This window comes from Triticum aestivum, chromosome 3B, assembly GCF_018294505.1.
Source record: "Triticum aestivum cultivar Chinese Spring chromosome 3B, IWGSC CS RefSeq v2.1, whole genome shotgun sequence".
Classification (NCBI taxonomy): Eukaryota; Viridiplantae; Streptophyta; class Magnoliopsida; order Poales; family Poaceae; genus Triticum; species Triticum aestivum.
The window spans coordinates 353,375,906-353,447,994 of NC_057801.1; the positions used below are offsets into that span (position 1 = coordinate 353,375,906).

The 72,089-nt window shown below is 44.3% G+C and overlaps 1 protein-coding gene across 1 annotated transcript; it reads left to right on the top strand.

The window, feature by feature from the left end:
* The first annotated feature begins 20,713 nt into the window (after window positions 1-20,713).
* Window positions 20,714-37,913, top strand: LOC123069881 (condensin complex subunit 2). The gene is made up of 13 exons (XM_044492839.1): window positions 20,714-21,140; window positions 21,235-21,336; window positions 21,453-21,570; window positions 25,547-25,617; window positions 25,697-25,757; window positions 25,852-26,046; window positions 26,134-26,411; window positions 27,069-27,228; window positions 27,302-27,558; window positions 27,637-27,667; window positions 28,393-28,532; window positions 35,583-35,693; window positions 37,483-37,913. Exons 1-13 carry the CDS (start codon window positions 20,796-20,798, stop codon window positions 37,693-37,695), a joined length of 2,082 nt encoding a protein of 693 aa, XP_044348774.1. The 5' UTR covers window positions 20,714-20,795; the 3' UTR covers window positions 37,696-37,913.
* The last annotated feature ends 34,176 nt before the right edge of the window (window positions 37,914-72,089 follow it).

Sequence of the window (72,089 nt, forward strand, 5' to 3'; positions counted from 1 at the left end):
TGACATCAGCCACTCCTAAATCCTTCATCTCAAACAGCGAGATAGGAAATCCTTGACCTCATTAATAACATTCAGATTTGTTCCAAAAATCAGTATGTCATCAAAATACAAGCAAAGCATAACTCCCCCGCCCCCACCATGGCGATAGTACACACATTTGTCAGCTTCGTTCACAACAAAGCCTGCAGCTATTAAAGTTCTTTCGAACTTCTCATGCCACTGCTTGGGTGCTTGCTTGAGTCCATACAAAGACTTCAGCAACTTGCACACTTTCCCTTCCTGACCATCTATTACAAACCCATCTGTTTGTTCCATATAAATTTCCTCATCCAACTCTCCATTTAGGAAAGCAGTCTAAACATCCATTTGATGAACGAGAAGACCATGTGAGGCAGCTAGTGAAAGTAAAACTTGAATAGTGGTTAGTCGAGCCACAGGTGAGTAAGTATCAAAGAAGTCTTCACCTTCCTTTTGGGTATAACCCTTAGCCACGAGCCGAGCCATGTACTTTTCGATAGTACCATCAGGCCTAAGCTTCTTCTTGAATACCAATTTGCATCCTATAGGTTTGCACCCATAAGGACGATCAGTTATCTCCCAAGTTTCATTCGCCAAGATGGAATCCATCTTGCTACGAACTGCTTCCTTCCAGTAGTCAGCATCTTCCGATGCATAGGCCTCCGAAATAGAACTGGAAGTATCATCTATGAGATACACAAGAAAATCATCACCAAAGGACTTTGTTGTCCTCTGTCTCTTGCTCCTAGTAGGAACTTCATTGTTGTCCTCCACAGGACTTTCAAAGTGTTCCATCGAAATTGCAGGTTCGGTAATTGTTGGGGATATTACCACTGGGCGTGAACCGGCCTACCTGGGCTGGGTTAGCTTCATTAGTAGTTTAAAGGTGATTAAGCAGATGAAGTCCCAAGGCCTGTAGTCGGTTTAGAACCTGTAGCCGTAAACCGGCTTGTATGTAAACTTGCATTGTAAGTTAGGAATAGAGAGAGACCAACCGGGATATGAGTATGAACCGGTGTAGGACTCTGTGGACTGACGGGCGTCACCCGTGTATATAAGGGGACGACCCGGCGGCAGTTCAAGGACAGACAACAACAACTCGAGCCTAGGCGAAGCTTGTTTGCTCCCTAGCCATCGAAACCACATCAATTCCATCACAACTATACGTAGGCTTTTACCTTCATCGAAAGGGCCGAACTAGTATAAACCCTTGTGTCTTTGTGTCCGCTTTAACCCCTTCAAGTTAACCCGTAGCGATGGCTCCACGACTAAGTCCTTTCACAAGGACATCTGCCGTGACAAATCCACGACAGTTGGCGCCCACCGTGGGGCTATCGCACGACGGTTTGATGATCTTGGAGGGCAAGCTCAAAGGACTCGAAGGCTATGCTGTGGGCCGGATGACCAAGAGTCGTCGCGGCAAGCTCTACATCGACGATGCAGGATGGGGTCCCGAAGCCGGCTCGATCGAGTACGGGTACCGGGTCCCCTTTGGTGGCATACACGTTTTTATCGGCAAGATTGGTGAGCCTGGGCCTGAGCCGGACATCCGCACCGACCTCGTCGAGACGGCTCAGCGTGCGAGATCTACCCAGGTTAAACCGGCCGTGAGGCGTGCCTTCGTGGGAGTCATCCACGGAGGAGAGCATGAGGACGAGTCAGAATACGGTAGCGAGACCGTCGTCTATTCCGGCGACGAGTCCTCAACCGGAGAGACCGAATCATTGTACCAGTTGCAAGACGACCAGATTAGGGGCTGTTCCGATGGCGACAGTGTTCCGGACCCCCCAGATCAGATCAACCGGGTTGGAATATTCATGGCCGGCACGCAGGCGGCGAATCACTCTTCGACCGCAGCAGCAATGCTCTCCGGATCAGCAGCGGCAGCGGCAGCAAGGGCAGGAGGCCTTGTGCCCCCACCGGTTCAAGTTCTGTCTGACCTGTTTGACGCACTAGCGGTACTTATGGCAGAGGCCAATCCGGCGGATCAGGAGGCCCATGATGCGGAGATTGCAAAGGTGAGAGAGCAGATCGTACAGGCCAAAGCCGACCTGGCAGCAGAGAAGGACAGGATGGCTGCAGAGCGGGCCGCTTTGGACGCCCAGGCCTATAAGCTCATGCTCGACCAGAACGCATCACAGGAGGTCTTGAAGCGGAAGCACAGATCACGCCTGCCGTTAGGGTTCGACCCTCGAAATCTCTTTCACACTCCGGGAGCTGGAACCAGTAATCCGCCGGGGCACCTGGAGGTAAACCGGGTCGAGGCACCAGGGCCAGGAGCGACGGTCCAACCCCGCCTGATGGAACCTCCTCGGCAGAACATTGTGATTCCTCCGCCGGTCCAGACACCTCCGGGTCATTATTCTAATCCTATGGACAATCTTGTCGCAGCTGCTGCGCGATTAGAAGCTATCCCGGTCGAAGGAGACTCTCCACAAGCAATAGAGACGCGCCGGGTTAAGGAACTTCTCCGGACCGCTTTGATTCAACAGGAGGCATATTCATACAGCCGCGATCGGATTCATTCCACACCTCGTCCAAGCCGGAGCTATAGTAGGTGCCTGGATGAACCGGCCATATCAAGCAATGCGCGGGGCCGTGAAGCGGCCCGTGGCAATAACCCGGCCGGTGGTGTTCACGATGCTCAGGATGTAGTGGACCGGGCCCGGGCACGAAGGGAGGCCGAGTTAGCAGCACAGAACGAGGCGGATCAGCTTACACCGGTTCGTCCTACCACCTCTGCCGGGCCAGGGGTCGCATCTAGCTTGGGAGTGCCCTGTTTAGTCCCCGCTTTACGCAATGTACGCCTGCCCAAGGACTTCAAGGGCCCGCGCAAGGTGCCAAATTACACCGCTGATTTATCTCCAGAAGCGTGGGTAGAGAGTTATGAGATGGCAATGGAGATGCTGGATGTGGATGAGACCGCGTGTGCAAAGTACTTCACCATGATGCTTGAAGGCACAGCCCGTACTTGGTTGAAGAGCCTGCCGCCTAATTCTATCAGTTCATGGGCCCAGTTGCGGACCCGGTTTATCCAGAATTTCAAAGATACGTGTAAGCAGCCTAAGTCCATAGTAGACTTGGCGGCTTGTGTTCAGGAGGACGGAGAGTCAACAACCCATTGGGTACGCCGCGTTTCTGAAGTCTTGCACTCGTCTGACAGGATCAATGCTGACTCTGCGATCTTAACCCTGGAGGGCAACTGCCGGTTTAAGCCTCTAAAGTTGAAGTTGGGGCGTATGAAGCGGTTCTGTAATGACATGGGAACTCTCATGGCCGCTTTAGTGAAGTATGCTGATTCTGATAGTACCAAGGATCCCGAGACTGACGATGACGAAGCAGGGAAGGGAAAAAAGAATAGCAACTCTAAGGGGCATCAATACAAACCGGCGGGCCATGGAAACGGAGGCAAGCGTAAAGCGGATGGCAGCATGGACTTTGTGGCTAACACTAATGCGCAGGACAAGGGTCAGCGGCGCAGAGGTAAAGCGGCGAATCGTAATGGGGCTCCAAATCCTAACCCGGATCGCTTAAACTATTTGCTGAATCAGCCTTGCCCAAAACACGGGACGAAGGAGGCGCCGGCTAACCACCTTTGGAAGGATTGTTACATTATGCAGGAATTTAAAAACTCTAATGCCTTCCGGTATGACCGTGGGTCAGGTGGTGGCTCAGGATCCGGTTTCCATGGGCCGGGTCACGATGGAGCTTCCGGTTCAGGTTTCAATCAGGGCGGTAATAATAACCAGGATAATCAGAGCGGTCAAGGGGGTTACAACCAACAGCAGCAGCAGCAGCGGTCGGGTTATCAGAGCCAGCCAAAACAGTTGAACAATGGGCAGTATCACGTTTTCACAACTAGCTTGGATAAGCGCGACCGGAAACTTCACAAGCGAGCAGTGAACTCTGTTGAACCGGCCGTACCGCGTTATTTACGCTGGTCGGAGCAGCCTATCGTGTGGAGCAGGGAGGATCACCCCCCCCCCCCCGGGTTGACAATCCGGGCCAGTTGGCATTAGTGGTAGACCCTCAGGTGGGAGGTTATAAATTCACCAAGGTACTCATGGATGGAGGGAGCAGTATTAACATCCTGTACTATGAGACATTCCGCCGCATGGGGCTAACAGACAAGGATCTCAGACCGTCTAATACGGTGTTCCATGGTGTGGTGCCTGGCAAATCAGCGTATCCTGTTGGTAAGATAGCCTTGGAGGTGGCTTTTGGGGACGAGCATGATTCCCGATCTGAAACACTAACCTTTGAGGTAGTGAAAATTCGGAGCCCGTATCACGCCTTGTTTGGGCGGCCGGCTTATGCCAAATTCATGGCACGGCCTTGTTATATCTATTTGCAGCTCAAGATGCCGGGTTACAAAGGGACAATAACGGTTCATGGGAGCCGCAAGATTGCTTTGGAATGTGAGGAAGGTGATGCGGCCTATGCAGAGTCGGTTTGTGCCACGGAGGAGTTGAAATATTATAGGGACAATGTTGATCCGGCGGACATGACCCCTTTGAAGAGGCCGACTACGGAGCATGATTCAGATCTGAAGTTCAAATCGGCGGCTGAGACCAAGCTTGTTGACTTCGTGCCCGGCGATTCGTCCAAGCAGTTCACTGTCAGTGCCAACTTGGACCCTAAATAGGAAAGCGCGCTCATCGAGTTCATCCGTGAGAATCGGGACATTTTTGCATGGAAGCCTTCTGACATGCCAGGTGTACCGAGGGAACTCGCTGAGCACACTCTTAATGTTGATCCCAAGTATAAACCGGTAAAACAGTTTCTCCGCCGGTTTAACGAAGAAAGGCGCAAAGCTATTGGAGAAGAAGTGGCCAGGCTCTTAGCAGCTGGTTTTATCATTGAAGTGTTCCATCCAGAATGGCTCGCTAATCCGGTGCTGGTACTTAAGAAAAATGGCACTTGGCGTATGTGTGTGGATTACACGGATCTTAACAAGGCTTGTCCAGCGGATCCTTTTGCCCTCCCTCGCATTGACCAGATTATTGACGCCACGGCGGGTTGTGAGCGTTTGAGTTTTTTGGATGCGTATTCTGGGTATCATCAGATCAAAATGGCGGTTAAGGACCAGGAGAAGACGGCGTTTATTACTCCCTTTGGAGCCTTCTGCTATGTATCTATGCCTTTTGGGCTCAAGAGCGCCCAAGCCACTTATCAACGGTGTGTACAGAATTGCCTGCATAAACAGATCGGCCGCAATGTGCACGCCTATGTGGATGATATTGTAGTCAAGTCAAGGCAGAAGGAGACGCTGGTTGATGATTTGAAGGAAACCTTTGACAACTTGCGGGTTTATAAGATGATGCTTAACCCTGCCAAATGTGTCTTTGGTGTTCCGGCAGGCAAGTTACTGGGCTTTCTTGTGTCCAACAGAGGAATTGAGGCTAATCCGGAGAAGATTACGGCTATCACCTCCCTGGCTAAACCGAAGTGTATCAACGATGTTCAGCGTTTGGCGGGTCGGATCGCCGCACTGAGCCGGTTTATCAGCCGCCTCGGAGAGAAGGCCATCCCTTTATACCAGATGTTGAGAAAGACAGATCAATTCATCTGGAGTCCAGCTGCTGATGAAGCGTTGGAGGACTTGAAGCGGCAATTAGCCAATCCGCCCGTTCTTGCAGCTCCGGTCGACAAGGAGCCGTTATTGTTATACGTAGCGGCCAATGCTCGTGCAGTTAGCGTGGCTATTGTGGTAGAACGCAAGGAGGCAGGCAAGGAGTATCCGGTTCAGCGGCCGGTTTACTATATCAGCGAGGTGCTTATTGAATCCAAGCAAAGGTATCCGCATTGGCAGAAGCTGGTATATGGAGTTTTCATGGCAAGCCGGAAGTTGAAGCAGTATTTCCAAGGGCACCCCATCACAGTGGTCAGTTCAGCTCCCTTGGGCGATATCATACAGAACCGGGAGGCGACTGGCCGGATTGCCAAGTGGGCCATAGAACTTGGGCCGCACGGATTGAAGTACGTGCCTCGGACGGCGGTGAAGTCTCAAGCACTTGTTGATTTCATCAATGATTGGACGGAGTTGCAAGCACCAGAGGAAAAGCCGGATCACACATATTGGACTATCCATTTTGATGGATCCAGGCAATTGGAAGGCTCGGGGGCTGGAGTCGTATTAACTTCCCCACGGGGTGATAAGTTTTGTTATGTTCTCCGCTTAATGTTCCCTTGTACTAATAATGCAGCTGAGTATGAAGCTTTGCTCCATGGTCTCCGGATGGCTAAAGAGATGAATCTAAGTCGGGTTAAGTGCTTCGGTGACTCGGACCTCGTGGCTCAACAGGTATCTGGCACTTGGGATTCTAAGGACCCGCTTATGGCTGCATATCGTCGTGAGGTGGATATTGTTGCGGGTCACTTCAAGGGTTATCAGGTGGAGCACGTGGATCGTCGAAAAAATGAAGCGGCGGACGCTTTAAGCCGGTTGGGCTCTCAGCGTAAACCGGTCCCGCCTAATGTCTTTCTCGATGTGTTGCACAACCCGTCAGTCAAGCTCCCGGGTGAAGCGGATTTGGCTATTCCTGATCCGGAGGCTCAATTGGTGGCAGCCCTGCATATTATACCGGATTGGACAGTTCCTTATCTTGCGTACATGAACCGGGGAGAGTTGCCAGAGGATGAGACTCTAGCCAGGCAGATAGTCCGGCGATCCAAATCTATGACAATTATCAATGGCGAATTGCATCATTGCAGTGTATCAGGGGCGTTTCAACGCTGCGTCTCTCCTGAGGAAGGTTGTGAAATTTTACGCGAAATCCATGAAGGGGATTGTGGTCACCACGCCGGTTCAAAGTCTCTGGTGGCTAAGGCGTTTCGTCACGGGTTTTACTGGTTGACAGCTCATGCTGATGCGGAGGACTTGGTTAAACGGTGTGATGGCTGTCAGAAATTTTCAAGGCGTGCTCATGTGCCGGCTCAAGAATTGAGGATGATTCCAATTACTTGGCCGTTTGCAACATGGGGGCTGGATATGGTCGGACCTTTTAAAAGATCCAAGGATAAGAAAACCCACCTTTTGGTGGCAGTTGACAAGTTTACCAAGTGGGTTGAAGCGGAGCCTGTCAGCAAGTGTGATGCAGCTACAGCGATGCAGTTCATTAAAAAGGTGATTTTCCGGTTTGGCTTTCCACACAGTATCATTACTGACAATGGTACCAATTTATCCAAGGGTGCTATGAAGGAATTCTGTGAACGTGAGCACATCAGACTTGACGTATCATCAGTGGCTCACCCCCAGTCCAATGGGCAGGCAGAACGAGCTAATCAAGAGATCTTGCGAGGCATCAAACCCCGGCTTATGGTTCCATTGCAAAGAACACCGGGATGTTGGGTTGAAGAGCTACCATCTGTGCTATGGAGTATCAACACTACGCCCAACCGATCTACAGGATACACACCGTTTTTTATGGTCTACGGAGCAGAGGCGGTTCTCCCTAGTGATATCCGGCACGATTCGCCTCGTGTGGCGGCTTATGTTGAAGCGGACAATGAGACAGCACGGCAAGATGCTTTGGACCTATTAGATGAGGAGCGTGACATAGCGGCTGCCCGCTCGGCGATTTATCAACAAGATCTTCGTCGCTATCACAGTCGCCGGGTCAGAACCAGAACTTTTCAAGAAGGAGATTTGGTGCTTCGGCTCATCCAAGATCAGACGGATATGCACAAGTTATCCCCACCTTGGGAGGGACCTTTCGTGGTCAGCAAGAATCTGCACAACGGGTCGTACTATCTGATTGATATTCGAGAGCATAAAGACTCACGCACATCAGAGGAGGAGACCAACAGGCCGTGGAATATAGCTCATCTTCGGCCTTACTACACTTGAGCCATCGGCTCTATCTATGTACATATTATGGCAGTGTATATATTATCATTGATATAATAAAACCGGAGCCTCAGCTAAAGCGGGGTCTCTGTCCTTTCATATCATGTGTGGTTACATGGAGTGGTTCTGTTTTAAAGCGGCCTCCGGTTTACCCCTTGAAATTTGCTTTTCAAAAAAGCTTTGTGATATCACTTGGGGCCTTGGTCGTGTCCGAACCAATGCGACACCTTTTGATAGGCGAAAGCCACCAGATCACTTGGGGACATGGTCAAGTCTGAACCAGTCACGCCTCTTGATCGGCCTAAGGCCACAGAATCACTTGGGGGCTTGGTCGAACCCGAACCATTGCCACGCCTTTTGATCGGCATAAATGCCACGGTTTCATTTGGGGACCTGGCTGACTTGAACCATTGTCACTCCTATTGGGGGCTTGGTCCTGTCCGACCGTGGTAACACCATCTGATCAGCTCAGTAAAGCATGTTTTTGCAAACGGTTTTTATCATTGCCTTTGCTTCCATATTTCTTTTATGACTATTCTTCAATTTTTGTTGTGTTTCCTTTAAACCAACAACACTTTTTTACCGGTTCAGCTGACGGAAATCGGTTCATTTGTAATCCGGAGAAATATGCCCGGTTTAACTTTCCTGTTAACATCATGAAGTAGCAGGGGGGCTCATAATGACCCAGCACGGTTTACATGGGAGTTGTTTTCTCCCCTTTGATGGTAACGGTTTATAAATACTCCGTTTCAAGCCTGGCTAAGCCAACTTCATGCCCAGCGATGGCAGGTATTTTGTATCACATATTTGATTATACGTCTTAAATACATTGATGATATATATATATAAAGGTCATAAACCGGTTGGCGGTATAACCGCCACCGAAGTTCAAGATTTTCTGATTGCAGGAAATATAAATTGAGGATTTCAAGCAAAAGCATCAGTACTTATGCACGAAGGCATATTCAAGGCAGAAGTATTGACTATCCTATTACAAGGCAACGCGGTGCCCAAATAAGATCATTGTTGTTCCGGCGGATCATAATAAAGCAGCTATTTAAACTGGCTTCCGGTTCAAGCCTGTTCATCGCCCCGGTCTGATGATTGTGGGTCGGCCCGCGCCGTTTCAGCTTCCTCATCTCTATCCATTGGCTGGAAATCAACAGTGGTCCAGTCGATTCCCATTAAAGTTTGAAAGACAGCCTCTTCGTGGATCAGAGAAGACGGTTCAATATCAGGAGCGTAAGTATGCTTACGGATTGGAGGAATCAGATTCTCCGCTTCAGGAGTTGGTGCAGGCACTCGTTTGTTCTGATCATTGTACTGAGCTTGATAATGCGACAAGTCTGCCTCTTCAGCCAATTGACAAGCCAGAGGGCGTACTGCACGGTTTATCGCCCTCAAATCATCTTCATTGAACTCTGAGCCGTCTTCCTTCAAGCTGGGATAGCCTTGAGCTGCCTCAACAGGATCGAAATCCGGCACCCATGCTTTTGCCCGGATCAAGGCATTAATGGCTCCGGTTCGAGCAGCAGATTTTTTCAGTTCTTCAATCCGAGCAGGAAGCATTGACAACCTATTAAGAGTGTCTTGGATTAAAGTGGGTGCCGGATTGTTATGAGATGCAGTGGTGATGATCCGCTGCGCTCCGGTATACAGCTGTTCAATTAAAGTGTAGGCAGCCTTCAACTTCTTCCGAACATCTGACCCTAAGTGACCAATGCGTGTACCTGCAACAATACAGGAAAGATCACAAACCGGATCTATTATAAGCAGGCCAGAGTTGTCCAGGAAACCAAAAGGAGCTTACCAAAGATAGCAGCGGTCATGGAATGTACTTGCCGCTTTACGGCGGTCAGCTCATCTACCACCGGTTTAAGGGCAGCTTCAGCGTTTTCAGCTCTTTTTATTAAAGCGGCCTTCTCAGTGGCCCAATCAGTCCGCTCCTTCTTGAAGCCCTCCTTCAGCTGTTCTGTGATGCTCAAAGCGCTGGTTATTTCTTCCCTTGCCTTGTCGGTTTCAGCTTGTTGGGTTTTCAAAGTTTCCTGCAGATCAGTAATCCGGTCCTCTTTGATCCTCACTTCAGCCTGCATAAAGACAGTGCTTGGCTTTAAACAAACGGTACAAGAATTTGAAGTACCAACCACATAACAAGTTATACGCTTGATACTTGGGGGCTAATGCACCTTCAATTTTCATCTATTACTAAATCGCAAAGTCCCAAGCTCAATACAGGTATTCAACTTGGCACTTGGGGGCTAATGGCTATTTGCTCAGTTATGTTCTGATGTTAGAATCTTTATTGGAGTCCCGGTTTAACTATACTAAGTTGAACCGGCCCTTGGGGGCTACATTGATGGATTTCAAAGTATTGAGGACTATATTCAAGTCCCGGCTTGAAGAAGGTTACAAACCGGCCCTTGGGGGCTAGGAGGATTAATACAGTGGCAGTAATTAAAGAAAGAAGAAGCACAAGGAAGTTACCTCAAATTTATCTCTCATCATCTTTACCAGGCCAGCTTCACAGTCACGACTAGTATATAGCCGGTTCAAGTAACCAGAATGAAGATCTTGGGCACTCAGAGCAGCATATGTTTCCAGATCAACATCCCATTTGCCTTTGTTCATGGCAGAAAAATCTTCTTTCACAGTATGCTTGGCCAAAGCGACAGGATTCCCTGGTTCAAAGCGACCTACGCCGGTAATTACAACGTCATCATCCTTGGACTCGCCGGTTTGCGTTGGCGCGGTCGGTTTATCGGCAGGCTTTGAAGGACTGCGGGATCTATCAATCCGGACGGAGCTGGCAGGCTGGTCAACAGGGACTGAGGTATTGATAGGCCTTTTCTCAGGAATAGCATCATCTTGCAAGGGAGGATCATTGGGAATATCCTCATAAACGAACGTTTCAAGATCTGGTGTTTTATCCTGTTCAGGGGCGACATCTTCCTCGGCCGCTTTATCCAGGCGGGCTTTCTTGCTCGGTTTAGGTTTAGCCCTGAAAGAGAAACAAAGAGTCAAGGAACAACATAAGTTATAACGTGGTATACCAGAAGCATATGTTCAGTCTAGCTTACCCAAGAACCGTTTTCAGTGGTGGCAGCTGAGTGGCCGACGATTCACCAGAGGAAGAATGGGAAGTAACCTGATAATCGGAGTCGGACGGATTAAGAGGTTGACGGATGAAACCCGCTTTAGGATATAAATTAATAAAAAGGTCGGAGACCTCGGAGCGGCGTTTTCGAACCGGACTGTTTGGTAAACCGGCGGAGGTAACTACCTGGCCGCTGTGCCGGGTTGTGCGGCGAGCTTCATGTTGCTGAGTCTTCATAAGAAATTTGGGATCCAAGTAAGCAAGAGGATGAGAAAATTTAACTTTCCGGTTTGCCTGGCGAAATTTTGGCAAAGGCAAAGGATCTGAATCGGAAGAGAGAATAGTTACCTCAGCGACATCAGCATTACTGGCTTCAGCGTCGTCCTGACAAGTATCATCATCAATAAGGCGTGTAAAAAGTAAGCCTAGTGAATCGAGTTCTACCTCAAGGTCCGAGTTACCCACATCATCATCAACAGCCGGATCAGATGAAGCAGTGGTTTTCCTCTTTTTAGCAGGCTTCTTGATGACCTTGGTCTTTAGCCGGGTTGACCGTTCTGCTTTCTCCGGTTTGTCTTGTGGAAGCTTCTTGCTCCAAAACGGATTATCACCCTGGTTAAGCAGCAATTGATGTCAGACAGAGATAGCAATAACAGGTTCAGTAAAAAGTACAATCAAAATCTTACAGCTGGCGGTTTGTTGGTAGCACAGAAAGGGAGCAGGCCGGTTTGAGCGCAGAGGTGCTCCGGTTCGTTCAGCATTTTCTTCACAGCCTCTGTGACTTCATCATCGGAGAGCTGGATGTTGGTGTGTCGGAGTGGGTCATCAACGCTACCAGTATACTTGCACATTAAACCGGAGCGCCGGCTGAGAGGCAGTATGCTCCATGATATCCAACAGCGTGCGAGATCTACTCCTGTTAAACCGTTGGCCATGAAGGCTCGGAGCTTGGATAATTGCGGAGCGTATTTACTCCTCTCCTTGGCACTTAACCTTTGTGGGAAGGGGTGTGTATTGCTGAGCCGCTCCGGACGAAAGCCAGGCAAAGGATTTTCATCATCAGGGGAAGTATCTTTGCAGTAAAACCATGTTGCATTCCACTCCTTGGGGTGACTGTGTAGTCTGGCATGGGGATAAGTGATTTCTTTCCTTTTCTGAATTGCCATACCGCCCAATTCGGTATTGGGACCATCAGTGAATTCTGTGCGGCGGTTTAAGTGGAAGCAGTCTCTGAACAATTCAACTGTGGGTTTCTCTTGAAGGTATACCTCACAGAGCACTTGGAAGTGACATAAGTTGGTAACAGAATTGGGGCCAGTATCTTGCGGGCGGAGTTGAAAATTGGCTAACACATCCCGGTAAAATTTAGAGCCGGGCGGTTTGAAGCCCCGGGCTAAGTGATCCGCAAAGATCACAACCTCTCCCTCTTGAGGTGTGGGAGGACATTCATCACCAGGAACCCTCCAGTGGATAGTCTCTTTGCTGTCTAAAGCGCCGATCGAGACTAAATTATCCAACTGAGTTTCTGTGACACGAGAAGGAACCCAGTTGCACTCATATACTTGTTTGGCCATGGTGAGATCTACAAGAAATAGGTGATTCCGGTTCAAGAACATGTTGGATAAAAGAAGGCGCTGGTATGAACAATGCTAAACCGGAGGCAGTATATTTAAACCGGATTTTTATGAAGTGGCATCATATGGCTAAAGAGTTCTGGCGGTTCAACAAGGGGACTAATGGTATATACCGGTTTATTAACTTTTTCTATATTAAGTTAAACCGCCTGATCTAAACATTGAAAGCAATTGAGGTTGCGGATGGCTAAGTATGCAGAAACAGGTTTCACAAGGTCTTATTGCAGCAATGGATCTGAAGCAAGTTCAGAAAAACAGAAAATATTCAAAAGGTTAAAGCAGAACAGAAGTAAATCAATGGGTAGGAATGTGGATGAGATCTATAGACTTGAGCGTAAAACTACAGGCGGATGCTAAAAAGCTACTGCTGGTCAGAGCAGGGTTTCACAGATATGTCCAGGAGTCTGGGTACGAGTATGAACAAGTGATGAACACGGCAAGAACACGAAACCCTAGAATAGATCTATGTTAAGAAGAACAGAAGGCTTACCAGAGTCGAGGAAGACGCGGAAGGCTACCGCGGTGCTCTGGTGCGTTCAGGTTGATGCAGCGGCCCAAGACGGTGCAGAGGTCAACAGCGGCAGCGGAGCTCCGAGGCTGGCGACGCGAGGAAGACGAAGAGAAAGGGACGAAGGGGAGAAAAGGAAATGACCCTTCGGTCCTATTTATAAGGCAGGGGACGTGTGTCAGGCGCGCGAATCCAGGAGCCACAAGATTCGGAAGTGGAGCTGCTGCCTTGGGTATCGCAAATTTATTAATAAAGGAAGGCGTCATAAATGTTAACTTCATGATGACGTCATGTCGGTTTACAACAACCAGAGATGATGACGACATGGCGGTTTACCAATTACCAGAAGATGTTGAAGACAAAGATTTTTGTGAAGGATTGACATGAACCAGTTCAAATCAATCTGGGGCCTAATGTTTGGGATATTACCACTGGGCGTGAACCGGCCTACCTGGGCCGGGTTAGCTTCATTAGTAGTTTAAAGGTGATTAAGCAGATGAAGGCCCAAGGCCTGTAGTCGGTTTAGAACCTGTAGCCGTAAACCGGCTTGATATGTAAACTTGCATTGTAAGTTGGGAATAGAGAGAGACCAACCGGGATACGAGTATGAACCGGTGTGGGACTCTGTGGACCGACGGGCGTCACCCGTGTATATAAGGGGCGCCCCGGCGGCGGTTCAAGGACAGACAACAACAACTCGAGCCTAGGCGAAGCTTGTTTGCTCCCTAGCCATCGAAACCACATCAATTCCATCACAACTAGACGTAGGCTTTTACCTTCATCGAAGGGGCCGCACTAGTATAAACCCTTGTGTCTTTGTGTCCGCTTTAACCCCTTCAAGTTAACCCGTAGCGATGGCTCCACGACTAAGTCCTTTCACAAGCACATCTGCCGTGACAAATCCACGACAGTAATTGTAACTGGTTCCTGATTCGATGAACTAGGCATATCCTGATTAGATGAGGTAGACATATCCTTCATGGGAAAGATATCTTCAAAGAAAGTCGCATCATTCGACTCCATGATCGTACCGACATGCATGTCAGGTACCTCAGATTTTACAACCAAGAATCTATAGCCAATGCTATGAAAAGCATATCCCAGGAAAACACAATCCACAGTCTTTGGTCCAAGCTTCCGCTTCTTTGGAATTGGAACATTGACTTTCGCCAAACAACCCCATGTTTGCAGATAAGTGAGTTTTAACCTTTTCTTCTCCCATTCCTCGAATGGAGTTATCTCTTTGTTCTTTGTGGGGACTCGATTTAGGACATGACATGTTGTCAATATCGCCTCCCCCACCATGCCTTGGAGAGACCCGATGTGTCTAACATGGCGTTAACCAAATCAGTTAGAGTACGGTTCTTTCTTTCGGCCACCCCATTTGACTGAGGTGAGTAGGGAGGCGTCCTCTCATGGATTATACCATGTTCCGCACAAAAAGCATCAAATTCATTGGAAAAATACTCTCCACCACGGTCAGACCTAAGCCTCTTGCTTTTTCGATCAAGTTGGTTTTCCACTTCAGCTTTATAGATCTTGAAAAAGTTCAAAGCCTCGTCCTTAGATTTCAGAAGATACACACGGTAGTATCTAGTGGAGTCGTCAATTAACGTCATGAAATATTTCTTTCCACCTTTTGTCAAAACACCATTCGTTTCACATAGATCTGAATGTATAAGTTCTAGTGGTGCAAGATTTCTCGTCTCCGCAGTCACGTGAGACTTACGAGGTTGCTTAGCTTGCACACACACTTGACACTTAGATCCCTTGACAGTGGTGAAACTAGGGATTAAGTTCAACTTCGCTAGTCGCGACATGCAACCAAAGTTAACATGACAAAGACGTGAATGCCACACATTTGATTCACTATTATTGCAAATATGATTAACAACTTTATTGCAAATGTCTAATAAGGATAAATGAAACATGCCTCCTGACTCATAGCCTTTACCAACAAAGGTTCCATACTTGGATATTACAAATTTATTCGACTCAAAGATAAGCTTATAGCCATCTCTACACAGAAGAGATCCGCTAACAAGTTTTTTATTGATAGAGGGGACATAATGCACGTTCTTCGGCCGCACGATCTTCCCCAAAGTAAACTTCAGATCGACCGTGCCAACACCACGAACAGAAGCACGGTTGAAGTCCATGCGGTCTGATAAGATGAAAACATGGAAATATCACCGCATACATGCACATTAGCACCCGTGTCAATCAACCAATCATGAGAATGACATACTGAAAGAATAGTGGGAAATATACCATACCCAACATCCTTCATGCCAGTGTCTCCAATGGCAACATTAGCGGTCTTGCCGCCTTTCCCAGGATGACGCTTGTCATAGCGATTAGGACAACTAGGAGCCCAATGATCAGGATCTCCACACACATGACAAGCACCTTTCTTCTTGTCACTCTTCTTCTTGAAGTTCATGTGTTGTACAGCCTTGTTCTTCCCATCAAACTTTGCTTTACCATCAAGCTTGCCCTTGTTCTTGAACTTGTGGGACTGGAAGTTTTTATTTTGTATCAGATTGGCACTAGATCCTCCCTCAATACCTCGAGCACGTGTGTCCTTTGCTCTCGCCTTTTCTTCCACATCAAGAGTACCAATGAGATCCGGAACAGAAAACTCCTGTCTCTTATGCTTCAGTAAGGTAGCAAAGTTCCTCCATGAAGGAGGAAGCTTAGTGATGATACACCCGGCAACAAACTTGTCCGGTAGCATGCAATTGAAGTGCTCAAGTTCTCTAGCAAATGACTGTATCTCATGAGCCTGCTCAACCACGGAGCGCTCTTCAATCATCCTGTAATCATAGAATTGCTCCATGATGTACAGCTCAGTGCCGGCATCCGAGACCGCAAACTTGGCCTCGAGTGCGTCCCACATATCTTTTCCATTGTCAATTGACGCATAAGCATCAACTATGTTCTCACCAAGAACACTCAAGAGAGCTGCCTTAAACAGAGTATCCATTTTCTAAAAAGCTTGTGCCTGTTGAGCATCAAGTTCTCCTTCAGGTCTGCCAAGAGTGGCGTCATAGCAACTCATGGTTTGAAACCATAAGACTGCTCTCACACGCCACCTCTTATAGTGGATAACCTCAAACATAGGAGGTCTCAGGGAAGTAGCAAAACCACTTGGGGTAAATTGCCTATAATAAGGTTTTTGGATTGTTGGAAAATGAGCAATTTACCGAGTAATTTTATTAACAGAAATACTAGATAAAGCATGACTTGTATAGAAGTGATAAAACAAGCCATGCGATTTGACAAAGAGAAGGTAAACAATATCTTCATATATGAACCGTAACTAAACATATCTTGAGCAGACAGTATAGCAAGTTGCATATATGAAATAGAGTCTAACATATCTAGGGCAAATAATAGAACAAGGAACTGTAGCAGAACCTGTAATAGAAAGGGGACGAACACTTACGGGGCAGCAGCAGCAGAAGTGCTGGACTTGGGGTCGGTGTACTCGCCAGACATGTCGTCGAGGAGGTCGTGGACGTCGGGGAAGAAGTCATCGTCGGGGAAGTAGTCGTCGGAGTCCGGGGCGTCCGTGACGAGGAAGTCAGTAGTCGCGTGAAGCGCTCCCCAAAAACCTTATCACCCTTCTCCCGTACATGACTCAAAAGGTGCAGTTTCGGAGGCCTACTGTCCCGACCTGCGGTGCACGCCGCAAGCCGGGATGGGGAAGAATGTAGCAGCAACGCAGTGCTCAGGAACTGTGTGGCGAGAGGAAGAGGACCTTCTGATGTGTCTCTCTGGAGAGGAGCGACCTCTCTTATATAGGCACAGGAGAGGGACGCGAACAGGCTGCGACGGGAGGTGAAGCAACGGAGGGAGACGAAGTGAACAGGCTGCACGCGAAGAGGTGCGTCGTTCGTATTCATTATCCACTATTGCAAAAACTTTTTAGCTCCCAAGTGACCTTTCGTATACCCGTAGTGCGTGGCAAAAATTAGACATCGGCTCGGCTCATTCCCGCAACCCGCGGCGCGGCGCGGCGCGGTGCGTCGTAACGAGGCGGGCGGCGGAGGAGGAGCGCGCGTGAATGTCCCCCTTGTTCTCATGCTCATACAAGTGGGGAAAGAACCTCCCTTATAAGGAGGTCCAACTCCCACTAAACTAGCAATATGGGACTAAACTTTAGTAGTATCCCTTGCCTTGCACAAATGGGCTAAGTGGGCCTCTAGGATTTATTTAGGAATTTCTGAAATAGTTACTGGGTTGTCCCAGAATATATATATATATATATATATATATATATATATATATATATATATATATATATATATATATATATATATATATATATATGAAGCATAAAAGATGGATAAGCAAGATGAAGATTTACTCAAAGTACTTACTGCAGGGGCCGGGTTAGAAATGCAGAAAGGCCTCAGCTCCGTCTTATTGCAGGCTTCTTGAGTCTCCCCAAGTAGTGACTTAACCATTTCATTAATCTCCCTATCAGTCAGAGGTTTTTGATTATAGCGTTGCGGGTCCTTCACATCACCAGTGTATTGGCACATTAAGCCGCTACGCCAACTCAGCGGCAAGATCCTCCATGAGACCCAACAGCGGGTCAAGTTGACTCTGGTTAAGCCATTGGCTATTAAAGCCCTTATCTTTGAAAATATGTGCGCATACTGAGCGTGTTATGTGGCGGTTAATCGACTAGGAAGCTCGCTGGTGGTACTGAGCCAGTAGGGGTGACAACCTGACAAGGGGTTTTCTTCAGCCGGAGAAGTGTTTCTACAATAGAACCAAGTGTAGTTCTAGCCCTTGGGATGGCTTGGCAGTACAACTGAGGAAAAGGTTACATCTCTCCGCCTCTGGATGGAAACACCTCCAAGCTCTAGACTGGGTCCGTCTATCATTTCAGTCTGGCGGTTGATATAAAAGAAATCTTTGAAGAGAAAACAGTGGACTCTTCTTGCAGATACACTTCACATAATACTTGAAATTGGCACAGATTGGAGACGGAGTTGGGGCCGATATCTTGAGGATGAAGCTTGTAAAAATGTAGAGTGTCCCGGATTTTTTTGACCCAGGTGGTGAAAAGCCACGGAGGAGGTGATCCGTAAAAAATACAACTTCACCCTCTTCGGGTCGAGGAATAGTCTCAGGACCGGGAACCCGCCAGTTGATAACTTCTTTAGCCGGCAAAACCCCCATGTCCACATAATCTTTGAGCATGAGTTCTGAGACTTGGGAGGCTACCCAGTCACAAGAAGTGGGAGCCTTAAACATGATTGGCCGGGTTAAAATCTGCGGATAAGGAATAAGAGTATGGCTGGTTAAAACTGCAATGATAAACCACCTAAGTGATTACATGACATCTCAGCAGTTATAGGCCAGTTATGACTATAAGATGACAACATGTTATGGTGAACCATTGAGAAATTATGAGCCGCCCTAACTATGAGAGTGAGGTGACTATCAGGCCGTTAAATACGGCGGGTTAAATTATGAAAGTATAAGCCGGTAGCATGCTGGCAGGTCATCCAAGCATCAACTTATTGAAGCTGCACGTGTTTGAGTGTGCGAGTCTGGTTGCTTCTAATTTTCTTCAAAGAGATTCTTCTTGCTATTGCTTCTTCCTGGCAACTTGTGCTTCCTGTATTCGTGCCCAACCTCAGGCACGTTTCAATGCATCATCAGGTGTTCTTATCAGCCAACTTGTTCAGCAACAACACCATAACTCTAGCATTGTTAGTGTATTCGATCTCTTGCTGCACATACTACATCAGACTTGTTGTCCCACATTCACTCTTGATGATGTTTGCAAGGAGAAAAATTCACAAAATATTATTATGTGGCCTTCTAATCTGTTGCTGAACCGATGCCTTAAATCCCACATGGTTCATAGAGAAACATGTTCAAAAATGTTGCAATCATCGCATATTCACTGTGTACAACCAAAATGTTACTTTGAGGTTGGCCTAGCTCAAGAAAATCTACAACTGAATGAAGTCAGTGCTGTTGTCGTTGACTGGGAGATACTTCTCTGTTGCAAGCATCCACCTGATCCAACTGCCCCGTTCCTGCATGAGCCGCAACTGCTTGGGTGTACCAGTTCAATTGCTACTGATTTTATTTGGCGAGTTCCTTATGCCTATTGCTCCTGTTATGTGCTTCAGTCTGGCTATATGTCCATCGCGGTGTGTGAAGCTATACCATATAAACTGGCGACATTTCTGCATCCTCTGTTGGACATCTCCTAGCTGCAACCTGAGGACCACAGCAAAAGGCGCCACCTGCTTCTGGCTCTGAAACGATGGCAGCTTAGTTGCTATGAACATCCATGGCACTGTGTAGTGTTTGGGCTGCTATATGAAGTAATCTGCTGTGGTGAGGCCAGTCCTTATGGTGGGAATTTGGAAATTCTAAGATTGCTTGCTGCTCGGACCGTACAATATGCAACAGAGCTAATGTATTCTCCTGATACTTCTGCTAGTGACAATCACTTTGAGCAATTGTGGGATTCTGGAGGCCTTGCGAGCTACATATGCAGTACATGTGCATTGACTCTCCTGATGCATTACCTGTTTAAAGTCTGGCTTGCATATGCGACTCCTATATGCATCCACTTGAGAATGGAGAAGCCAATGGCCAGCGGCGAACTAAATCAGTGGATGACCATCTATTTCTTGCCTGGAACATTGGAGCTTGATTGCAGACTTGACAAGCTCATAACACTATGGGGGTTATTGCTTCCATTTTATTATCAGTCATGCAAGTCCACGAGGAGCGGAAAAAATCTGTGTCGCACCTGATGATTTAGGGAGCTTCACGGACGTCCAGGAAGGCTATAGGACTTCAACTTCCAATCAAGAAACTTTTCAAGGAGGGAGGGGTTTCATCACCAGTGTCGCTGTCGTCGTTGTGCAGGGCTCCATCGACCACAAGTACTACCTCAGCTTCGATCAAGACTATGTTGGCAACGACCACTTCCGCGGTGCCTCTTGGGATGGAGTCACAAACGGCAACTACCACCTCGTCGTTCAATTCAACCTCGACTTCGACTACCATCCTGACTTCAAGCTAGTCAAGGAAGACCAAGTGCAATGGGATCCCGACGGTTCTCGGTGGTGTCGACTTGAGGTTAAGCCGCATTTCAAGGAGGGAGGGATGTTAGGAACCCTCCTACCATCATGTGCTTGGGCTGGCCCCTTGGGCCAGCTAAGGGGGCCTGGTCCGCTCGGAAACCACGAAAGCGATAAGAGCCTGGGAGGAGGCGACGTCAAGGGCATCCAGTGGATCAACGAACCGGCGGCGGCGGCTACCTCTCTTCCCTATCTCCTTCCTTTTCCTTTCCTCCAGTTCATGTGTTCTTCCTCCATTGGTGTAACCATTCCTCTGTAATCATCATCATGTGGTCAACCTTGTGTTGAAGTGAGATTAATCTAGAGGGAGATCACTACTTTTACATATCATGGTAAACGCATGGGCACGTGGTACCGAGGAAAAAAAAAGCAGCTCACTGGATCGGAGAGAAAAAAAAACTGCCCGTTGGATTCACGAGTCGCCGATTGCCGCTTCGAGCGGCTCCCGAAAATTTGAAAAACGACACCAGGCTCCTCCAAAACGGAGACCCCAAGCGGTGCGAGTAACCCCCGCAAATCCCCCGAACCCGATCCCCTTTCCCTCGCCGCCGTCCTTCCCCACGAGATGCCGCCCGCCGAGGACGCCTCCGCTGCCGCCCCCCCGCAGGCGCCGACTCCGCCTCCCGCCCGTGGGATGGCGGTCGGCTCGAGGCTGCTGCTGCAGTCGCCGCCGCCTGCGTTCCCGCTCGGCTCGAGGCTGCTGCTGCAGTCGCCGCCGCCTGCGTTCCCGCTCGGCTCCAACGACGACCAGCTCGAGCGCGCTCGCGCTCGCGCCATGGCCCGCGCGGCCTCCGTCCGTCGACGCTCCCTTGCCGCATCTCTCGCGCCCAAGACCTCGCATCCCAACCTCCTCAACCGGGACGAGGTCATGGACCTATTCCATAACTGCATCAAACTCGCCTCGGAGAACGTACGTGCCTCACTCACCGTCAAAACCCTACATCGCTCCTGGATCTTACTAAGCTTGTTTTTTTTTTTCTTTTCTATCTGTGGAAATTTGGCAGAAAATCAACCAGAAGAATACGTGGGAGCTGGGGCTCATCGACCACCTCAGCGAGATCATCCATGCCGGGGAGGAGGAGGACGACGAGACCAACTTCCAGAAAGTGCGCGTGATATGATCTTCCGTTTCCTTTCTTAGTTTCAATTTGGGAACAGCTTTGTGTTTCTTTTTCTTATAAAATCATAAGATCGAGGAAACAAATTATGGTTTTGCGACCAGGCTAGCTGCACGCTAGAGGCTGGCGTCAAGATCTATTCTCTGCGTGTGGATTCGGTGCACTCTGAGGCGTACAAGGTGCTCGGTGGGATCAACCGCGCAGGAAGGGGGGAAGAGGCTGGTATGTATCCACTTGCGTTGTTAGTATCTTTTAGTTGTGCAACAACAACAACAACAAAGCCTTTAGTCCCAAACAAGTTGGGGTAGGCTAGAGGTGAAACCCATAAGATCTCGCAACCAACTCATGGCTCTGGCACATGGATAGCAAGCTTCCACGTACCCCTGTCCATAGCTAGCCCTTTGTCGATACTCCAATCCTTCAGGTCTCTCTTAACGGACTCCTCCCATGTCAAATCGGTCGACCCCGCCCTCTCTTGACATTCTCCGCACGCTTTAGCCGTCCGCTATGCACTGGAGCTTCTGGAGGCCTGCGCTGAATATGCCCAAACCATCTCAAACGATGTTGGACAAGCTTCTCCTCAATTGGTGCTACCCCAACTCTATCTCGTATATCATCATTCCGGACTCGATCCTTCCTCGTGTGGCCACACATCCATCTCAACATACGCATCTCCGCCACACCTAACTGTTGAACATGTCGCCTTTTAGTCGGCCAACACTCCGCGCCATACAACATTGCGGGTCGAACCGCCGTCCTGTAGAACTTGCCTTTTAGCTTTTGTGGCACTCTCTTGTCACAGAGAATGCCAGAAGCTTGGCGCCACTTCATCCATCCGGCTTTGATTCGATGGTTCACATCTTCATCAATACCCCCATCCTCCTGCAACATTGACCCCAAATACCGAAAGGTGTCCTTCCGAGGTACCACCTGGCCATCAAGGCTAACCTCCTCCTCCTCACAGCTAGTAGTACTGAAACCGCACATCATGTACTCGGTTTTAGTTCTACTAAGCCTAAACCCTTTCGATTCCAAGGTTTGTCTCCATAACTCTAACTTCCTATTTACCCCCGTCCGACTATCGTCAACTAGCACCACATCATCCGCAAAGAGCATACACCATGGGATATCTCCTTGTATATCCCTTCTGACCTCATCCATCACCAATGCAAAAAGATAAGGGCTCAAAGCTGACCCCTGATGCAGTCCTATCTTAATCGGGAAGTCATCGGTGTCGACATCACTTGTTCGAACACTTGTCACAACATTATCGTACATGTCCTTGATGAGGGTAATGTACTTTGCTGGGACTTTGTGTTTCTCCAAGGCCCACCACATGACATTCCGCGGTATCTTATCATAGGCCTTCTCCAAGTCAATGAACACCATATGCAAGTCCTTCTTATGCTCCCTATATCTCTCCATAAGTTGTCGTACCAAGAAAATGGCTTCCATGGTCGACCTCCCAGGCATGAAACCAAACTGATTTTTGGTCACGCTTGTCATTCTTCTTAAGCGGTGCTCAATGACTCTCTCCCATAGCTTCATTGTATGGCTCATCAGCTTAATTCCACGGTAATTAGTACAACTCTGAACATCCCCCTTGTTCTTGAAGATTGGTACTAATATACTCCGTCTCCATTCTTCTGGCATCTTGTTTGCCCGAAAAATGAGGTTGAAAAGCTTGGTTAGCCATACTATCGCTATGTCCCCGAGACCTTTCCACACCTCAATGGGGATACAATCAGGGCCCATCGCCTTGCCTCCTTTCATCCTTTTTAAAGCCTCCTTCACCTCAGACTCCTGGATGCGCCGCACAAAACGCATGCTGGTCTCATCAAAGGAGTCATTCAGTTCAATGGTAGAACTCTCATTCTCCCCATTGAACAGCTTGTCGAAGTACTCCCGCCATCTATGCTTAATCTCTTCGTCCTTCACCAAGAGTTGGCCTGCTCCGTCCTTGATGCATTTGACTTGGCCAATATCCCTCGTCTTCCTCTCCCGGATCTTAGCCATCTTATAGATGTCCCTTTCACCTTCCTTCGTGCCTAACCGTTGGTAGAGGTCCTCATATGCCCGACCCCTTGCTTCACCAACAGCTCGCTTTGCGGCCTTCTTCGCCATCTTGTACTTCTCTATGTTGTCTGCACTCCTATCCAGGTATAGGCGTCTGAAGCAATCTTTCTTCTCTTTAAGCGCCTTCTGGACATCATCATTCCACCACCAGGTATCCTTATCTTCGCTTCTCCTTCCCCTGGACACTCCAAACTCCTCCGAGGCCACCTTACGATGCAAGTCGCCATCTTCATCCACACATTGTCCGCATCCCCTCCTTCCTCCCAAGGGCCCTCCTTAATTACCCTCTCCTTGAACACCTGAGCTACCTCCCCCTTGAGCTTCCACCACTTCGTTCTAGCGACCTTGGCACGCTTATCCCGCTGGACACGAATCCGAAAGCGGAAGTCAGCAACCACCAGCTTATGCTGGGGTACAACACTCTCTCCAGGTATCACCTTACAGTCTAGGCACGCACGCCTATCTTCTCTTCTCGAGAGGATGAAATCAATCTGGCTAGAGTGTTGGCCACTATTAAAAGTCACCAGATGTGATTCTCTCTTTCTAAAGAGGGTGTTAGCTACAATCATGTTGTAGGCTAGAGCAAAGCTTAAGACATCTTCTCCTTCTTGATTCCTGATGCCATAGCCAAAGCCCCCATGCGCCCCTTCAAAACCTGTGTTAGATGTACCCACGTGGCCATTGAGGTCTCCTCCTATGAAGAGCTTCTCACCAATTGGTACACTCCTAACCATGTCTTCCAAGCCTTCCCAGAACTCCCTCTTGGTGTTCTCATTGTGGCCTACTTGCGGGGCATACGCGTTGATAACATTGAGAATCAAGTCCTCAACTACCAGCTTGACCAGGATAGTCCGGTCCCCACGTCTCTTGACGTCTACCACTCCATACTTGAGGCTCTTGTTGATCAAGATGCCTACGCCATTTCTGTTTGCAGCCGTCCCCGTGTACCACAGCTTGAAGCCGGTATCCTCCACCTCCTTCGCCTTCTGTCCTCTCCATTTGGTTTCTTGGACGCAAAGGATATCAACACCTCTCCTCACCGCTGCATCAACTAGCTCCCGAAGCTTCCCTGTCAGAGACCCTACGTTCCAACTACCTAAGCGAATCCTCCTAGGCTCGGCTAGCTTCCTTACCCTTCGCACTTGTCGAGTCAAATGCGAAGACCCTTGCTCATTTTCCACTACATCCGGGCGCCGATGTAGCGCGCCACTAAGGATGCGACGACCCGATCCTCGCTCACTTGCCACCGTATCCGGATCAAGATACGGCGCGCCACTTGAGGGGTGACGGCCCGGCCCTTGCCCATTTTCCACCACACCCGGGTTCCGATGTGGCGCGTCGCTGAGAGGGTTACGCCCCAACGGAAATCTTTTGGGTTTCATCTCCATAAGAGTGGCTGAGTTTTTACGTTGGCTCGCCAAGCCTATCACAACCCTCCTCCTTTACCCGGGCTTGGGACCGGCTGTGTTGAGACAACATAGGCGGAGTTATCTTCTAGTTGTGCACCAATTTGAATTTATTTGTCTCGTTTAAGAGGCTGGTATGTATCACTTGCGTTGTTAGTATCTTCTAATTGTGCACCAATTTGAATTTATTTGTCTTGTTTAAGCGGCTTGGTATAAATTGCAAATACTCTTATAATGCTGGAAACCAACTTTGCAAGCTAAACTCTGAAGTAAGCTGTCATACATGACGTCCGTTTGTGGTTTACTGATAAGATCAGTTTCTAAACTGATGCAAAGGAAAATAAGAACATCTTTTAGGTTTTTAATTTAAAAATATCACCATATCAGGACGACCTTAGCACCTTTTTGTTAAGGTAATAATTACAGTGCAATATTACCATTTCTTTGGGAAACCACTCAGTGCTACATTACCATGTTACGCTGGTTTACACGAGTGTGCACTTTGCATGAGGCATCAACCTTCTGAGAATGACGTAGGTTTGGTTTGGTACATCTTTTTTGTTTTATATTGTTATATGACTATTGTTGTGAATTCCCTATCTGTTTACTATTGTCATAAACTTAGCTTTGTGTTCATAGTTGCAAGTTTAATAACCATATAAAAATATAAGCTACACAACTACATTACAGTGTTTTGATTTGGAAATTGTAACAAGATTTGGGAGAAGGTGGCGATGCAGAGCCTGCACAAGAAGAAGGCGTCAACAAAAAGGATGTTGATAGGAGGGTACACTTCTTTAATACGATTTTTCACTACCTGCACTTCACTTGTCCTTTATCTTGCCAATGCTGTTTCGGCTATGCAGATTTCACCTGCTTCGACGCTGGAGTCCTCGTTTGAGGCTCTTAATGTGAAGAAGTTTGATGGTATGTTTCAAACCTTTTCTCATTGTGCTTCTGTGGAATTTATTAATTCTATAATGGGGCTGAAACTACAAGGTCATTTTATTTGCAATTATAGCTGCCTTCACGGTGGATCCTCTATACCATCAGACCACTGCTCAGTTTGATGAAGGTGGAGCAAAGGGGCTCTTATTGTATAATCTTGGAGTATATGGCAGTTGTTGTGTGCTTTTTGATTCGTTTGAAGCGCCAGACAAATGCATCTTATCTGATCCTGAGAAGGCTGAGGTGATTGATCTTTCATTTGCTAAAGGTAATATCAGTTTGTCGCTCTGCTGTGTATGCTCTTTACATGTTGCTTCCAATGGGATTTTAGTGAGTTGCTACTACTCTTTGACAGAACAAATTGAGCAAATGATAGTTCACATGCCTCTATCCAATGACATCTCTCCTACCTTGAGGGATATCGTGGCTCAGTTTGATGAAGAAAATAAAAGGCCATCACATGATGCATCTTCCGGGCAAATGCTGGTGATGGAAGATCAGGTGGTTGACAGTAATGATGACAGCATGCCACCTGATTGTGGAACTTGGGATTTTGGTGGTTGTGATGATCAGGACAGTGCATATGATGAAAACTGCAACCCAATGAATTTCAACTCAACAAACTATGAAGAGGTACTTGTAAACTCAGAAAAATAGTTACTACCTGGTTAGGGAACTATCTGTTGTTTACTTGTGCATTATGTACTTATCCATGCACTCCCTCCATTCCACAATAGAAATCCTCTTAGCCTCTCGAACTTTCCTCAAAATACTGGTCTTTCTAAACTTACAACGCAACTTTAGTGACGGTGTTCCAGTTTATTGCTTCATCAATGCCATCAAGAAAAGAGTTAATTAATCCTTCTTGACTTCTTGTGATTCTGTGTCTTGCTTTTAGGAGGAAAAAGAGGCAATTTAATTCCTTGGTGATAAAAAAGATAAGGGCATGAAAATAACTGAAGGGTAACATGGACATCTCACTCACACTCTTAACTCTTGTGTCCAACTCCCTAACGATATCTTTAGAAATGAGGGAGTATTTGAAGGCATATGAGGAAAAGTTAATTAGTCATAGGGTAGAATTATTGTTTTACATTTTGTATCTTGTACCTCAAGCATTTCTTTTGTTGTTATAATCTGCTGCCTACAACTGAGTATTGCTATTCCTCTTCTATTAGAACAATACCCACATTCAAGGTAGTACAAAAGAACAGTTATAGTTTGTTACAGGTTCAAAGCTCCAAACCTGATTCTACAAATTTGTTGTCTTGACTGTGTATTGGTATACAGGGAACCGATGACTGTGAGTACACTTTCCAGGGTCCAGACGGTCCTGATGTAGATGAAAGGCTCGAGAAAATTGCAGATTTGTTGTCACTCGGCGCGGGATTCTCTTCCAAAACAAATGCTTGGGCTGGACCCGAGCATTGGAAATATCGAAAAGTTAGAGGTAAACCCTGGCTAGTCCTATTTTGATTCCATTTCAAACTAGTTTATTTAATACTGAGCTTACCATTGTCTATATCTGGAGCCTGCCCAAACTTCTTCTGGTGATTTGGAAGTAGCAAAAAAGGCAAAGAAGAAGAAAGGCAAAGAGGAGCCTGATATTGATTTCACCAAAGCATTGGAACATGAGAAGGCAAATGTTTTTGCACCTCCCAAGAACCCAAAATCATTGTTGCTGCCTGCAAATAAGGGTAGCTGCAACAATAAACTTCCAGAGGATTGCCATTACCAACTCGAAAGCCTTGTTAAATTATTTCTTCTTCCAGATATTTTGGTAATGCTTACTTCCATGAAAATTATTCTTGATACGGGCCTAGGATCGGCTGTAATAACTGTGCGCCTTTTTTTGCAGTGTCTGGCTCGGAGAAGAAGAAAACCACTTGGTAAGTTTTGTTACATTCTCGCATTCTGTATTTGAATTGAAGATTTTTCTTCCTGCTTAAGACTTTATTGTACTTCTTTCTGGACCTGCAAAAAATTGAAGTTTGAAAACAATAGGTTTACTTTTTTTCTTTCTATTTATACTATATGTGTCTTTACAAGTTAAAATTGTTGTTCCTCGTGTATCATATTGCATTATTGTACTTCTTTCTGGACTTGCTGGTTTTGATTAAAGACTTTATTGCTCTATTTACACAATCCGGGAAAGATTTAATCTGTTATGAACATTGATGTTAGTAGGTAGCATTCCGTTAGCAGTATGTCTCAGCTTACAGTTGATTTTGTAATCTAAAAAAATGGTAGCCCGGTGCACGTATCTCCCGCTTGCGCAGGGTCCGGGGAAGGGTCCGACCACTTTGTCTTTTGTACGCAGCCTTTCCCTGCATTTCTGGAAGAGGCTGTTTCCAGGAAATTATTTTATAATCTGCTGCAGAAAAATAGACTCAAAAGTAAAAAAAAAGTCAAGGAAATGATAATTTTGATAAAATCTGGCTAGATGATCCCATTTATCAGAATACACCGCAATGCGAAACAAAGCTTGCAGCTCATACTAGGTTATGCCTTCATGAGTACTGTTTGCCTATATTTCTGTTGATGTGATTTTGTTGTTTTTTCTGACATCATTTATCTGGTACAATGGTCCACGGTGCCTTTGACCTCCTTATAGATGATTCAAGGGACAACAGCGATGACTTTATGCCATCCAGACCTTGGGATGATGATGACCTGGGCAATGATCATGTTGATGAAGGGGATGCGGCTAGTGATGTGGAAGAGCCAGTAAATCTTATTGCCAAACCAAGACAGGTGCATCCTCTGCCCCTTCTGCTTTAATTACATTCATCTCTATGTACTTATATTTGGACGTTGTCCTGTATGTTTATCTTTCTGTGTCCATCTGAATGTCAATGGCCAGAAAAATCATCAAATGAACAATATTGTAGGCTTAAATGGCAGATAGTGGTTTAATCTCCACCGAGCAATTACTATCACCGGCTGTATTTAGTGCTTGTGATTGTCTTTGCCATATTATGTTACAAGTTTACAGTAATATACTGATCCAAGGTCAAGACATGTATAGCAAACAATATTGAAATAAGCAGTTGGAAATTTGCTACATGGCTCCAAGATACACATTTCCATATTTCACTTTAATTGTTTGAGGATCCAAGTCAGGCAGTGGGTTGTATGCACTAAGAGCATTACTAGTAGAACCCCTAAACCCTCAAACCCTTGTAGCAGTTTTAAGGGTTGAGAAGTGCCACTTTTTGACACTTTTAAGGGTTGAAAAACAAGGGCAAAGACTAGAACCCTCAAACCCAACCCTTAAACTGCTTTAAGGGTTGGATTTGAGGGTTCTAGTCTTTGCGTCAACCCCAACCTTTAAAACTGTCATTGAACCAGCTGTCTTCTTTGAACTATACTGCCAAAAGTGAGTTCTACTATTGAAACTTCTAAAAACTGAAACTAAGCTGGATTTTGCTAGTACTGCACATGTTCAGAAAGAAGCAATTAAGCACAACACACATGGATCCATCCATCGTAATTGCTAAATCCATCCAGCGCAACACGCAAGGAGATTAGCAAGTAAAATTTGCTGCCGCCGTAGATACTTTGCCGCATCTGTGATTGCTGCCAGTAGGCTTTCAGATTCAGAGGATAATCAAGAACATGCAGCCTTCTGATACGCACGTGCTGCACGGCCACTGGAGCCTGGAGGCACGCGCAGGCCGGCGTTGCTCCCGCACGGCGCAGCTGCAGCGCGGGTGAAGAAGAGGCGCGTGGTCATCTCCCACGTGTGAAGCACGGGCGAGGTCGAAGCGGGATCAGTCGCCGGCCACGCAGGACGATGGGGCTCACGCGGGGACGGCCATGGCGGCTTTGGATCGGGCCCCGGAGGCCCTCGAGGCCAAATCCGACCGGGAGCTTGTGCTCTGCCTCGTCCGGATCAGCGGAGCTGACGGATTTGATGGGAGGCGGGAGGGCGGCCGGGCCGCGGCGGCGCAGGGGAGGCAGGAGGGGACGTCGGGGCGGGGAGGAGGAGGCGCGGCCGGGGCGGGGAGGCGGCGGGACGGTGCGCGACGGGGCGGGGAGGCGGAGGGGCGGCCGAGGATGGAGCGCCGGGGCGCGGCGCGGCGGGAGGGCGGCCGGGCAGGGCGGCCGAAGGCCGGCGGCGGCCGGATCGGGGGAGGGGGAGCTGAAAACTCCCTCCCGCACGAAACTGGCGAGGGAACCGGGTCGGGGAGGGGTTGGGCTGCCAACCCCTGTTTCTACAGGCTGGGAAGGAGAATAGGGGTTGAGCCTCTAAAAAAATTTGAAGGTTTAAGGGTTAATGGGTTCTATTCTTTGCGATTTTTTCGTGTCAACCCGTAAAAAAGCGGTTATTTCTGAGGGTTTGAGGGTTTAGGGGTACTACTAGTAATGCTCTAAGGCGCTTATGTGGACTTGTGCACCAAGTTCTATAGTTTACAATATAATGGTATGCAAACCTCTGAAATGACTTGACAACATTCAGAAGACATGCATGTAAACATGCCATACAATTTCAGATCAAAATTTTACCCACACATCAAAGACCAAAAGGGACAAATTCAGCAGTGAATATTTCCAAATCTGAAATGAAACAATGTTCTGGTGCTATCTAGTAGACTAGTACTCCCCCCTTCCCAAAATCTTAGGCACATAAACTTCTCTAAAAAAGCCAAAAATGTAAGGCAGATTTGGAACTCTACCTTCTGGCTCCCAACACATGGTATTCTCTCCCGTACAGTAAAGCCAGATTTGGAACTCTTATGTTGCGGTTAGACAGAGCCCACCTTGCCTAGGTCTTCCCGCGCAATTTCTCCTCTAGAGCCACCCTGTTTGCTATTTTCATGGATCAGACAACCACGTATGTTACAGGATACTGTGCGGTTCAGCAACGACCATCTGTATGCTAATTTTCTGCCAAAAGCTTACGCGCCATAGATAATCATAAGGAGGGAGTACTATGCTTAGTCAATTTTTTCCTTTATTGTTTCGTAGTGACTAGGATTGAATCTGGATCTGATTTTTCATTTCATGGTAGATGCACGTAGGAAAAAAAAAGATGTTTTCCTTAACTTTTTGAATGTTGAACTAAAGGTGTGGTGCGCTGAGCCGCTGATTGCACCTAAAATCCTCAATGCTCTCAAGTCTCTCAAAGGATCTAAGCACAATCTTAGATGTTTTTACACGAAAGGCTTATATAAAGCCCCAAACAGCCAGCACCCAACCATACAAACACCGCACTGAGTTCATCAGTATATCAATTACAGCCCAAAACAAATCAAACAATAAAAGAAATATCAAATGTCTGATACGGCGACAACTTAGCACTCGGCACGAGCTAGGATTGACCGTTAGCCGCCCTAATTGTAGAGTGAAGAGCTCTGATTGCTGCCATCGGTGCTCCCCATGGTGCTCTGCCTTCTTCGCCAATGGCATCCTAGTGCCATGCAATAGAGATAAGTTGCTCCTCTAACATGATATCATGAGCCCTGGTTTAGTTTTTTTTCTCTGGACGTGCAACTCGTCCAAATCAATCTTGATCAAATTCTTCTTTTTCGTCTCGTCACATCTGGATTGTTTCCACCACTCCATTTTAGTTCATACCCTGTTGTCTTCTCTGTTTTCCTTGCTCAAATCGGATCACGACCTCGACCCGGTGGTGAGATCAGACCTCTGTTTTTAAGGCGTCCGTAAGGCGTCGCTTAGGCGACGCCTAGGCGTCAGGGCGCCCTCCAGGCTCAGGGCGTCGGCCTTGCCTTAGACAGTCGTGTAAGGCGTCCGCCTTAGGCTGTAAGGCGTCTGAAGCGTCCGCCTTAGCGCCGCCTTGCACGCCTCAGACCAAATCGGACGCCTTAGCTTGTCAGGCAGGGAAACAGAGATTGCAGGCGGGAAAACTGACCTGGGCGGGAACACAGGCGCGGGAAACATTGGTTCAGGTGCGACCAGTTATGAGAAGGGGAAAGAGAGAGTGAATCGACGCGAGAGGTCTCTCCTGTCTCCTCTCTGGACCATTGACGGAGGCTTCCTCCTCAGATCTGCGGCAGCCGCCAGCCTCCTCCCTCCGGCCACAGTTCCTCCCCCTCCTCTCTGGCTGCAGCTCCTCCCCATCCTCCTCTGACGCAACCCTCTTCCAGCAGATCAGCACCACATCAAGGTATGAATTCAGCCCTCTCTTCTCCCCCCTTTCCCCCTCTCCTCTTTCTTCCATCCAGCAGTGTAGCTTGCCATGCTTGCCTGCTCTGTTATGCACAGCTCCTCTACTAACTGTTAGGTGCTGCCTCTCTTATGCACAGCAGTGTAGCTAGATGTGCTTGCCCGCTCCTCATCTGCATCTGTTTCTTCCCAGATCTGCTTCTCCACCCACAAGGCAGCAGCCCCACCATTGCTTCTCTCCTTCCCCATGCTTGATCTGGCTGCTCTAGTGATTTGGCTCTTCTCTCTTTTTCTTTGACAGTAGCCAGGTGTACCTGCTCTGATGGATCTAGCCAATGATCCTAGGAGAAGAGCTACATCAGATGATCCAGCCTGGAAGTATGGGTTCTGGCCAGATTTAGAGAGGAAAGATTTACTCCAGTGTACATTGTGTGGCAAGATAGTCCATGGTGGAGTGAGAAGGCTAAAGCAGCACTTTTCTGGGGGTTCCAGTGATGCGGATAAGTGTCCCGAGGCATCCATGGAGATTAGGATAGAGATGCACAATTCCTTAAACACTAGAAAGTTTAAAGCTATGGAGCGATATATTGATGAGGAGGATGAAGCTGAACTTCAAAGGCGCCGTTCTGTCATATACACAAGATGATTTGAGGCCTATGCTTTGGTAACAGTTTATATGTCAATGTTAGTTGTTAAATCTCCTAATTGGTGGCCATCTATTATATATGTATGTACAATTTATTAAGTTAATGCTAGTTGTTAAATCTCCTAATTGGCTGCCATATATTATATATGCACGTCTCTAAGGCGTCGCCTCGCCTTACGCTTTAGCGCTTAGGCGGTGAGGCGCCCCCCCAGCGCCTCGCCTCGCCTTACCGCCTTAAAAACATAGGATCAGACTGAGTTTTTTTGTAACGTATCACTATTGGACGAATCAGGCCGTTGCTAGGCCGGGCCTCCAACTCGTACTCTGCCTTCTGGCCCTCGCCGCTGTGACTCATGCCATTTGGGAGCTTGGCTGGCTTGATTTTTTCTTCTGCTGCCACCATCGTCAGTCTCTCTGGCCCGTCGCCTAGTCTAGTATGCGCTTCATAGTTCTATATTTTCCGCTGTGTCCACGAAATTCGTTGCTCTTTCGGGTTTCTCATGCCATGCGAGGCCAGTAGGCCACCAAACCTTTATATATCTGCCTTCTTTTCTGGTCCTAGTCCATTTCTAATACAACTTTTGTGGTCTTTCTGGTCCTTGTTGTCTTCAATAGGATTTTTATGGCCTCCTTTTGCATCGTCGTCGATCTATGTCAACTTTATTGCCGCCGAGTTTCTTTGCTGCCAGTTTCTTGGGCTATGATTTCTTGCACAATGCTTCATTCTCTTGATGTGCTGTCTTCTTTCGATGACCCATCTTCTCTTGTATCTTCCCATGATGCATTATCTTCTTGTGATGTGCTGTCTTCTCGCCCCCCCCCCCTGCTTGATTTAACAGTTTTTTTTGTCTATTTTACTATATATTTGCCCCATGTGGTATGCAATAAAGGTAAGTTGCTCCTCTAATAGGAATCACCCACTTGATGGTCAACTTGTTTCTAATATTCGACAGAGCCCAACTCTGTGCTCATGTCTAATTGATCCTACGTCATTGACCTAAGGTGTCCCCACTTAAATTGAAGAAATCACCAAAACAAGAATGGTTCCAGTTGCACATCAGGAGTTCCCTCGCGCAGCTCCACATAAACTTCGTCATCGGGCACCAACACGCAATTCCCGGAATTTGGCCCATTCCCCTTCTAGATCTGATCACTAGAGGGAAAATTGCCTCGAAATAACTTCCGTGGGAAGATCTTAACCTTTAGAGGGATTGATCTTTGTTAGATGTAGCAATCATAAACTTTCAATAACAAAAGAATTGTAGTGTACACAGAAGAGTATTTACAGGAGTGCACCCTCGAACTGCACAACATATGTCCAGGCCACCACATGCACAAACAAAGTGAGCACATCTATGAAATTGTTCATGATACTGGACCACTGTATTAGATGACATGCCCACTCGGTCTCTTACTGCATTAAAGCAGGGGCAGGAAGTGATAACATTGCAACAGCTACACTCTTCTTGTCACACATTTTGAATACTGCTTAATGGATTTGCAGTGCGAAGCGGAGATGGTGAGTTAAAAGCCATTTTGAAGAACTGTCTCTATCTACTTTTTAGCTATTTTGACTTGCGCCAATCCATCAATTGTATTTGGAATTTAGCGATGTATCACCCCTATTGATTCAATCTTGTGCATGATCAATCACTTCATATTCAACCTGCACATAAACTTTGCTTTGTGCTGCTTAATAGTTCCCTAGATTAGGAAATCACATGTTAAATACCTGGGGTGTCTTCCCCACCAAACATTTGGCTAGACAATTTTGATCAAGGTTTTGTGTGCCCAAGAGCTGGCCAACCTTGGCTAAAAAAATTACTAGAGTGGGTAAGGAGCTATTGGCATGCCAAAAAGTTTGCAACCATCCAAACCAAGTCCAAAGTTTTGGCCATGGCCGAAAAATTGGTAAGGCACATGTTGGCTACACCAAACATACCCTTTACCTGTGCCACTGATGTCCAAATTTCACTCCTATTCATTGGGCACTGACCCAGGTTGTTTTCTTAGTGTGGGCATATTTCTGTATGCTTTGATTGTATTTTCACTTTTCTGGAATCAATGGCTAATGTGTTAAAAATCACATATGAATGTCTGATGCTTTCATGAGTTCATGGCTCTGCATAGAGTTGTCCAACAATTCGTCAGCCACTTGGGGTATTAGTTTGTCTGACTTCATCAATAGTGTGGTTTCAATATGCTCTGGATCTGGCCTGTACCTTTGCAATGTTATTGCTAGTATTTTGGTTTGGGTAGTATGTTATCATAAGAATTTGGGTTAAAATGGATTATCAGGATAAAGTTTGAGTCTTAAGTGGCTAGTTCAGTCTGTCCATGGGCGTGCTTTGTAATTTAGTAGTAGAATGCAAGGAAATATAATTGTCCTTTTGACCTTTTCCTCATAAAGAGTCTTCTCTATCACCACCACCACCACCACCACCAACAACAACAACAACAACAAAGCCTTTAGTCCCAAACAAGTTGGGGTAGGCTAGAGGTGAAACCGATACGTTCTCGCAACCAACTCATGGTTCTGGCACATGGATAGCACGCTTCCACGCACCCCTGTCCATGGCTAGTTCTCTGGTGATACTCCAGTCCTTCAGATCGCTCTTTACGGACTCCTCCCATGTCAAGTCTTCTCTATCACCACTGGTTTATTTTTTCCTACAATCATCTGATCTTGCTTTCAAGCCAGCCAATATCTATCGACCCTCTTCTGCACATTATACCCTGTTATGAACTACTGTTTCTGATACTGATGATGCCACATAATGTCTGTGCAACATCGGGTTAGTCTATACTCGACTACCTAGGGCTCCTCCAATCTACAGTTGTTGGCCTTTGGGCAGCGTGCTAAGACCAAACAGTTATATACAGAATTTTTTATTGTTCCAGGCTGATGACTCTTATAAGTCTGAAATTGACTTATGTTGCTCTTTGTGGTATAACCATTTTACCCTTTTACTTTTGGGCCGTTGGTCAGTTCTGAGCTGATGCCTGTTTTCTTTGTGATTGAATAATAGGTCAATAGGATCGATGTACAATATGACAAGGTATCGAAACAAGTCGATGTTCATGCCTTAAAGGAAGTGCTCTGGAATCACATTCATTCATCTGCTAAGACTGCTGATCTGGTAATATACGTGCTTTGGTTACTACTCCCTCCGTTCCTAAATATAAGTTTTTTTAGACATTTCAAATGGACTACAACATACGGATGCATGTAGACATATTTTAGAGTGTAGATTCACTCATTTTGCTCTGTATGTAGTCATTTGTTGAAATCTCTAGAAAGACTTATATTTGGGAACGGAGGGAGTACGTACTACCATCAAATATAGGTCTAATTGTCATTTTTTATGTAGATTAGCTGTGGCATCCCCTCTTAAAAGTACTTGTTTAGCACAATAATTTCTTCAATTTTTTTGATGTAGCGCTTGTCATGATTATGACTTTTTTTCCTATTCATTGCAATGCTACATATCTTGATGCATTTTTTTGATATATTACATACGGGGCCATTGTAATCTACTCCCTCCATTTCCTAAATGTTTGTCTTTTTAGAGATTTCAAATGGACTACCAATATGGATGTATATAGACATATTTTAGAGTGTAGATTCACTCATTTTGCTCCGTATGTAGTCACTTGTTGAAATCTCTAGAAAGACAAATACTCCTTCCGTCCCAAAATTCTTGTCTTAGATTTGTCTAAATACGGATGTATCAAGTCACATTTTAGTATTAGATACATCCGTATCTAGGAAAATCTAAGACAAGAATTTTGGGACGGAGGGAGTATTTAGGAACGGAGGGAGTAATACAGTATATACCAAGTAACAACCATGCTATTGCCATTCACTGTCTTTCTTGGTCCAAAACAGTTTTTGGTAATCAAGTTGCTTAGACTAAGGTGACATTTTGGGTCTGAGTTTTCGTATTTGATAGTATACATATTATATATTTGTAAGGATATTCTATTTGTCTTACTGTAATAAGCAATAGCCTTACTGCTCATCGCTGGAATGTTTCAAATTGCTGTGGGCGGGATGTGTCCAACCTTTGAGGGACTGAAAAGAAATACCTTTAGCCGTCGAAAACAAATTTGTTGTGGTTTGCCAATTTTTTGGGTGCCACATATTCTTAGTTTGATTTAAGAAAACATAAGAATTTTCGTTGTGACCAAACGTGCAATATTTGAAAAAAGGATCATTTGCAACACAGGCAACTGGAGTTATGTAGCACTCCCTCCGTCCGGAATTACTTGTCATCAAAATGGATGATATTGGATGTATCTAAAACTAAAATACATCTAGATACATCCATTTCAGTGACAAGTATTTTCGGACGGAGGGAGTACTTACATTCATATGCACCTACATACCTAATACGTTGCCCATGTTTTATTGGTACCTTTAAACAAAAAACAAGGGTTTTAATAATAGTATAGTACTTAAAATCAACCCTCCTACTTGACTTTATACTCCCTCTGTCCGAAAAAGCTTGTCCCAAGCTTGTCTCTTAAATGGATGTATCTAACACTAACTTGGTGCTAGATACATCCATTTGAGGGACACAAGACGAGGGAGTATTCATTAGCAACACGGGCAACTGGAGTTAATGAACCTATATTCGTATGCATCTACATATACTCCGGTAGTGGCATAGTGCACTCATGCATTTTAACGGCCTTAAAAGAACATTGTTACTTAACAGGTTTGAGTACATGTACATTTTTGTCAGGGGAATAGAATAAGTTTACATGTAAACAATTAACATCGCCATGTGCACACATTATATTACATTCTTCACAAGTATTATGATTTCCTTACTTTGTTGGTAAGAACCATTTTCCCTTCCCGTCTTCTGGTTTGGGTACGAAATTACTTACAGTATTTAAGCCTGATTGTACTTGGTCCTGCAGGAAAGAGATGGCATAGAATCGTCTCTGTGCCTGACGAAGGTACTGCATGATCTTCCATGCAGTAACAGAGATGTTTCAACGACTGAAATCTCGCAACACCTCTATTTCATTTGTCTCTTGCATCTGGCAAATGAACACAGCTTGACGCTGCGCGACTGCCCGACGTTGGATGAGATCGACATATACATTCTGACTTCACCGCTTGTGAAGTAATCTCTGCTCGTCTGATGTTTTATTATGGTGCCACTGCATTTTGTATCATGTATTTATTTGATGCCATTTCTAATTGATCGGGATTTCCCGGGATGTATATGCTAACCTGCAAGTGCTTGATGGCTATCTGTAATCACCTTTCGTGGCATGGCTTATGTGATGAACATCGACATATTTTGCCATTTTTTTAGCAAACATGTTTTGCAGTTCTTTTTCCACATGTTCTGCCCTTGTCTGGTATCTCAACAATAGCAAGAGAATTAATGGTTGATCTTTTCATGCGTTATTTTTTGAAGACGAGGCATGACTTTATATGTCACTAAGACATTGCTAATCATGACGAAGGGGATTTTACAATGTGGCTACAGAAGCCAAAGAACAAGCAAATTCGTGGAGTAAATTTGCGTCTAGCATTTCTATCGCACGCATCATATCATTTCTTTACATCAAGAATGTATCATAAACTTGTTGCATGTCTTTTTTAGAAAAGGAGGATGACCCCCGGCCTCTGCATCTCGAAGATGCATCCAGTCACTATTAATTATTCACAAAGACCTTACAAAGTAATACATCAATACATCTGAAGCCACCGTTTTGGCAATATCTGTCGCTACTCCTATCCATTGATGAAGGGGTGCAGAAAGTGTGAGCCGAACACCTAGACTTCTCACCTAGCCTAACATTTAAAGTCGGAGGGCCCAACCGAGCCACATACTATCTAAAGTTGGAGGCCCCAACCAAGCCACATACCGGGTCTGGGCCACAAACCGGTGTGACGCACTCATAGGTCGTCGCCGCCGTTTTCCATCAATCCATCTTCAGAGCAGGTATTGATACATCGACCTTGCTAGCCTGCCGTCGACGCCCCCATGGCGCCAGACAACGCCTCCTCCCTAAGTGCGTCCATCATCATGCATCCGTCGTTGAGACTTTGCTGCGCCTCCCCGCCGAGACTCCACAACGTCGATGCGTCACAGTGAACGCCACTCCACCATAGATGTCGTCCACTGGTCCCTCGAGCCTATGCACACCTCTAAGAATGATGCTGTCGAGGGGTACGACATGTGAGCACCGCCGTCATCCGATCGATTGATATAAGGTTTCCCCCGGAGGTAGCAGATAGGAGTCTAGAGCTTCTCCACGACGATGCCTTCAAAAGGGGACGACAAAAAAAACGCCGCCATCGCCGACCTTGCAACGTGGCAAGAGTAGGGGTTTCACCTAGATCTGCTCGAGGACCCTCCATCTAGCATCGTTTGCAGGGGACCGCCACCGATCACCGTCGTCGCGCATGAAGCAGGCTGCACCAGCCGGATTAGATCTGACCGGAGACCAGACCCACCATGCCGCCGCCGCAATTGAGGTCAGATCTGATCTGACCTGCCGCCGCCGCGGGGCGCCGTCCCGATGAGGACGCCGCCGCCTCTCCATGGGGCCGCCGCCCCGGATCCATGGATCACGGCCGCTACAGCCACGCCGATCAGCTAGAAAAGGGCCTCGCCGCCACCTTCCCCGAAGCCATTCGGACTTTGCGGGAGGGCGCCTCGGGCGACGGCAAGGAGAGAAAGGTGCGGTTGGGGAGGAAGATGAGCCGGCGGGATGGTGGCAGTGGAGGAGAGATCCTGCGTTGGGTGGTGGCGTGCGTGAGTCGCGAGTCGCCTCAACTCCGGCTTGTCTTGTTGACCAAAACCATTGACTGTATGTGCAACAATGACCCCTAGAGCTAGGGGTGGGCACTTTGACACCGAAAACCGAAAAACCAAACCGAACGGAACCATATTAACCAATTTGATGGCTTATTTGGTTTTTGGTTTTATGGTTCGGTGTGAAAATTGGGTGCTATTGGGTGTTTGGGATAGCGTTCGGTTTCCATCACTAGTAAAACGTATTCACCGAAGAAACCGAAGTGAAGCGCAATAGTCAATAGCTCAGTAGGCCGATTGGCGTAATCCAATTGCTGGTCCAGGCTTGTACGTAGTATTTTTTATATTTATTAATTAAATATATGGTTGTGGTGGACACCCGGCCGGCCGCTCACAGTCACACGTACATCTTTCGCCTGTCCTAAGTTCAAATCTCTTAGTACATGCTAAAATAATCCAGTAACTCAATATAAATAGTACGTAATAACATTCATGCTACCGGTTACTTTAATCTATTTGAAATATTTTACTATTATTTTGCATGCAACAATAGTCGAGGGCTAGTGAATCCTTCCAGCTAGTAGATATAGTATCTACGTGTGCCTCATGAAACTAGATATTTTGTGCATTCTGTACAGTGTTTACCTCACTGAAGAGTCATGACACATAGACTGATGGGTGCATGTAGTTCGGTTTTCCGGTTAACTGAACAAATCGAACCGATATATTTTGGTTAATATGGTTCAGTGTTTAAAATATGAGTGATTATTTTGGTGGCCATTTCTGTAAAACCAAAATTTTAAAAAACCGAATAAATCAAACTGTATTAACCATATAAACCGAATGCCCAGCCCTACCTAGAGCTTTTGACTCGCTGTCCTGGGCATTCCTTTTTGGAGTTTTCACCGGAAGGGTTTCGCATCTAAGGGCATGGCCATCGCTCCACTTTGGACAGATGCTCCAGCTATCCACGTCGGATTCTACAGTCCAGCTCATATGAACCTGATGCTTGCAGACCAAAGCGGTCTCCTGCAGAAGAACCCGTCTCTTGGCTGGCAAAAGCGAGAGAAAGAGGGAAAAGCAAGAGAAAGTGGCCAGGATGACCTTGCCCGTGCCCCTTGTTTGAGTAAAAAATAGAGGATGGGTCCCACTAGAAGGGTGGCTAGCATTGAGTAATCAATGTCACAACGATGGCCTCGTCTTCTCTCGCTGAGATGAAGTGCACTGGGGCATCACATGGTGCTTCTACCATTGCTCATGCCCTAAGTGGCTGAATTGGCTGTTGATTTTGCTCCAAACTTCAAGTACCAAGGTAGGTAAATGGTGTGCTGAGACGAAGGATTAAGCATGTGCGTGGTCTTCGATAGGGAGATAGCTTCTCACCGCTCATGTTTGTAATTGCCATAGTATGTTCTCATGTCCAAGGCCGAGGAGTGGGCGTGCTCAGTTCCAGACCTGCCATAACTAAGTTGCAGCATATATCTATCTATGCGGATGACGTTGTCCTCTTCCTGAAACCTACTTCTGTTGATCTTAGGCTGGTCAAGCTGATCGTCAAGGCTTTTTTGTCTGCCTGATGTTCTGATACGAGGAAATGAGGTGGATACTGCCTTGGTCAGGCGTTTCCTGAACTGTGTGATATCAGTTCGTTCCCCACAAAATGCGTGGGGCTTCAATGGAAAATAACGCTTGGTTCTCGGGTGCTTATACACCTGATATGGGAAAAATATTTTCGTAATTACACAAAAAGTAAAAAGAAAATATGAACCTTTTTTGAACAAATTTGACCTTATGTTGTACTAAAAACAATTGTGATGGAAAAACTGCCCATCAACTTCACGACAAAAGAAACAAAAATGAAATTTCTTTAACAAAAAGTGTGAATAGTTTTTGGGACGGGAGGAGGTTGAGCGCATGAGTCGTGTCCCTTGGGAGGCTAATGTGGATCCATGTTATAAAATCTTCCGTGGAGCCCATAGAGTGAGCCTAACTTAGGCCAAAAAGCTAAGCTTGGGGAGTACATTTCTTTACTGACATTTCATTCAGGTTATCATATAGATTCATTACACTTGTTGGTGCACTTGATGATCTATGTGTATCCGTACTTTGTTTCGTTTCGTTTGCTTTGTTCCCTTGTTTTGTTAAAAATTTAATACCCATAAATATTTCTCGTTCTTCTTTGCTTTATTTTGGTTTCAGTTCTCTTCTTTTGTGTCCCCTTTGTTTTTTTAGTTTCTTTTGCTTTTCTCGCCATTTACTTTCAAGAAAAGAAAGCCCGAAAATATTTACTTGTTCTTTGGTTCTGTTGTTCTTTTGAGGTTCTTTTAGAAAACAACAAGAACATTTTCTATGTTCGCGTTGCCTTTTCTTTGAAAGTTTATTTGATTGCCTCTTGTTGAAAGTTTTAAAAAATCTCGAAAGATTGCCCTTCATTTCTTTTTTGCGTTCTTGTTTGCTTTCTTTAAGAAAAACTAAAAACTACAAAAATATTTCTGTTGTGTTTCTTTAAATTCTTCTTTGCCTTTTGTGTTTCAAGAAAATCCAAAAGACTTCTCCTTTCGTACTCTTATGTTTTCTCTTATGATTTCTTTTTGTCGTTCTTTTTGGCTTTTCATTGTTGATTCTTTGATCCGTGTGTTCAAATTGTAAACCAAAAATTCCAAAAATATTTCTCGTTTGCATCTTATTGAGTCTTATGTTTTGATGAGAAGAAAACACTTATGTCTGGCTCTTATGTCCTTTATTATTGAACCATTGAAAAGACCAAAAATATTTTCTTTGTCTCCTCTTCTTTTGTACAATTGTCAGCAGTTTTTAGCTTTACTCACGATGACACTTGCACTATATTATTATTATCCACGCCATTCAAGTTGTGCAAGTGACAAGGCAATAATGATGAATATTAGGTGAAGTGGATGCAGTGAAGAAAGCTGGTACGACCATGTTTTTTTGTTTATGTATAGATGTTTTACTTTTAAATTCATGATTGCTTTCCAAGTGTTTGATGACAGTCATCTTGTGCATAATGGGAATTTAGTGATCTGTGCTTTCTCATGCCGAGTTTCAATTAACTATGAGCATTTATAGTGAGTTATCTTGAATGTTACCTTGAATGTCATCATTGTATTCTCCTCTGAAGCAATCAAGTGGCTTGAGTTGACACATGTTTACACATGATTGATCAATTCCATTTCAACCTCGAAGGTGTTATGAATTTAGAATATAGTATCATATCCATGTTACCACTTAATGCATGCTTATTCAGAATGCATGATTATGATGAATATACTCTATAGTTGGTCGCTTCTTCGTCTATTACTAGCCTCATCTGTACTAAGTGGGAACACTACTTGTACATCCAAAATCCTTATCAAAGTTTTTACCATAAAGAATCCACTGTATCTACCTATCATGGCTTGAAAAAGTCATTCCAAGTAAATTATCATCGTCACGCCCCTGTTTTGTTGTCTAATTTTTTTGGGCAAGGGAATGGATTGTTTTATACTCTTCTTGTAGTGACTGTAACCAACTAAATCAATTCCGTTCAAAGCTCCAAAAAACCCAAAGAAAAAGGGAAGTGCAAATTACAAAAAGTAGCCATTATAAGAAGAATGGGGATAAACATGACTAACCGTTCTCCAAACTCTGAAAACAACCTTCCAAAATACAACATCACAAGTTTGTATTTTTTCTAAAATTAAAAGCATGAAAACCCTGCTTCCCTCTGCAAAGGGCATATGTATTTACTTTTATGTTGTGTCATCACCTTCCTAGAGCACCTACGCAGAGAGCAAATTTATCATTCTTACTTTAACATGTATTCTCTATAAGTAGCATTATGTGATGCTTGTACTAAATAATAATATTTAGTCGCTGCTTTAACTTCTCTAGTGTCTTGTATTTATGTTTTGCTTCACAAAAACACAAGCAGGATACCATGTTGTCATATTTGCATCATGTCCATTTTGATCATGTTGATGTTTGAGATGGTTTATTATAACTTACTAGTTGGTTGGAATCTTATCATGAGAGAACATGGTTACATAGTTTTTTTGTCCATGGGGTTACTTTCATAAGATGTTTGAAAAGTGATCATGGACTAAATTTCTGTGCATATACATAAAAAAGTGATTGTACAAGTTTTGTTTGTCACGTCAGTTTGTCAACTGAATTGCTTGAGGACAAGCAATAAACTAAGCTTGGGGGAGCTGATGCATCTCAAATGTATATACTTTTTCGAGCACTTTTGCTATGTTTTGTCCTCTAACTTGCATGATTTAGATAAAACTAAACCGGACTGACGCTGTTTTTAGCAGAACTCCATGGTGTTATTTTGTTCAGAAATAAAGTTGTCCGAAAAAGGCCAAAAAAATTACAGAATTATTTCTTGAAGAAAAGGGCCACTCGAAAGGGTAGCCAGAGGGGCCCCATCAGGTGGCCATGTGGCCGCACCATGCGGCCCAGGGCGCATGGGGGGTGGCCCCTGGTTAAAGCCTTATGCCCTCCTTTTGCTATAAATTCACTCCTGACCTAAAAACGTTGTGGATTTTATACGAGATTTTTTTGTGATACGAAGCCACCACCACCTCTGTTCTTCGTCCAGAGAGCTAATCTAATGGCTAATCTTGGCCTCCGAAGAGGGGAATTCATCGCCGTCGTCATCACCAACTTCTTTTTCATCACCACCATCATGCCCAACTCATATGCGAGTAATCTCCCTGTAGGCATGTGGGGTTGTAGCGACCCGACCTCAAACGATCAAGCCTCTGTGTATTTGTGCCATCCCTGGATCAGTATGCTGGCACACACAATACATCGATGTATATATCAAAGTGCAATCATATGTATAAATAATATAAAATTGATATATACCTCATAAGTCTCAGCGGAAACAATCGAACGGGTGTGGAGTCCCATCAACGCCAACGGCAAGTTGAGTGTAGACCGTAACCCTACAACGTAACTCTTACCCGTCGTAGAAATTCCTGCAACATAAGACGTTGCAGCCCTGTAGGTCAGTACATTGAATGTACTGGCAAGTCACATCATAAGAATAATGAACCTGTTCATACATGTAATTTGGCTGGTAGAAAGCTCTAAGTTTAGGTTTTTACATAAAGCTAGTTTTTCCCTAGAATAAAATATTTTATTCTACTACTACAAAATAGCATAGGATGAGTTGGCAAACCCAACTCAATCCATTCCCAAAGTTTCATTTAAAACCCAATTGTTTAAATTAAGGGTGATGAGATCTCCCGTTTCCACTACTAGATGCTCAAGTTGTCCGTAACCGGGGATATGACTAATCGATTAGGTTTTAACACTCTGCAGAGATTTGTGCACTTTTTGTAAAGTACTTAAGAGCGTATTGAACCTCATACTTCCTTGCAACCAAATTGCTCCCGAAGTGATTCTCCATGTTTTGAATCCATAGCTCTTCCTCCAACTGAGTGATCAGTCCAGAGAATACAAGTCCATCTTTATTCATCATCTATTAAGCCCAAGGGTTTTGGGATGAGTTAAGAGGGATAGAGAGAGATACAGACAATATAGTTTTCAAAATAGGTGTTATTTTGTGGCTGTCGGAAAAACACAAATAATGACAGTTCACAAATCATCGCATCTAACGTAAGTATATAACAGGGGTTTGGTCTTCTAAAGGTCATATAAATCTTGCAATTCTTTAGTGTCTTGAAATTCTTCATGTCTTTGACTGTTGTAGCTTTAGTTCTTCTAGTGTAATGTGAAGTCCTCTTTTACTCTGAAGTGGTCCTCAGTTGTCCGATATCTTGCCCTTCTCGGAGTGGTCTCACCAACTGATCCTCCGTGTGGTCAAAGGGAAAAGGGTATTGTCTAACTATTTGAGGTAAAAGGAAAGATTTCATAAAGCTCAGAAAAGAAGAGAGGTACAAGATCTTTTTTGAAAATAAAGTTTTAGAGAAATCCTTTCCTAAGGGCTTTCCACTTTCTAGGGTCACGTCCTACAGTCAACATGTGCTCTGATACCATCTTGTAGCGACTAGAGCTGGAATTCGAGCCGAGCCAGCTCGGCTCGACTCGCTAGAGCTTATTTTGTTAACGAGCTAGCTCGACTCGACTCGTTACTATAACAAGCTCAAACGCAAGATTGCTCGACTCGTATAACTCACAAGCTAGCTTGTTTAGCTTGTTAAACTGGTTAAAGATATGAACATTAAACCTCAAATATGATAAAAATGATTATGTATATATTCTAAACGTATACATCACCAAACAATTGTAATTTCCTTGTAATGCATGAGTCTCTTGGGCCGATGGGCTTCAATGGCTGGGCCTTGCGTTGTGCACCTAGGACGCAGGGTGCTGAGTGACTGGATTTTTTGGATTGGGATTGGCTGATCTTTTGTACCGAGCCTAACGAGTTACACGAGTACTCGTGATATTGGCTTGTTTAACTTCGTCTATAAGCGATCTTAAACTAAATCTCATCTCGACTCATTATTCTCTGAGTTTGAGTCATTTCGAGCCGAGTCACGAGCTACCTGTTTAGCTACGCAACCTGAAACGGTCAATCCTATGTGTATTTGTGCCATCCCTGGATCAATATGCTGGCACACATAGTACATAGATGTATATATCAAAGTGCAATCACATGTATAAATAATGTAAAACTGATATATACCTCATAAGTCTCAGCGGAAACAATCGAACGGGAGTGGAGTCGCATCAACACCAATGACAAGTTGAGTGTAGACCGTAACCCTACAACATAACTCTTACCCATCGTAGAAATTCTTGCTACATAAGACGTTGCAACCCTGTAGGTCAGTACATTGAATGTACTGGCAAGTCACATCATAAGAATAATGAACCTATTTGTACATGCAATTTGGCTGGTGGAAAGCTCTAAGTTTAGTTTTTGCATAAAGCTAGTTTTCCCCTAGAATAAAAGATTTATTCTACTACTACAAAATAGCATAGGATGAGTTGGCAAACACAACTCAATCCATTCCCAAAGTTTCATTTAAAACCCAACTATTTAAATTAAGGGTGATGAGATCTCCCGACATTTCCACTACTAGATGCTCAAGTTGTCCGTAACCGGGGACACGGCTAATCGATTAGGTTTTAACACTCTGCAGAGGTTTGCACACTTTTCCCCACAAGACTCGATCGCCTCCTTGAAGTTCCTGCACTGCCTGGCATTTGAGAACAGGATGACCGAGACATAGTCTTTCGAAAGTATCCCCCCCTTAACCACGAATAGGCCGGCACACCTACTCATCCTACATCTGCTAGCCTATCCCGGAAGAGGTCACACTATCTACTCAACAAAGCGAGAGCCCATATTGGCTTGTGGCTGCACACGAAAGCTTCTAGACATGAAAACACGTTCGATCCCTTTGTCCCTGAGTGGACGAACCACTAGTGGTGCACCACCATGGATTTCACATGCGTGCCCCACTGTACTTCGCCACCATTCAAACCAATTTCCGCCTAGGTAGTTCATTTAAGTCTAGGTCCTGATTACTACTTTGTCACTGAAGTCTTGCCATCAACACTTCCCAGTCCACGTCTACATTTGTGAGGCAGAAATAAACTTACACGGTGGTGACAAGGTTGTATGGTGCGGACCTACCTCAAATGAACTATTAGGTAAACGCATAGCCATCCGACATAAGATTACTACCATGCAATCCTGCTGCAAAGGACTAAGTGCATAAATAAAACATAATTAATTGTAAGAATGGTCAAATGTGAACTTGCCTGGTAATAGTTGATGAACATTATATCGCTCTCAGAATTTTACTTAATAGAACTATTCGTCACTCTCCGATGAAAATCTATAAAGTCAAACATTGCATTCACATAAGCAGTCATTTTGGATAACCAAATAACATGCAACATGAAAAGACTCAAAAAATCCACATGAACACACAACACACTTAACTATCAAAATAATACTAAGTGCAAAACAACATGTGACATGAGGTTCAAAGATGTGACGTGAATTATGGTGCATATAAGGCATACTAGTAAAATATTAATGGACATATCCTAGTATGTGAAAAATATTGTGAGAATGGTCCAAGTGATAGGGTTGGGCTATGCTACCTCTTGAGCACTGCGTTGGATTTCCCCTAAGAGGAGAGGATGATGCAGCAAAGTAGCGTAAGTATTTCCCTCAGTTTTTGAGAACCAAGGTATCAATCCAGTAGGAGACCACGCACCAGTCCCTCGTACCTACACAAAACGATAGCTCCTCGCAACCAACGTGATTAGGGGTTGTCAATCTCTTCACGGTCACTTACGAGAGTGAGATCTGATAGAGATGATAAATAATATTTTTGGTATATAGATGCAAAGTGAAAAGTAAAAGGCAAATTAAAACAAAGCAAGTAATAAAGTAATGGAGATTGATATGATGAGAATAGACCCGGGGGCCATAGGTTTCACTAGTGGCTTCTCTCAAGAGCATAGATATTCTACGGTGGGTGAACAAACTACTGTTGAGCAATTGACAGAATTGAGCATAATTATGAGTATATCTAGATATGATCATGTATATAGGCATCACGTCCAAGACAAGTAGACCGAAACGATTCTGCATCTACTACTATTACTCCACTCATCGACCGCTATCCCACATGCATCTAGAGTATTAAATTAAAAACAGAGTAATACCTTAAGCAAGATGACATGATGTAGAGGGATAAATTCATGCAATATGATAAAAAACATCTTGTTATCCTCGATGGCAACAATACAATACGTGCCTTGCTGCCACTTCTGTCACTGGGTAAGGACATCGCAAGATTGAACCCAAAGCTAATTACTACTCCCATTGCAAGAACTACCAATCTAGTTGGCCAAACCAAACGGATAATTCGAAGAGACTTGCAAAGATAACTCAATCATACATAAAAGAATTCAGAGAAGATTCAAATATTATTCATAGATAAGCTAGATCATGAACCCACAATTCATCGGTCTCAACAAACACACCGCAAAAAGAAGATTACATCGAATATATCTCCACGAGAGAGGGGGAGATCATTGTATTGAGATCCAAAAAGAGAGAAGAAGCCATCTAGCTACTAGCTATGGACCCGAAGGTCTGAAGTAAACTACTCACACTTCATCGGAGGGGCTATGGTGTTGATGTAGAAGCCCTCCATGGTGGATGCCCCCTCCGGCGGAGCTCCGGAACAGGCCCCAAGATGGGATCTCGTGGATACAGAAGGTTGCGGCGGTGGAATTAGGTTTTTGGCTCCTGTTCTGATTGTTTGGGGTACGTAGGTATATATAGGAGGAAGGAGTACGTCGGTGGAGCAACAGGGGGGCCATGAGGCAGGGGGCGCGCCCTAGGGGGGGCACCCTCATGACCGCCTTTGTTGTTCCTTGGAGCAGGGTCCAAGTCTCCTGGATCACGTTCGGTGAGAAAATCATGTTCCCGAAGGTTTCATTCCGTTTGGACTCCGTTTGATATTCCGTTTCTTCGAAACACTAAAATAGGCAAAAACAGCAATTTTGGGCCGGGCCTCCGATTAATAGGTTAGTCCCAAAAATAATATAAAAGTGGAAAGTAAAGCCCAATATAGTCCAAAACAGTAGATAAAGTAGCATGGAGCAATCAAAAATTATAGATACGTTGGAGACGTATTAGGCATCCCCAAGCTTAATTCCTGCTCGTCCTCGAGTAGGTAAATGATAAAAAAGAATTTTTGATGCGGAGTGATACTTTGGCATAATTTCAATGTAAATCTTCTTAATCGTGGCATGATTCAGATCCGAAAGATTCAAGAAAAAAGTTCATATTGACATAAAAATAATAATACTTCAAGCATACTAATCAAAGCAATCATGTCTTCTCAAAATAGCATGGCAAAAGAAAGTTCATCCCTACAAAATCATATAGTTAGGCTATGCTTCATTTTCGTCACACAAAGATGTTCCCAACTTCTATACCCCCGATGACAAGCCAAGCAATTGTTTCATACTTAAATAATCTAAAACTTTTTCAACCTTCACGCAATACATGAGCGTGAGCCATGGATATAGCACTATAGGTGGAATAGAATATGATGATGGGGATTGTGTGGAGAAGACAAAAAAGGAGAAAGTCTCACATTGACGAGGATAATCAAAGGGCTATGGAGATGCCCATCAATTGATATCAACATGAGGAGTAGGGATTGCCATGCAACGGATGCACTAGAGCTAGGAATGCTCAACAAAAGAAAACTAGTGGGTGTGCATCCAACTCGCTTGCTCATGAAGACCTAGGGCATTTGAGGAAGCCCATCATAGGAATATACAAGCCAAGTTCTATAATGAAAAATTCCCACTAGTATAAAAAGACAACTTATGAGACTCACTTCATGAAGAACAAGGTGCTACTTTGAAACACAATATATGAGACTCACTACATGAAGAACAAGGTGCTACTTTGAAGCACAAGTGTGTAAAAAGAGATAGTAGCATTGCCCTTTTTATTTATTTTCTTTATTTTTTCTTTTTTTGGGCCTTTTTTTTCTTTTGGCCTTTTTTGGCCTTTTTTTGGGCAATGTTCTAATAATGATGATCATCACACTTCTATTGATTACAACATAAGGATTACAACTCGAAACTTAGAACAAGATATGACTCTATATGAATGCCTCCGGCGGTGTACCGGGATGGTGCAACGAATCAAGAGTGACATGTATGAAAAGTAATGCACGATGGCTTTGCCACAAATACGATGTCAACTACATGATCATGCAATGGCAATATGACAAAAGTGATGTATGTCATGATGATGATGATGGAAGTTGCATGCCAATATATCTTGGAGTGGCTATGGAAATGCCATGATAGGTAGGTATGGTGGCTGTTTTGAGGAAGATATAAGGAGGTTTATGTGTGATAGAGCGTATCGTATCACGGGGTTTGGATGCACCGGCGAAGTTTGCACCAACTCTCAAGGTGAGAAAGGGCAATGCACGGTACCGAAGAGGCTAGCAAAGGCGGAAAGGTAAAAGTGCGTATAATCCATGGACTCAACATTAGTCAAAAGAACTCATATACTTATTGCAAAAATTTAGAAGTCATCAAAAATCAAGTACTACGCGCATGATCCTAGGGGGATAGATTGGTAGGAAAAGACCATCGCTCATCCCCGACTGCCACTCATAAGGATGCACAAGCCAGGTACACTTCATGTTTCAAATTTGTTACACAACTTTAACCATACGTGCATGCTACGAGACTTGCAAACTTCAACACAAGCATTTCTCAAATTCACAATTACTCAACTAGCACGACTTTGATATTATCACCTCCATATCTCAAAACAATTATCAAGCATCTAACTTATCTTAGTATTCAACGCACTCAAAAGAAAGTTTCACATATCTTGAATACCAAGTATATTAATATTAAGCAAATTACCATGCTATTAGCGACTCTCAAAATAATCTAAGTGAAGCATGGGAGATCAATAGTTTCTTTAAAAAAATCCACCACCGTGCTCTAAAAGATCTAAGTGAAGCACTAGAGCAAAAATTATCACGCTCAAAAGATATAAGTGAAGCACCATGAGCAAAACTATCAAGCTCAGAAGATATAAGTGAAGCACATAGAGTATTCTAGCAAATTCCAGTTCATGTATGGCTCTCTCAAAAGGTGTGTACAACAAGGATGATTGTGGTAAACTAACAAGCAAAGACGCAAATAATACAAGACGCTCCAAGCAAAACACATATCATGTGATGAATAAAAATATAGCTCCAAGTAAATTACCGATGGAAGTAGATGAAAGAGGGGGTGCCTTCCGGGGCATCCCCAAGCTTTGACTTTTTGGTGTCCTTGGATTATCTTGGGGGTGCCATGGGCATCCCCAAGCTTAGGCTCTTGCCACTCCTTGTTCCATAACCCATCAAAAGAATTCACCCAAAACTTGAAAACTTCACAACACAAAACTCAATAGAAATCTCGTGAGCTCCGTTAGAGAAAGAAAACAAAAGACTACTTAAAGGTACTGTAATGAACTCATTCTTTATTTATATGGGTGTTAAACCTACTGTATTCCAACTTATCTATGAATTATAAACTATTTTACTAGCCATAGATTCATCAAAATAAGCAAACAACACACGCAAAACAGAATCTGTCAAAAATAGAACAGTCTGTAGTAATCTGTAACTAACGCAAACTTCTGGAACTCTAAAAATCCTACCAAAATATGAAGTCCTGTAAAATTTGTTTATTGAATAGAAGCAAAAAGAATCAACGCAAAAGCACGTTTATGTGATTTAGCAAAATTATATTCGTTCGTGCAAAGTTTCTGTTTTGCAGCAGAATCAAATCAACTATCATCGTAGGTTACCCTATAGGTTCTACTTGGCACAAACACTAATTAAAAGATAAAACCACATCTAAACAGAGGCTAGATGGATTATTTATTACTAAACAGAAGCAAAAACAAAAAAACAAAAAAAATTGGGTTGCCTCCCAACAAGCGCTATCGTTTAACGCCCCTAGCTAGGCATAAAAGCAAGGATAGATCTAGGTATTGCCATCTTTGGTAGGCAATCCATAAGTGGCTCTCATGATAGATTCATATGGTAATTTTATTTTATTTCTGGGGAAGTGTTCCATGCCCTTCTTTAAGGGAAATTGGAATCTAATATTCCCTTCCTTCATATCAATAATTGCACCAATCGTTCTAAGGAAAGGTCTACCAAGAATAATAGGACACGAAAGATTGCAATCTATATCAAGAACGATAAAATCTACGGGCACATAATTCCTATTTGCAACAATAAGAACATCATTAATTCTTCCCATAGGCTTTTTAATAGTGGAATCCGCAAGATGCAAGTTTAGAGAGCAATCATCAAAGTCACGGAAATCTAGCAAATCACACAAAGTTTTGGGAATAGTTGAGACACTAGCACCCAAATCACACAAAGCATGAAACTCATAATCTTTAATTTTAATTTTAATAGTAGGTTCCCATTAATCATAGAGTTTTCTAGGGATAGAAACTTTCAACTCAAGTTTTTCTTCATAAGATTGAATCAAGGCACAACAATGTGTTCGGTAAAGGCCTTATTTTGACTATAAGCATGAGGAGAATCTAGCACGGATTGCAACAAGGAAATACAATCAATTAAAGAGCAATTTTCATAATTAAATTCCTTGATATCCAAAATGGTGGGTTTAGCAACATCTAGGTTTTTATTTCTTTCAATCCCACTTTTATCAATTTCATCATCAAGATCTAGAAACTCTGAATTCTTAGAACGCCTTCTAGGTAAAGGAAGATCATATTCAGTTTCATCAAGATTCATATTGCAAAACAAAGATTTAATGGGGGACACATCAATAATATCTTCATCTTGATTTTCATAGGAATTGGAAGAACACGCTTTAATAAAGGCATCTTTGGAAGCACGCATCCTAGCGGTTCTTTCTTTGCACTCATCAATGGAAATTCTCATGGCTTTGAGACACTCATTGATATCATGCTTAAGAGGAATAGATCTAAGCTTTAAAGAATCAATTTCAAGAGAAATTCTATCAACGTTTCTAGCCAAATCATCAACTTTAAGCAATTTCTCTTCAAGCAAAGCATTAAAATTCTTTTGTGAATTCATAAACTCTTTAACACTACTCTCAAATTCAGAGGGCATCTTATTAAAATTTCCATAAGAGTTGTTGTAGGAATTTCCATAATTATTAGAAGGATTACTAGGATAAGGCCTAGGATTAAAATTCCCTCTATACGCGTTGTTTCCAAAACTATTCCTACCAACAAAATTCACATCCATAGATTCATTATTGTTCTCAATCAAAGTAGACAAGGGCATATCATTGGGATCAAGAGGAGTATCTTTAGTAGCAAACATCTTCATAAGTTCATCCATCTTTTCACTCAAAACATTGATTTCTTCTATAGCATGCACTTTTTTACTAGGAGATCTTTCGGTGTGCCATTGAGAATAATTAGCCATAATATTATCAAGCAATTTTGTAGCATCTCCTAACGTAATTTCCATAAATGTGCCTCCCGTGGCCGAATCTAAAAGATTTCTAGAAGCAAAATTCAATCCGGCATAAAATTTTTGTATGATCATCCATAAATTCAAACCATGAGTAGGGCAATTGCGAAGCATCAATTTCATTCTTTCCCAAGATTGGGCAACATGCTCATGATCAAGTTGTTTAAAATTCATAATATCGTTCCTAAGAGTGATGATCTTAGCGGGAGGAAAATACTTAGAGATAAAAGCATCTTTGCACTTGTTCCAAGAATCAATACTATTTTTAGGCAAAGACGAAAACCAAACTTTAGCACGATCTCTAAGTGAAAACGGAAATAACTTCAATTTGACAATATTGTTATCCGTATCTTTCTTCTTTTGCATATCACACAAATCAACAAAATTGTTTAGATGAGTAGCTGCATCTCCACTAGGAAGGCCGGCGAATTGATCTTTCATAACAAGATTCAGCAAAGCGGTATTAATTTCACAAGTCTCATCATTATTAAGAGGAGCAATCGGAGTACTAAGGAAATCATTATTATTGGTATTCGAGAAGTCACCCAATTTGGTATTATCTTGTGCCATGGCAACAAGTAATCCAACACACAAACAAAAAGGCAACGGGAAAAGGCAAACGCGAAAAAGAGGAGGAGATTGGGAAAGAGAGGGCGAATAAAATGGCAAGGGTGAAGTGGGGGAGAGGAAAACGAGAGGCAAATGGCAAATAATGTAATGCGAGAGATAGGGATTGTGATGGGTACTTGGTATGGTTGACTTGCTCGTGTGTGAGCCTCCCTGACAACGGCGCCAGAAATTCTTCTTGCTACATCTTGAGCACTGCGTTGGATTTCCCCGAAGAGGAGAGGATGATGCAGCAAAGTAGCGCAAGTATTTCCCTCAGTTTTTGAGAACCAAGGTATCAATCGAGTAGGAGACCACGCAGAAGTCCCCCGTACCTACACAAAACAATAGCTCCTCGCAACCAATGCGATTAGGGGTTGTCAATCCCTTCACGGCCACTTACGAGAGTGAGATCTGATAGAAATGATAAATAATATTTTTGGTATTTTTGGTATATAGATGCAAAGTGAAAAGTAAAAGGCAAAGTAAAAACAAAGCAAGTAATAAAGTAATGGAGATTGATATGATGAGAATAGACCCGGGGGCCATAGATTTCACTAGTGGCTTCTCTCAAGAGCATAGATATTCTACGGTGGGTGAACAAATTACCGTTGAGCAATTGATAGAATTGAGCATAATTATGAGTATATCTAGGTATGATCATTTATATAGGCATCACGTCCAAGACAAGTAGACCGAAACGATTCTGCATCTACTACTATTACTCCACTCATCGACCGCTATCCAACATGCATCTAGAGTATTAAGTTAAAAAAAGAGTAACGCCTTAAGCAAGATGACATGATATAGAGGGATAAATTCATGCAATATGATAAAAAACCCATCTTGTTATCCTCGATGGCAACAATACAATACGTTCCTTGCTACCCCTTCTGTCACTAGGAAAGGACACCGCAAGATTGAACCCAAAGCTAAGCACTTCTCTCATTGCAAGAACTACCAATCTAGTTGGCCAAACCAAACGGATAATTCGAAGAGACTTGCAAAGATAACTCAATCATACATAAAAGAATTCAGAGAAGATTCAAATATTATTCATAGATAAGCTGGATCATAAACCAACAATTCATCGGTCTCAATAAACACACTGCAAAAAGAAGATTACATCGAATAGATCTCAACGAGAGAGGGGGAGATCATTGTATTGAGATCCAAAAAGAGAGAATAAGCCATCTAGCTACTAGCTATGGACCCGAAGGTCTGAAGTAAACTACTCACACTTCATCGGAGGGGCTATGGTGTTGATGTAGAAGCCCTCCGTGGTGGATGCCCCCTCCGGCGGAGCTCCGGAACAGGCCCCAAGATGGGATCTCGTGGGTACAAAAGGTTGCGACGGTGGAATTAGGTTTTTGGCTCCTGTTCTGATCATTTGGGGGTACGTAGGTATATATAGGAGGAAGGAATACGTCGTGGAGCAACAGGGGGGCCACGAGGTAGGGGGGCGCGCCCTAGGGGGGGCGCCCCCCACCCTCGTGACCGCCTTTGTTGTTCCTTGGAGCAGGGTCCAAGTCTCCTGGATCTCGTTCGGTGAGAAAATCACGTCCCCGAAGGTTTCATTCCGTTTGGACTCCGTTTGATATTCCGTTTCTTCGAAACACTGAAATAGGCAAAAACCAGTAATTCTGGGCTGGGCCTCCGGTTAATAGGTTAGCCCCAAAAATAATATAAAAGTGGAAAATAAAGCCCAATATAGTCCAAAACAGTAGATAAAGTAGCATGGAGCAATCAAAAATTATAGATACGTTGGAGACGTATCAGGCTACGGTGACAAAGTGTAAAAAGAATCAACTCAAACTAAGCTACGGTTTAGGAGATATGTCCATTTGAAATTTGAAATCAAATCTGAATAGTTTCAAATTTGAAACTGACAAAAGTTTACAAAAATGAGACCACTGGATAGATCTAATCATGAAGAAGAATTTGCCGCTGGTTTCATCTAATTTGGGTCTGCGGTTAAAAAGTTGTGGCTATTCTAAGTTTAGGGGCTAATCTACCAATAAAAAGGACTAAACAGAAAGAAAATAATAATCATGAGCATGTCCTTGGCCATGTGGCGTCTCATGGCTATCCGAGCAACGTTCATTGCGGAAGCTTATACGCCGAACGACCACTAAATAAAAAAACAACAACTACTGCGGCTAAACTAAAGAAAACAAACAATCAGTTTTAATCAAAACCGTTTGGTTTAAATGAACCACGGTTAACCGATCTAGAAAAACAAAACGTGCGGGAGGGGGTGGTCGTCTTACAGAATGACGACGACGAAAGCGGATGGCAACGCTGGCGTCGGGTGGCGGACAGGGCGGTGGCTGCGGTGGTCCTCGTCGGCGGGGGAGAAGACGAACATGACCGGCGCGTCGAGGGCTGTCCGATGGTGGAGGTGGCGCGCCCCGGGGTGGCCGGGATGGGCGAAGCGAAGGGCGGCGGCCCGGTGCTTTGACGATGGCGCGGGTCATTGGGGAGGCGTCTCCGGCGAACCTAGGGGCAAAGCAACATGTCAATGAGATGCGGTAGATCGAGAGAATGAGATTGACAGAGAGAGTGGAGGCCGGGGTGGTCTACGGGCGACAAAAACGACGACGAGGTCCTCTGGCTCCAGCGAGATCCAACTGACGAAGCCGGCGACTGTGATGAGCGAGGGGGCGACCGAATTGGCAGAACAGAGTGAGGGGCTCTAGGGGCTTTTATAGGTGCAAAGTGGTGGCTCGGGAGCTGCGGATATGCATTATCTGAGCACGAGGCGGGCGGCTGTTGCGGGCAGTGAGCGCCTAGTGCTTATCCGAGCGGAGGAGGTGGGAGGTTGGGGACGATGGGGGCGGGCCCCATGCATCAGTGACGACGGCGGTTAGCGAACGAGGGAGAGGCGAGAGGCGGGCGAGCGAGGCGAGGGCGCTAGGCCTTGGGCCGGTTTCGGCTAGTGGCTGGCTGGTGTGCGCGCATGTGTTTTTTTAGAGAAAGAAAAACCGCAACAGAGGAAAATAAGTAAAAAATTTACATAGGCATATTATATACCAAAATGTTCAAAAAATAGCAAGAATAAGATGAACTATTTTTCAAGTTCAACTAAATTCCACAAAAAATCATAAAAGTCAAACAGTGCTACTGTTGCATTTAAAATCAATAAAAATCATTTTTAAAATACCAAAATGATTTCAAATTTATTTTCTCCTTATTTTCTATTGAAGAGAATCATTTTACCCTTATTTCCATTTATTTAGTTTTAGGAGAAAAATAATTTGAATATAAACCCAAATAACTCCCAATTGGATTTGAATTTGAATTTCAAACCAATTTCATTTCTTTTATGTTTTCCCTTGGCCAAGTTATATTTCAAATGCCCTCTGAATTTTGAAGTGTCACATTTGTTCTCTCATTTTGAATAGTTTTCAGAGGATTTGAAACTGGGAAATTCAAACAACTTCAAATGGAAAGTGCATTTCAAATAACTTCAAAGTGACTTCCAAATTATTTCTTTGGAACTTCCAAATCTCTTTCTGCAAATTTGAAGAAGTCATTTTATGAACTCATTGAGTTGCTTAAAGTTTCTAAATTTGAAATATTTCAAATGGAATTCAAAAAATCATTTTCAAACCCATTTTCATTTCTCTAAATGGAAGAAGTCATATTATCTTCACTCTAGGATCTTGTGATGAGATGACTTTGAATTCATGGAGATAAAAAAAATGCAAGATGAAGGTTTTGGGAAAGACCTTTTATTACCTCTCATTCAACTTTCAAAAAGTTCCAATTTTCACTCAATTTCACACAATCAATCACACAACAAACAAACAGACAATCATAATTAATTATTCAATATAACATTCCAAAATTTAGAATTTTGGGATTTTACATGGGTGTATGGGAATTGGATGAGATCTCTTATGTAATATATGCCGAATTTGTTAGGGTTTGATTCCTAGTACATTATATGTTGTGAGATTGATGTTGCTATGACTTTACTATTCTTAATGCTTGACACTAGGGACCGAGTGCCATGAATTCAGATCTGAACTATTTATGTTTTCATGAATATATATGCATATAATTTTTTTGGATCTTATTCGCAAGTTATATGCACTTATTATGGTTTTGAGCCCTAGACCTTGAAGTGACAATAATCAGGGTATCGACATGGATGACTATGATGTGAGTATCACATGCATTCATTGATTGCTAATACTTCGCTCCCGTGCTTTGTAAAAGGACTACCTTGATTACTCCATTAGGATCACGCTGAAATGGGAGGGTAGGACCAAATATGTTGTGCAATTTCTTATCGCAAGCAGGTACAACTATATATGGAATACATGCCTACATACGATTGATGAATTGCGTCTAATTTATTGTCACCTTGAGTTACAATATTACATATTTGAATCCATCCATGCAATTTCCATATCCACTACCATGCCCATGCTTTTCATACTTGTCGCTCTCTTTGTGTTACTTTTGTTCTTGGCAACTACTGAGAATTTCTGCTTCTGTTACTACACTACTATCACAACTCATTCACAACATTGCTTTTGGTAGTAATAAATTCTATTAGGAAAGTATTCTTTTCCAAGCGTGGTTGAATTGAAATTTCAACTAGGTGGGTAGAAGTCCTCTTGGCTAGACAAGACTTCGAGGAGCGACGCCACACAGCGCCTAAAGCTTACCCTCGCAGATGTCTTCTGCCTAAATTCGATGAAGAAGTACCCGATAACGTGCTTTTAACACGTGGTCGGGCCGATCAACCTGATAGACCCCCTAGAGGATGCGACATTGTAGGATCAAAAGTAGGTCTAGAGGGGGGGGGGGTGATTAGACTACTTGACCAAATAAAAATCTAATATTTTCCCAATTTTAGTTGCGGGCAGATTTTAACAACTAGCACAAGTCAAGCAATCAACCTACACATGCAATTCTATGAGTGTAGCAGCGGAAAGTAAAACATTGCATATGAAGGTAAAGGGAAGGGTTTGGAGAGTGCAAACACAGTGAAGGCATGGGGATTTTTGGCGTGGGTCCAATAGGTGGTGCTATCGTACATCCATGTTGATGGAGACTTCAACCCACGAAGGGTAACAATTGCGCGAATCCATGGAGGGCTCCACCCATGAAGGGTCCACGAAGAAGAAACCTTGTCTATCCCACCATGGACATCGCCCATGAAGGACTTGCCACACTCGGGTAGATCTTCACGAAGTAGGCGATCTCCTTGCCCTTACAAACTTCTTGGTTCAACTCCACAACTTGTCAGAGGCTCCCAAGCGACACCTAACAAATCTAGGAGACACCACTCTCCAAAAGGTAATAGATGTTGTGTTGATGATGAACTCCTTGCTCTTGTGCTTCAAATGATAGTCTCCCCAACACTCAACTCTCTCTTATAGATTTTGATATAGTGGAAAGATGATTTGAGTGGAAAGCAACTTGGGGAAGGTTAGAAATCAAGATTCTTGTGGTAGGATTGGTATATCTTGATCTCAACACATGAGTAGGTGGTTCTCTCTCAGAAAATGTATGGTGGAAGTGTCGGCACGTTCTGATGGCTCTCTGGCATATGGATAAGGGGGTGGAGGGGTATATATAGCCTCCACACAAAATTCAACCATTACACACATTTGACCATACTCGGTCAGACCGAATAGATGAACTCGGTGAGACCGATTTAGTTCAAAATGTGAACGTTAGGAATCTCGGTGGGACTGACTGGAACAAATCGGTGGGACCAATGTGCTAGGGTTTAGGGCAAACCTCATTTCAGTGGCGCCAATTGCATCAACTCGGTGAGACCAAAGTGAAGCAATAGGGCAACAGAGAATTAGTCAAGCCATCTCGGTGAGACCGATTGCTATTATGGTGAGACCGAAATAATTGCAACATGCAACAGAGAGTTGGCAGGGCCATCTCGGTGAGACCAAGATCCGTATCGGTGTGATCGAACTGTTAGGGCTTCTGGCAGTGGCTATGTCATATGAACTCGGTGGCTCAGGATAGAAAGAATCGGTGGGGCTGAGTTAGACTTTGGGATTTTGACATATTTGGATGGAGAGAGTGATTGAGAGTTTTGGAGCAATATCACTAAGCATTTGAGCAAGCAAGCCATTAAGCAACACCTCATCCCCTTTTAATAATATTGGCTTTCCTATGGACTCAATGTAATCTTGGATCACTAAAAATGAAATGAAGAGTCTTGAGCTTTTGCCAATATGTGTCCTTAGCATTTTGAGATGTCCACATCTCTAGTCCATGCCATGCCATTCATTGAACTTTCTAAAATATTAAACTTGAATGGTTATTAGTTCAATGAGCTATATTTTGTTATAAATTACCAAAACCACCCGGGGATTAGTTGCACTTTCATTCTCCCCCTTTTTGGTAATTGATGACAACATATAGATCAAAGCTTCGACAAATGATAATATGAATGAAATACATCATCGCTCTAAGAAGTATGTGATACGCAAGAGCTCCCCCTAAATTTTTGCATTATTTAAAATTTGCGTTTGAATGCAAATGCACAATTGATTAGGATCATGGGTCAATCTTCCATGTCACATACATCTTGGTGGAGCGCACAAAATGATAAGAATTAAATAACATGCACTCATCACCAAAGATACAAGTGATTGATCATACACAAACATTCATAGATATAATCATGCAAGGACACATTAAGCATAGTATGATCAAACACATGATCACACAAGGTATCTCATGAGCATAATACACAAGTAGCATCAAGTAACGACAACCAACCAAACCAAAGTAGCAAGGCAAATGAAAAACCAACAAAAGCAAAAGACACACTCTCTCGAAGCCTATGATCTATGCACTTTCTTCCCCTTTGGCAACAAGTTACCAAAAAGTTTGAAAACATATAGTGCTATAAGACAATCTAGGCACGATCTTTGGGAGCTCCTGAAGGGGTCTTTTGGCTTGTAGCTCCAATGTGCGTAGCCGGCGTTGAGAGGAGTCTCTCTACAAATGCTTCAGCTGATGTCTTTGGAGCTGGTGGAGTAGATACTGGAGGAGCAACTATGGCTATGGTGGCAGGAGCAGAATGAGAAGGCCTCAAATCTACAATTGGCTCATCAATAGACCTCTGTGCCCTTGGCACTGACTATAACCTATCTATAGTTGGTCTGTCAACATTGTCCTCAACATCATCCCTCAGCTTCTCAACTATAGTCTGAATCTCTGTGACCTTCACATCAAGGTTGTACATCTTATCCTCCACAATCCTCTCTAAGCTCTCCTGATTCTTAGTCAAGTTGGCCAGACTCTTCTCTATCCCCTGGGTTGCTTCTAGCAGGTATGTGAGTTGATCTTTCTTGGTCTTGAGATTCACAGTAAATGCATCTGGAGCACTTGCTGCCTTTGCTGCTTTTGCAACCTTTGCCTTCTCAATCTTCTCCTGGGCCTCAACAGATGTAGGATGTGTAGCATCCATGACAACTTAATTGTCCTCAAAATCTGGCCTAAGAGGTAGATGCTCTTTTTCAAGTAGATATGTTCCAGTTCCAACCTTGGAATTGATCAACATATGAATATGTGGAGCATATCCACATGACCTCTTTTGGTCAGCTGCTATCCTCTTGATAGTCTCAACTATTAAACTCATGACCTTGAACTTTTGGGGAACATCAAACAGGTGTAGCAAGTTGATGGAATGGCCACGTATCACTCCGTGATCTCCAGACTTAGGCAGGAGGGTATGCCTTAGTATGGTGTTTATGGTGGTCAGTCCAGCTAGCAGATAGTATATGAATCCAAACTTGTGAGTCTCTAGAGCTTCATCAGGAATAGGCTTATACATGTGAGCCATGGAGTTGTGATCCTTCCTGGGTTTGCCATACATATCAAGATCATCTTCATCTTCCTTTGGAGCATCGATGAGCTCAACCCATTCAGAGATTGATGACTGTTACCTGGCACCCTCAGTCATCCACGCTATCTTCCTATCTAGATAGAAGTGTGCAGTGGAGTAAAACTGCATAATCATCTCATCATTCCACTTAGTCAGTTCTTGTCCAACAAAATCATCAACTTCATTTAGCCTGAAGCTCTCATGAACATGGGGAAAGTAATCTTCATTGGCATCAATATACTTCCAGTCAACCCATTTCATGTCACACACAATGGGCTTCTTGTCCAATAACACAGTCTCATAGAAGTCCTGCTGTTCTTTGGTGTGGAAACGATAGTCAACAACAGTCCTCCTCCTTGTGGCATATGGTCCATTCTTTCTCCACTGTCTCAGTCCTGCATCTTTTCTCAGCTTCACGTTCTCAGCCACTGGATGATCATCATTGTGGTCTGGAATCTTTGGCTTTAATTTTCTAAGCACTAGTGGCTCATCATCCTCTTGGACCTCTGGCACTGGGGCCTTATTCTTCTCTGCAGCTGATATGTTTCTGCCGGATCTCTTTGGAGCTGAAGTCTTGGGTGCAGCAGGTGGATGTTTTGTCTTGGGCTTGGAGGGAGCAACACCAACAGATTTCATGGCATCACCCATGAGCTTATGTGTCTTTGCAGGAGGTGCAATAGGATCTTCCTCCTCCTCATCTTCATCATCATCATCCCTCATCATGGATGGTCTACCAATAACTTTGGCAATAGTCTTCTTGACTCTCTTTCCTTCCTTTTCTTCTTACAACCAGCAGCTTCATCTTCCTCTCTGGGCTCAAGTGTGAACTCCATAGTCTCATGCGCAATAGTTGATTTCCTGACTTTGGACATGGGAGCTCTCTTGGTAGGAGGCTTCTTTTGTAGACCTGGCTTGGTGGTGGCAGCAACACCAACATACTCTTTCTTGATCACTTTCTTCTTAGAAGCTGCTTCTTCCCCAACCACAAAATCTTCATCCTCACTGTCATAATTCCTCTTCTTCCTTTGTTTGGTAGCAGCTTTTGGCAAGTTGCTAGGAGTGATGCTACTGCCATCATCATAGCTGTTGCTGGGACTAGTGCCCTGACTGAGGTTGACTTGATCCTCTGATTTGTTCTGACTATCACTGCCTTCAGACATCTTCTACAAACTGACCCTATGAATAGATGGATATGGGTAGATAGGATGAGCATCACAAACGACAGCTGGCTTTTTGCAAAAGTTGATTCAAAATCTTAACGTTAGTTTTCTACAGAAAGCATTTCGGAGCTACCGATATGTTAATCTCGGTGACACCGAAGCACTTAACAGAGTTTAAACATGCAGTTTCGGTCAGATCGAGTTGCAATTCGGTGACTCCGAGATGCTAGGGTTTCATTGAGAAATTGCTTTCGGTCTCACCAATCAGTATGCTTCAGTCAGACCGAGTTATACTTAGTGCAATGGACAGGGCCAATCGGTGGGACCGAAAACTTCATTTCGGTCGGTCCAAGATGAGTTGAGCGGAAACCTAACCCTAATATTTTGCATCAAATCTAATCTAAAGCAACTTTTGTGTGGATAAGAGGTTTTCAATCGTGGAAAGGATACATGCAATAACTTTGTGCATTGAATCGATAGAGGAATTTGCACAAAGGGCTCGAACCATAGCCTAACTCGATGATGGCTCGCTATGGCGGCAACGGCGGAGGCAATTCCCGTTGACGGTGGTGGAGACTTGCGACGATGATGTACAGGCGGAGATGGTGATGATCCGTAGACCAAAGGGCGACAGCAATGGGGGGCACGTGCTTGAGAGTTTGAAGAAATTTTCAAACGACGGGCCGCGGTATATATACCCATTAGCTATCAGTGGCGCCGAGTGGAACGACTCGGTTCACCGAGATGCAAAACTACTTGCAGTTGCTGCAATCGTGAGACTGAATAGTTCTAATCGGTGGCACCAAGGTGAAAACCTAGATAAATCTAGTGGTTTCGGTGGGACCGAATATGAGTGCCTTGGTCTAACCGAAATTCACCGGAAGGTTTTGGAAGTCAACCCTTGACGGATAGGTGGCTCCGAGTGCTCCTCACACAGAGGGTCCGAACAAGACTTGTTCAAATTTTGTGATGTAGCATGAATAGAATTTGAGAAGAGAAAAACATAGATAGCTAGAGGGAGTACTTAGGCATTCTTGTCCATCCATTTGGCCAATAAAAACAAAACAATAAAAACCACAAATGGATGTCCTTGAATGGAGAAAATTATGCAACCAACATGCTCACGCAATAAGATAGCAAATGAAATATGTGACAAAGCATGCACATACACTCTAGCATCTATCAAGCAATTGGCAATGACTAGGTCATCTATATATGAGTATATTGACTTAGGAGTCAAATGAGAACATTTGATCATAGGTCATACTCATCGTTTAAGCACAAGTGGGGTTACCACTTTTACATAAAACATTGTTGTGTTTACAACATTAGAGTTGCTTTAGCTCAATTTTTAGAGCAAAGCGCCCCTAGATGTGATACCCCCCTAGAGTGGAGTTAGTAGCCGTAGTACATGCGTTGAAGACATGGAGACATTTTCTCATCGGAAACCATTGTGAGGTGTACACTAATCACAAGAGTTTGAAGTATATATTCACGCAGAAGGAGTTGAATCTCAGGCAGAGAAGAAGGATTATGATACGAGGTTGCATTATCATCCCGGAAAGGCTAAAGTAGTAGCCTATGCGTTGAGCCGCAAGAGTCATGTCAATACACTCATGACCAAAGAGTTACCCAAGGAGTTAGCAGAGGATCTTCGTGAGCTATGTTTGGAGCTAGTTCCAAGAGGCTATGTAGCAGCATTGGAGATTTAGTCTACTTTGATGGATAAGATCAGAGAAGCTCATAAGACGGACAAGGAGATTGCCGAGATAAAGGAAAGGATGAGCAAAGGAAAGGCTAAAGGATTCCGTGAGGATGAATATGATACCTTATGGTTTGAGGACCGCGTATATGTGCCTAATGACCCAGAGATCAGGAAGTTGATTCTGCAGGAGGCCCATGACTCGCTGTATTCGATTCACCCAGGAAACACCAAGATGTATCTGGATTTGAAGGACAATTTCTGGTGGACCGGAATGAAGAAGGATATTGCGGAGTATGTTACAGTTTGTGATGTATGTCAGAGAGTGAAGGCAGAGCATCGGAAGCCAACCGGATTGGTACAGTTATTGTCGATACCCGAATGGAAGTGGGATAAGATAGGCATGGATTTTATCACGGGATTGCCCAGGACTCGTTTAGGCTATGACTCGATATGGGCTGTAGTCGATCGGTTGACAAAAGTAGCACATTTCATCCCAATGAAGATCACTTACACCAGTGCTAAGTTGGCAAAGATATACATGACCAGGATCGTATGTCTGCATGGAGTTCTGAGGACAACTATATCAGATAGAGGAACCCAGTTTACCTCAAAGTTCTGGAATCAGTTGCATGAGACTTTGGGTACCAGGATAGAGTTCAGTACAACCTTTCATCCACAGACAGATGGACAAACCGAGAGAGTCAATCAGATTCTGGAGGACATGCTAAGAGCTTGTGCGCTAGATTATGGATCTAGTTGGGATGATAATTTGCCACATGCAGAGTTCTCTTACAACAATGGTTATCAAGCTAGTTTGAAGATGGCCTCTTTCGAAGCTTTGTACGGAAGGAGGTGCAGGACACCGTTGTTATGGGATGAAGTCGGAGATCATCAGTTGTTTGGACCAGATTTGATTAAAGAGTCTGAAGAGAAGGTCAGGTTGATTCGCGATAGACCCAATGTAGCCCAGTCCAAGCAGAAGAGTTATGCGGATTCTGAACGCAAGGAGAAAGTTTACAAAGTCGGAGACAGAGTGTATCTTCGTGTGTCCCCACTTTGAGGAGTTAAGCGATTGGAGTTAAGGGAAAGTTAGCACCATGTTTTGTGGGACCATACAAAGTTTTGGAACATATGGGAGAAGTTGCTTACAAGTTGGAATTGCCAGAAGGATTGTCAGGAGTTCATGATGTGTTTCACGTTTCCCAGTTAAAGAAGTGCCACAAAGAGATGGCCAATATCCCTCTGAGAGATACAGTGCCGCTGGAAGCGATTCAGTTGGATAGCGATTTGACCTACGAGGAGAAACCAGTGAAGATTCTCGAGCTTGCCAGCCGAGTCACACGTAGCAAGGTTATCAAGTTCTGCAAAGTTCAGTGGAGCCACCATACCGAGGATGAAGCCACCTGGGAACGAGAGGAAGACCTACGGAAGGACCATCCGCACCTACGAGAGGAAGACCTAGCGAGATTCATCTTAAGGGGGGTAGGTTTGTAACATCCCAAATTTCCAATTTGGAATGTTATACTTAGATCATTCATGCATATCATATTTTATTGCATTTTGTTTCGCGATCCTCGAAATTCTAAGCAACTCAAGGACCCACGGAGAGAGTTGGGGATTTCATCGTTTTCATATTTGAATTTTTTTCGAATAACGAAACAAGGATCACTTTGGTTTTCATTATTTTTCTCTTCAAAAATATTTCATATTAAAAATATATGAGAGGAGATAATATGACTTCTCCAAAATAAATGAAATATTTGAGGAAAAAATATTAAAACCAAATAAAGTGTTTTATTGGGATTTTATTGCAATTTTATTCGAATTAGAAAAATTGCACATTTTCAAAATTGCATTTTAGGCCAAGAAAATGTTCATCTTGTTTTAAATATTTTATTTAAACGGTGATTTTTTTGGTATTTTTAGATTTTTATTTTATTTTCTAGGATTTATTTTGTTTCGGTGAAATCTTAAAAAAACGCTTCACGGACCGAACTGGGCCGAAGCCCAGCCGGCCCGGCCGCGCCACCGCCTCCCCGCGCCCGCACGCCGTGCCCGAGCCGGACTCCGTCGGAGTCCGGGAAGCCGCCGCCGCCTCGGTGCCCCCCTGCCCAAGTCGAGCACCCCTCCCCCTTTATATGCCGCCCCCACTGCCGCCTCGACCCCACTCCGCCTCGCCGCCCGCAACCGCAGCAGCAGCAGCACGCCACCGCCACCCTTGCCGCCGCCTGCGCCGCTGCACGCCGCCTACCCTGGTGCAGCCGCACACCGCCCCTCCACCACCGCATGCCACCCCGCAGCGCCTCGCCTCACCGGAGCCGCCGCCGATCCGATCCGGATCCGCCGTTTTTTTCGGTTTAGGTAAAAACCGATCGATTTTTATTTAAAACCCTAGTTTCATTTTTTTAGATTCGATCGGTTTTTTCCGGTTTAGTTTAACAGCGGACGTTCGTTCGTATGTTCGTTTTAACGAACGGTGTTCACCCGTTAGCCGCAGATAGCGAACGTTCGTTCGTTAGTCTGTTCGTCAATTTTTCTTTTTCCAGGGTTTTCCGTGATTATTTTCGATCGTGATTTCTGCCCTGATTTTCGTTTTAGTTTATCTTTCCGCTCGTTTATCGGAATCAGGCGATTCAAGCGCCCAGATCTTCGTCTCGAAGCCCTCTTTCTGTTCAATCAACTTGAACAAGATTTTGGTACTGTAAATTTGACTTTAGTCCAGATTAGTAAATGGATCTTGTTTCTTTTGCAGTTTGAGTTTCATTGCTTCGTTTGATTTGATTCTTTTTGCAAACCAGAGTTCTAAAGTTGAACTTTCTGGTTAGATCTCTTATTTGAGTTTTACCCATGCTTCTAGTCAAGTGCTTATTGTATGTTTGTTTGTTTGAGATAGAGTACCCGGAGTGCGAAGCGTGCTACTACGAGTCTCTAGGTTTCACGGATCATCAACAAGGCAAGTAACACGTTGATCATACCTCTTTACCACCCAGTTTTATTGCATTAGATCAATCCTCAAACAATTGCATGGTTAGGATATGATTAACATGTGGGTTTTGGGAAGTAGATGATGAGGTAGAACCTATTGCCTTGTTTATTATCAAACATTCGGGAGTTACTTCTACGTTATGCTTATATTGCTATGCTATGCTCGTATACGTGGTTTGGTTTAAGTGATTCATGACATATGTGAGAGTTTTTATTAATGGTTAACTTAAGGTGGCTACTTTAATACACATCTGGGTGGATTGTTTGAGGCACCCTGGAGTACCCAGTGGTTGTCAGGGCACCTGGAGAATCCAGTATTGTCCTAGGATATCCTGGAGTACCCGTGTGATCATCCTACGGTCCGCCACCCAGGCTCAAAGGTATCATAAGATTATTCATGCTAGAAACTTCCGTGTGCAGCCACAAGCTATTATGGCCTCTAGCATAGTTGAGTATGTTGCAAGACCTCTTTCAGTGGTGGGCTAGCAGATGTAGGGGAAAGTAGGTGTAACTGTCCACCCAGAGTAAAGAGTTATTGTTTCAGCAAGACTGTGTCTCGTTTCTCCGACCATGGATGTATTCGATTCTTGTGGGGAAAAGTGCGCAAACCTCTGCAGAGTGTACAAACTAATCATGGTTAGCCGTGTCCCCGGTTATGGACGTCTTGAGTATCTATTTCTTGGATTATCATGTTGATCTCATCACTCTGAATATAATTTGATTGGGTTAATGATGATGCTTAATTGGGATTGAGTTAGAGGAACCTTCTCAATGTTTAACAACCACCGTGGTAGTTAAATAAAATTTATTCCTTTGTTGTAGGAAAAAATGGCTTTATGCAAAATTGTAACCGTAGAGCTTTCCACCAGCCATATATGCATGTAGTGATAGCATTTATTCTGTTCATTACTCTATGTGTTACATTGGCAGCATATTCCATGTACTGACCCGTTTTGGGCTGCAACGTTCATGTTGCGGACTTTTCAGACGACGAGTAAGGTGCCATAGGTCGTTGTCTTTCACTCAGTGATGCCGTTGGAGTTGATGGACTCACTTTATCTTCCAAGCCTTCCGCTGTTATCGTTTTTAGATGGACCTAAGCCATATTATTGTAATAAGTTCTCTTTTGAGACATTCGATGTAATAAGTGTGTGATTGCTACTCTATTATAAATCCTCAAGTATTGTGCGTGTCAGCATTACAGATCCAGGGATGACACTGATGCACAGAGATCAGACTGTTTGAGGTCTGGTCGTTACAAGATGGTATCAGAGCACACGTTGACTCTAGGACACGACCACTAAGCCAAAGCCCTAGATCACTACTCTCTTCTAATTTCTGACTCCTCTCCCTTTTCTACTCTATAGCATGGCAGATGCAAGGAACAAGTTCACATAACTGGATGAAGATACACCTTTTGGATGACACTTGAAGGAAGTTACTAGATACCTGAACATCAGAATACCAAGCTTCACCGGGACCTACATCGCTACTTTACCAGAAGAGGAGCACTGGATGATTCGAGTTCAAGTTCCAGGAAGGACATTCATGCCAGTCACTGAGCCCATAGAGTTTTCCTTTGATGCACCCACCTGGAGTCTAGGAAAGAGCATGGCAGCCCACATCACCATGGGACGCATTGGATAAGTTTACCACAAGGATCTCAAGGATACAATCTACCAGATTTGTGGGCGCCAAGATGAGCAATGGGAGATGGTCAGCACCAGGAAGGATAGATCTATTGCAGCTTTCATCCAGGAGTTAAACCAGCACATTCGTCGCCAGGAGAACCAGATGTGCGCAGGCATGATAGATCTGAAGAGGGCAATGACCAGGATCACGGAGCTGGAGAAAGAACTCAAGTCTACACACGATGGATATGATGAAGAAATGACGATACTCATGGAAAAGAATGACGATCTGACGAGGAAGCTAGGAGTATTCATGGGAGACCCCGTGCCAGGAGGAGAAGACGATGATTCTACTTGTTCGGAGAACTACATCATCATCAACGACACTGACTCAGACCCCGATGATAGCAATGATGACTATGTTGATGAAGCTGGAGCAGATATCATGGAGTCTTTCACCGATTAAAACTTCTAGTCGACCACCATATCAGTAGTAGTATTCCCCCATGTATATAGTATAGTCCGAGCACTTTTGTAATGATAGTTAGACCGATGTATGCCCTTGTTTGAATTGATTGAAGTGATATGTTTGTGTTTGTCTCATGTGCATATGGGAAGTGTTTTCCCTCTAGATCTCATTCTATTCTGTTTTCTCATCTTTTCTAAACCCATCAGATGCCTCCGAGACACGACAATGGATTTGCTATCCCACCGGAGCTCACTTAGTTGATTCAGCAGCAGAATACCCTGATGCAGCTACTAGTCCAGAACCAGAACCGGGGGAACAACAACAACAACCCACCACCACCACCACCTATTGATCACCTAGCCCATTTTCTAAGGCTGAATCCGCCGGTGTTCTCCAGTTGCACCGAGCCGATAGGTGCAGATGATTGGCTCCGAAAGATTGGAAGGGAGTTGACCACTGCAGGATGCACAGATGCGGAGAGAGTGCGTTTTGCCGCACATCAGCTTGATGGACCCACAACATCATGGTGGGAGAATTTCACAGCCACTTACCCCATCGACACTGTCACATGGGACCAGTTCCAGCAGGCTTTTCGCACTGCCCATGTTTCAGAAGGAGCTATGGCCATGAATAAGCGCGACTTTCGCAACTTGCGCCAAGGAGGACACATAGTGGGCCAGTATGTGGATGATTTTAGTAAGTTAGCACGTTATGCCCCGGATGACGTTGCTACGAATGCAGCTAAGCATGAGAAGTTTCTGGAAGGACTGAATGATGAGCTGAGCATGCATTTGATGGTGGCAACTTTCAACAACTATCAGGAGTTGGTAGATAGAGCTCTCATGATTGAAGGGAAGCAGAAGCAGATTGACAACCGCAAGAGGAAATATGGACAAGGGAAGTACAATTCAGGAGCTCAGCAGAGGCCCCGTTTTACCCCGAACTCGGGAGGACACATTCACCATAACCATGGAGGTCACAATTTCAATGGAGGGAGTTGTCACAACCATAGTGGCCCCAAGAATGGGAATGGGAATGGAGGAAGCAACGGCCAGAACTATTCCAACCCAGCAACGCCCGCCAAGAAGGATCTAAGTCACATTACTTGTTTCAAGTGCGGGAAGAATGGACATTACACCACGGAGTGTTCTGAGGCTAAGAATGGAAATGGCAATGGAAGCTCTGGGAAGAAGCCCAACCCTTTAAACAGGGGACAAGTGAACCACGTTAACGTGGAGGAGATTGAAGCACAACCAGACACAGTAATAGGTAAGTTTTTGGTTAAGTCATTTACTGCAATCGTTCTTTTTGATACTGGTGCATCGCATTCATACATATCAAGGGGATTTGTGGATAAGTATAAGTTTCCCACCAAAGTTCTTAGAACACCGTTGTTAGTAAGTTCGCCAGGAGCAGAACATATGGCTAGACAAGGATGTTTTCAGATGCCATTGACCATAGGTAGGCATGTTTTCCCCTCAGACTTGATAATTCTGGAGTCGCAAGGTTTGGATGTAATTTTAGGTATGGATTGGCTATCGACGTATGGAGGGAACATCGATTGCGCCAGTAAGTCGATTATGCTCACCACCCTAGAAGGACGGATGATTAAGTATGTATCCCAACATGTGCCGAAGAGGACTCAAGTGAATTCCTTATCAGGAATTGTACAGGAGGAAGTACCAGTGGTGAAGGATTTCCCTGATGTATTTCCAGAAGAGTTGCCAGGCATGCCACCAGATAGAGACATTGAGCTTTTGATTGAGCTTTTGCCAGGCACAGGGCCAATATCTAAGAGACCGTACAGGGTGCCCGCAAAGGATTTGGAGGAAATTAAGAAGCAGATTAAGGAGTTACTGGATAAAGGCTACATTCACCCAAGTTCGTCACCTTGGGGATCACCAGTGCTTCTAGTGGAGAATAAGGATGGATCGTTAAGGATGGTTGTTGATTATCGTGGACTGAATGAAGTGACAATCAAGAACAAGTACCCATTGCCGATGATCAATGATTTGTTTGACCAGTTGCAAGGAGATAAAGTATTTTCAAAGATCGATCTGCGATCAGGATACCACCAGCTGAAGATCCGAGAGCAGGATATACCTAAGACAACTTTTACCACAAGGTACAGGCTATATGAGTATACCGTTATGTCATTCGGTCTGACTAATGCACCTGCATATTTCATGAACATGATGAACAAGGTGTTTATGTAGTTTTTGGATAAATTTGTCATGGTGTTCATTGATGACATATTGGTCTACTTGAAGAATGAAGAGGAGCATAAGGAGC

Bases quoted from the DNA above. Each gene is read 5' to 3' on its own strand.
- LOC123069881 (XM_044492839.1), top strand. From the start codon at position 20,796: ATGCCGCCCGCCGAGGACGCCTCCGCTGCCGCCCCCCCGCAGGCGCCG. The intron at 21,337-21,452 runs GTGCGCGTGATA...TTTTGCGACCAG, and splicing joins ACGAGACCAACTTCCAGAAA to GCTAGCTGCACGCTAGAGGC. The intron at 25,758-25,851 runs GTATGTTTCAAA...TTGCAATTATAG, and splicing joins TAATGTGAAGAAGTTTGATG to CTGCCTTCACGGTGGATCCT.